We start from the raw sequence: 72,089 nt of genomic DNA, 5'->3' as shown, positions 1-72,089 counted from the left end.
ATGGGTGCATGTAATTTCAAACCACTGTGTATCTATGAAATATGTCTTTAGGTCAAATATAGATTGTGTGTAATTTGACAGGGGAGTGTCCTTTCTGCAAGCCATTAAATGACATCGCTCTGACACTCCACTTCTTTTCCCCAATCAAGACAGAAAGGAAAGCTTGACCAATGGGCAGTTGAGAGAGGGGCTGGCTAGTGATGCTGCACACACACCCACTTTCAAAACACATAAAAGCGGACAGTCAGGACAGATAGGGACATTCTATTCCATCTGCTGCGGGACGCTCTGCCGGGAAAATCCATACTTTACCTCCATCAACCTCCAGAGAGCCAACATAGAGACTTCAATCTATCCACCTTCAGAGACCAAGACTTTACTTCAGAATTTGTAGCAGAGAGGTCAACTACAAGCTAAATCCCTCTTTAGCAGGCCTCAAATCATTGCCACTATTCACAGCCAGGCGAGCTGTTTGAATTCTTTGCAAGAACTCTTGCCATTTGCCCGAGAGCAGTGTTGTATCCAGAGAGAGACCAGCTGAACCGGAGACTGCTGTATCCGGACCCACAGACCTGATCAGAACCAGAGACCCAGACCAGACCAGCAGAGTAGAGCTGACCCAGACGCTGTGTGCAGAAACCGTCCATGGCGAGTGAAGAAAACCTGTTGACCAGATCCGTGGCGAGGCCCATTCCTTTTAAAATTATATTGTGAGTACCCAGCAGAACTGTGCAGAACCAATCTCTTAGTTAAAATAATATAATTCAATCTATTTTAATCTAACCAGAACTGCCTCCTAACTGTCACCTGTCATTTGCAAAGCTGTCACTTGTCATTTTCTAGCTGCAAGCTGTAACCTGTCGCTTTGAACTTTTAAAATTTCAAATCCGAAAAACTACCTTTATTTAATCGTCCGTATCTCTGGAACCGTTTGGGCTAGGAACTTGGTTTAACTTTCCGGAAGCTTAGAATCTCAGCTTTTCAACAAGCCTAGAACCGACTTCCTACTCCTCATACTTTTGCTGTAATCATGATTCTCGCAGTCGCGAATTTTACCGTGATTTGCAATTTGGTTAAAAATCCAGCCACGTGTGAAAACAGCAGCTTCATTGCTTTCCTTTGCCAAAAATTCGTTTAACCTGCTAGTTACTCCTAGATCCTTGCTAAAGTGAGCCTGAACTCATCCCAAGTATATTTCACTCACCCTGAACCTCCTAAAGGGAATTAAAACCATTTTCAGCATATTTCTCACTGCATTGTCACCATATTCAAAGCATTTTGCCTGTGTTTCAAAACTCCTATCTGTTGTATAAACTGCTGGGGGGGAATTGAACTGAATTCTATTTGATTGCATTCCTAAGAACTGTGTCATCTTCATCTCCTTACAGTGCATAAAAGGGGGGGGTGAATTGTCCAAGAAAGTGATTACATTGTCTTTTGCTGAAATCCTATCAAGTTATTTTCTGTACTGCATTTCATTCCACATTGCATCCATTTGAAACCATAAAAGTATTGTTGCTATCGTATCCATCCTATAACCACTCATCATTGATTATGAAGAAGTGTGCTAGTGCCGGACTATCCATTATTGATTACTGCTCAGTTTAAGTGTGATATTCAATTATTAATTTATTATAAAGTGTGATATATATATATATATTGTTTAAATTATCAAACAAACCGTTTAAACTTGCAAAACAGAACTACTTCGTGGCTCAGTGGGGTCAGGGGGATTCCAAGAGAGGGGTGTTATATAGGGGTAGTCATCCAGAACGCATGAACTGGACGTAAAGATATATCAATAAGGGTTTCCATTCAGTATCCCAGACTAGGCATTGACTTAGCTGTAGTGTTGAATTGAATCCTCTTACAAATTGGGGGCTCGAGCCGGACGTTTGGGTTAGGTCTATCACTTGTGCAGATTAATACAGCGTGCCAGCTGACCACATACACATATCCGGTCGGATCACCACGCTGTGTTACGCTGTAAAGCACTCCTCAAAGGAACTCTCTAAGGAAAAGGTCTGTTTTGCAAAAATAAAATACAAACTTCTGTAAGTCAGGACAGAGACCAATCTCTAGAATGACGACCTTGGTAGATATGAAAATAGCCAGAGAACACTTCTTAGATAAGCTATTTGTGAGAGGTGAGTGGACTCATCAGGACCAAATGGTCTGGTTGCAGGCAATCGCGCAACAGGTCACTGAAACAGGGTCAGATATATGGGGAGATCAGGGTCCCCTACATGTGGCCCTGAGTGAACTATATATGGCCCCGAAGGCCAAGGATGAGCACCACAAGATTGCCAGGGTAGCGGCATATTTATATTTACATATGGGAGCCATGCAGGACAAATGTGCTGAAGGCCAAGATCTGGCGAGTAGGCAACTGCTGGCATTACAGAAGGCCCAATCTGATCTGGACTCTTCTGAGCAGAGGCTACTCAGGAGCCAGGAGTCAGAAAATGACAGCAGACGGTACATCACTAAAATAAAGGAGGATATGGATGTGCTGCAACAGGAAAAGGCGGACCAGGATACCAGATTTCTGGCCTTGCAGAAGGAGTACCAAGAAGGTTTGGACTCCCTACTGCAGAGCCAGAAAAAGCTGGAGCAACAGTTAGACTTCAATAGGGCATGTGCTGAGCAGGTAGTCACCCTAGATAGGGAGAAGGCAGAGAGCAATAAACTGATTTTGAAAGACCTGGATACCCAGGCAGAGTTTGACCAGGAGCGCCAGAAAACTGGTGCCTTCCAAAGGCAAAGGGACGACCTGGCGGCACAGATGCAGGCTCTTAGTCAGGAAAGGGATACCTTAGGCCAGGAAGTCTGCCACTTAAAAAGGAAAATGGAAGAAAATCACCTGGCCCTCCAGGGACTGGGTGACCTCCAAAAAGAACACCAGAACTTGTTAGAGCACACCAGGAAGGTGGAGGATGTTCTGGCAAGAAAGGAGCAGGCCAATAGGGACACAGCTCAGGAGGTAACCCTCCTGCAGCAAAGACTGGCCCAGTGCTCCAGGACCAATCAGGAAACGCAGAGAGAGAATGAGGCTCTCTTCCAGCACAATGATAGTCTCCAACAACAGGTAGCGATGCAGGAGAGACTGATAGAGTCTAGTAAGGCCTTAACTGAGGAACTGAAGGCGCAGGCTCTTGCATTGCAACAGGGAGCAGGGGCGGATAGAGACCAGGTTCGCTTGGAAAAGGAAACTCCTGAGCATAACCTCAGGAGCCCTAGTACCAGAGGCATTTATCTCTCTCAGTCCCTGGACTCTGCCACCCCCCTGTCCCCTGGCGCACATGAGCACCGGGCCACAGGGATGGCAGATTACTATCCAGCCAGAAGCATGGGGCTCATAGGCCAGTACCTCCCAGGAATGGATGGGCGGGCATCCGGGTATGGGCACCCAAGCACAGTGCAATTTAGTGGGGAACCCCAGGAGAATAGGCCCATTAAGGGCATCCTGAAAACTTGTGCCCAGTTAGGTCAGTGGGGGGGGGGGGTACCCATCAAATCCTGGCAGCAAGGAGGAATCTGAAGACTCCTCTGAACGGCGCAGGACACAGGAGACCAGGTCCCCACATTCTGCCAGCCATTCCCAGGCTTGCAGAATCCGGGAAAACCTGGAAGATCAGACAGGAACCTCTGGGAGCAGTGCCTCTGAGTCAGAGGATGAATGGACAAGGGTTACCCGAACCAAAAAGGCCAATAAGGCAAAAAGGGCCTTGCTTAAGGACCCATTGAAACAGATTAAGGCAATCAGGAGTGTCATCGCGCCTTATCATAAGAACGCCAAGTACTCTGTTTGGGAACACTTGGAGCTCTATGAGCAAATGATGGAGACTTTTCATTTGAAGGACAGCCAAAGCTGTATCCAATATGTAAAGTGGACATTCTCTCCAGAGTACTCCAGTTTCTTTGCGGGGCTGGAGGACCAAAATCATTCAAGGTGGTGCACCTATACGGCGGCCATATTAAAACATTTTTCTGTTCACAGAAATCCCCAAGAGGCTCGCAAGGCAGCCTACAACTTGCAATGTGGGGAGGATCAGGCCCCACAAGATTTTGTGCAAGAACTGAAACGTGCCTTTGCGCAGACCACCAGAAGGGTGCGCACAGACAACAGAGAATTTGTCAATACATTTTTCCATGCCTTGCCCAAATATATAATGACCCAGCTCGTGAGAGATTTTCATGAGAAAAGATCTTTAGACTGGGTCATTGAACAGACTACCCGGATCTATGAGGTGCAGAAGCCCATAGAAAATAAAAGCAATACCCAGAAAAATCCCAAAACCAACAGCACCCCTGCTGCTGCCAAGGTGGCAGAGGTAAAGGTCACCCCCGTTTTGGATTTGGAGATTGGGGGGCCTAAAAACCTACCTGCACCTAATAATTCACAGCCCAGAAGGCCCTTGGGCCAGTCACAGACAGGGAGTCGAGGAGGTAGTCCCACAAATGGGGTCCCCTGCTCCCCTGACTATGTAAGTCCCCGGTACAAGGGAAACCAACCAATCCTGGGTTATGTGTGGACTCCTCCAGCCCAAGGGGAGGGATCCAGCCAAGCACCTGACCCGGGGAACTTCCCTCCCAACTTCCCACAGGAGGGCAGAAATTCTCCAAATCCTGGGCAGAACTTTTTCCCCAGGTATCCACCCAATTTCCAGCCCCAAAATCATCCATCCTTCTTTCCCCAATTCCCTGAGCCCAGACAACCTAATCCGGGAGAGGGGAGGCCAAGGCTGGAGGGGTACCAAAATCTTCCCAACCAGGGGTACTACCAGAGAAGGGATAGCTACCCTTCCCGGGATCAGCCCAGGGGAGAAAATAGAGCCCCATATCAGCCTGAGCGGGTTTCCCAGTTAGAGCGCCAGGTCCAAAATATGGCACGGGATCTGGGTCACATACTGAGGGCTCAACAGAACCCTCAGATGAGCATGCCACCTCAGAATGCCCCAAACTCTGGACCTGGTGCTCCAGAACAATGACGGGGGCAGCACCCCGATAACACACCGGTTCCCAGGGAGGAGGCACAAGGGGAAGGGGGGTGTAAAGCTTTGGAGGAAGCTTCCTTCCCAACTTGTAAACAGCCCCTGGAAAACCAGGAACCGGAAACAAAATCTCCTGCCCCTGAAAGCCCGCCTCCCAAGGAGCAGAGGGGGGGTAGGAGAAACAAAGGACCCAAACAGACCCACTTTGTGGAGGAGGTACAGGTCTTCCAATTTGAGGGAGAGGGATCCTCAGAGGATCCTGGGGAAAGGACCTTCTCCTTCAGAGATGGGGGAACTCCTCCCAAGGAAAAATGGGTCCCAAGGGATGCCAATTCAGACTGGGGAGATATGGAGACTGAGCTACCGCCGCCCATCATCTCATCCCAGAACCCACAATACCAAAATCCCTTTGTTTATAACCCATCCTGATGACTGCCTCCAAAAAGGGGGGGGGGGCGGCCCAGAACCGGAACCAGGGGAACCCACAATGGCTCTGATCTCCAGTTGCCAACTTTTTCTTTCAGATTCCCAAGGCTCTCCACAGAATTCTGCCCAAATTTCTTCTCTTGCAATGTCCAAAACCAGAAAGTTAGCTCACCAGTTGTCCAAAAATGTGCATTATCTGTGCCCCCTTGAGGAGAAGGAGGGAAGATATTATGCCCCGGTACAAGTACAGGGGCAGGGTACGATTTCAGCGCTGGTGGACACGGGATCTCAAGCTACCCTTCTGTCCAGAAGGGCCTTTGATGAACTGAATGCAGGAAGGGGAGGGAATTACCAAATTCCTCTCACCTCACTTCCTGGACAACTCCAGAACTTTGACGGGAAGGAAATTCCCGTCGAGGGGACGGCAGATTTGGACATTAAAATTGGGCGACACAAGTTGAAACACCCGGTCATAGTTGTGACTCCAGAGGGCACCCCTTGTTTACTAGGGAATGACCTCCTGAGAAGGTTGTCACCCCTGATAGATTGCGTAAACAAGGTCCTCTGGACCCAGACTAGCCGACCCATAAAATTAAAACAGAGTGTCAACCATGTTAGTTTAAACGGCACATGCCACATGGTTGAACAAAAATCTGACCAAGTAGAATTCCACTTCCAGAATAACTAAATTCCAGACGTGACAGTAATAGCAGTAGGACAACAGACTGGTGATGGGGGGTCCTCTCTATTTCTGAAAATCAACCTCCCTTCCAGTTTAAGGTGGTATTCCACACTGGAAGGAAACACCCTGAAATTCTTTACTAATCCACAATCAGAAACTCCCACTCCTATAGTCCAGAAAGATGTGAAATCAGCTCAGAGCCTGGCTGATATTCAGCAAATTGGAGAGCAGCTGTTCATCCCTGTTCAGTTAAATGATGGGAAGGACTCTGTTCTCGCTCGAGTGTGTGTGAACCACTGTAAGAGCTTCATCAGCGAAGCCATGTTCCGCCAACTCCCAAAAGATCCAGCCATTCCCACATTCAAACTGATAGACAAATGGGAAATGGACCTGGAAGCACCCAATTCCAAACATCTCCTGCCAAGCAGGTGTATGCTCAAAATCTCCATTGGCAACAAGAGCATAGTCCATAATTGTTGGGTCGTGAGAGCTAATAAACTTCAAAGCTTGGTCCCGATTAGCGGATAGCGGATAATCCCATGGGCTTTGATGATCCAGAAAAAGCATTTAGGTCAGCTCAATTGCTACCTTATGCAGTTGAGATTCAGATCAAAGAGGAAGTCACCATCCCAGAAAGGACCCGACAATTCTCCCTGGAAGTGAAAGTTAAAAGAGGACAACATTTGAAAACCCCTGATGCTTATATACACCTAAATGCTTCTCTCCAACAGCAAGGGTTGGGGGTAAACCCAACTCCATTAGTCAACATAGAACATGACACCATTCTAATAGAGGTGGATAACAGCGACTTAAAGAGTATTACTCTAGCCGCAGGCACCATTATTGGAATGGCGGTTGATGACCGACATTTTTCCATCGATTTAGGAAATGAACTGTTAGGACCAATCCCCAAGGACTGTTTTGACAGTGACAGTGAGGACAATACAACACCAGACAGGATTTTTACCCGCCATGGGGGGAACTTCCTGGTGTACACTTCTTGCCCTCATGGTAAGGAAGATGTGACTTGTGACTTCAGGAGGGATGAGGTGATTTTCCAGGTCCATGAGGGCTGCCTTTCCCACCTGAAGCCTCCAGTCCAAATCAGCACTCTGACCAGGGACTTCTCCACCCAGCTGGAGGAGGCCGCTGAGATAGCCAAACCAGAAGTCTTTCCAGGCTCCAGGCAGATGGTGGAAGAGAGAGTCAACCTAGCTGATGCCTGTGTGACTCTGGAACAGAAGCAAAAGTTGAAACAAGTCTTCTTGGATTTCCAAGATCTCTTTGTGGTAGACTCATATGACTGTGGTCGCACCGACATCCACACAATAACAATCCCCACGGACCCTGGCATGACTCCAGTGTTTGTGAAGCAATATCGCTTGCCTCTCGCATCAATGGAGTCCCTTACTGAAATAATTAAGAACCTTGAGTCCAGGGGAATAATCCGTCCCGTCCACAGCACCTTCAATAATCCGGTGCTGGGAATATTAAAGCCAAACGGCCAGTGGAGACTCTGCGCTGACCTTAGGGAGCTCAACAAACGGGTCCATACTTCCCGATGGCCTCTTCCCTACATTGGCCAAGGGCTGGCCCAGATTCAGGGGTCACAGGTATTCACTGCAATAGACCTGACCAATGGATACTGGACCGTGCCGGTCAGTAGGGAGGACCAATACAAGCTGGCTTTTACCTTTGTGGGCCAGCAGTATACATGGACCCGGACTCCCTTCGGATACCTCAACTCCGGCAATTAATTCAACATTTTCCTACATAAGGCCATGCCCGACCTGGGTGCGAGGGGTAACCTGGCTTATGTAGATGATGTCCTCATCAAAAGTTCATCTGTGGAGGAACACATAGTGGAGATCCGTTATGTTCTGACCCAGTTGAGGGCTGCCGGGGCAAAACTTTCCTTTCAGAAAGCACAGTGGTGTAGAACCCGTGTTAATTTCTTGGGGCATGAGATTACTCCTCAGGGTCTCTGTCCCCAGGAAAAGAAAGTGGAAGCACTTCAGAAACTGAAAGACCCCGCAACTCTGCGGGAACTAAGGAGCCTCCTTGGACTGACTAATTACAGCAGAAAGTTCATTGAGGGCTACGCAGAGATCACCAGACCCCTGATTCATCTCCTGAAGGGGGGGTCAAGTGGGAATGGGGTCCAGAACAAGCCGAGGCGGTAAAACAACTCAAGAGAAGCCTCTCACAAGCGCCTTGCCTTGCTTACCCTGTCAGAAACAAGGAGTTCTTCCTGGAGACGGGGTTCTCTAATATGTGCTTGACGGCAGTATTATACCAAAAGCATGACAAGGTCAATAAAGTAATCTCCTATGCGAGCAAAAGTTTATCCTCTGTGGAGGAAAAATTCAACGATTGTGAGAAGGCACTCCTGGCAACGGTGTGGGCATTGAAGAATTACCGCCCGTTTATCCATGGGGAACACATCATAGTGGAGACTCCACACCAGACTCTGCAATATCTCCAAAGTGACAGAATCCGGGCCGGAAATGTGAGTAATTCCCGAATTACTTCCTGGATTCTGTCAATGCAAGGCTTTCCTGTGGAGGTCTGGCTGACTTGCATGATTGTGCCAGAGAAAACTGTCTCGAGGACGAAAGTCTAAAAATCAAGGACAACACGGAGGCATACCTTAATTCCCCACACAAAGTCTTTGAAGAGGACAAGTGTGAGGGAATGCCCACTGTCTATGTGGATGGATGCTTGTACCATGTTGACAACGACGGGGAGAAAGAACTGGTGGCTGGCGTAGGGAATGCATGGGTGAAGGAGTTCCCAGAACCCTCCGCTGGATACAAAATTGGTCCCCGAAGTAGTCAGGTGGCAGAATTGATGGCTGTGCATCAGGCCATCCTCACTGCTGTCCAGCATCAACTCCACGAACTGGTCATAATCACAGATTCGGATTATGTACGGAACGGGTTCGTGGAGCACCTGGTTAATTGGAAAACCAGAGGCATGTTATGTGCTAATAACAAACCCTTGAAACTTGGGATGTTGATCCAAAACATTAATGATCTGGTCACCTCGAATGAGATGACCATCTATTGGAAAAAGATCAAGGGTCATTCCAAAGTAGAGGGACCAGACAAAACTGGAAATGACTTAGCTGATCAGCTGGCCAAAACCGGGGCCATCCAAGGGGATCTAATAGAAATAGAGTCCCTGTTGGGGGAAATCCAGGTCACTGCTATCACTAGGTCCCAGACAAATGCTCACAATGATCTGTCAACTGCCCAATGGAGCAAGGACACCCCTGATGCTGATTTGATTACCGCTCAGAAGGGGGATCCAATAATTGGTAAATTTTACCAACACATTGAGGACCCTGAGAACTTTCCCCTGACGGATACCGATTACAACGGGAAAGAGGACCTTAAAGTGTTGATGAAATGTCCAAAAATGTTCCGGATCCAAGACGGTTTGTTGGTAAGGAAATCCAAAGCTGGCCACGATCAGTGGGTGGTTCCTACCTCATTCCGAAGCCTGATGTTAAGTCACGCCCATGATGCGGCCACCGCCGGTCATAGGGGGTTTCACACAACACTGGAAATCTTAAGAGAGGTTGCATACTGGCCACACATGGGCCAGGACCTCAACCAATACTTGAAGGGTTGTCTTGTGTGTGCACAATTTCAGCCAACATCCCTCACACACCGGGCGCCTCTCCAAAAGAGGGGGATGACACTGCCATGGTCAGATTTACAAATCGACTTCGTAGGCCCTGTGATTCGCTCGTCTAGAGGAAATAAGTACATGTTGACTGTGACATGCTTGTTTACCAAGTGGGTGGAATGTCTCCCAGCCCCAAATTGCAAGGCAGAAACAGCAGCTGCCCTGATGATTAACCACATCTTTTCCCGTTTTGGTCTACCTCAAAGGATTGAGTCAGACAGAGGTAGCCACTTCACCAGTGAAGTAATGACAAAGATGTGGGAGATACTGGGGATCAAGAGAAAGCTACACATTGCTTACAGGCCAGCTTCTTCTGGAGCAGTAGAGAGATACAACCGAACCATTGTGAGCATATTAAAGAAGTTTGTGGCAGATTCTGGGCCAAGTTGGGATATCCGATTACCTCTGGTCCTAATGGCCATCAGATCTACCCCTTCATCTGCAACCAAAATGTCACCATTTGAGTTGATGACTGGAGGCAAGATGGTGCTTCCTCAGCATTTGCTCTACAGAACCCAAGAGCAAACGTTGATAAATGCCTCCACAACTCATGAGTATGTGGAGAATTTAAGGAAACACCTTCAGCATGCTTTTGCCTATGCTCAGCGGAATATAGAAAGATCAGCTGAGAGTATGAAGACCCACTATGACCTGAAAACTTCCAGGAAGGAATATCAGGTGGGGGACCGGGTCTATCTATACAATTTCCAAAGGAACCAGGCCAAGCAGCGAACATTTTTGCCTACATGGAAGGGACCCTATGAGATTATAGACAAGATCTCCCCTGTGGCCTACAAGATCTGCATCCCCAAAGGCGGTTTGGCAGAGGGGGAAGACAAGTGAGTCCACATAAACCAGTTGAAGTGTTGCCATCCCAGGCACACTTTGCAGCAACTGGAGGAGTCCTCGGTAATCCCAGAGGGTACCGCTCCAGAGTAATTCAATTCCAACCCTAAAAGATCCTAACTATAGCCTATCAAATTATGTGCTCCTGTCTCTTAATTTAAAAAAAATGTGCATGTTCATATCTGTTGAGTTCTAAAATATATATGCCACCCCACTATATCAATGGTGGGGGAGAAATGTCCATGAATAGGTATTGCCGCTCTTCCTTTGTCGTCCTAGGAGAAAGAAAACCTGGAGACTGGCCAAGGAGGACGATCCGGAGACCGGGAGCAGAGACGCAAGGGGCCCAGTGTACCGCCCAATACTCCCATCAGGACCGGCAAGGAGAACCGACTGATCCACCCCTGATGGAGGAAAGGATGCTGAACTTTGTCATCTGCGGAATTGGAAGAAGATGATGCGGACCTTCGAGCATGTGGGTCAACATCCTTAGCACCCGACATCCCCTCGACTCAATCCAAGTGCAGTCGGGCGGGGGGTTTGTTGGGTTTCTGACCCACGTTTGGACTATTATGCTACAACATTTGGTGCTGTGGGCTTAGGAAATCCAAGATGGCTGAAAAAGCCCACATGTGCGCCAGAATCTATGAAAACCGCGCAGTTTGTGCGCACACCAAAATGGTCGCCTGACTTGCCACCCCCCGGTGCGGGTGTGCTGGGTCAGAAGAGCCATGAGTGAAATGGGGTGCCAAAGAGAAAAACAGCAGTGCCTGTTCGCTAGAAAGCACTTTAAAAATCAACCTTTGTTTCTCTGAAGGCAAGCTCAGAATGCCCATTTCAAACATTGCAGAATATCCAACAATCTCACTGAACACCAGCAGACATTTGACAGAATAAAGTCTTGTGGGCATACAAAATCTGGAAAGAGGATGAGCCTAAAATAATGTTCATAGCAAAACTGGCTGAGCTGTGGATTTCAGCAGTTTAAGTAAATTTGGACTGAAAGACACTAAAAATCTAAATGTTTAAAAGAAATGAGTGACCTACTTTTGAGTGTCACATAGGTTTCAACTGTTTAAATGTCATAGTTTTAAACTTAGAATCAGCATTCTAGCTGCATGTGTAAAAATTGTTAGTTTATTTGAATGCAGAAAACTGGGTAACTAGAAGTGACATTAGCTGGGGCCTGGCTTAAGGAACTGAATTCTGCCTGACATCTACCCCCACAGGAGTTAAAACCTGCTCAGCCACTCTTCCCCTTGCCAAAAGGAGTTGTCACCTCTCTGATTAGATTAGGGGTGGAGCAGCTACAGGGAGTTGAACAAAGGCCTGTCCTGAGCCCAGGCAGATGGTTTATTAGGGTAGTCGTAAATGGCTTCCTTTTGAACAATGGGCCTTCCAGGGCCCAGTGTCAGATATCCTGAAGCACGGTTCCGTGTTGACCCGTCGTGAAGAATATATTTCTTCCTACCAATGTGATTCTCAGGAGTACGAAAGGACAGGCTGAGAAACTAATTGATCGGAAGATGGTGTAGAGTCGTTGGGATCGGTAGAGTTGAGCGGACCGCAAACTTCACGATAGATGGAGATTCCAGGTTCCTTTCAACGACTGCAGAATATTACACTGATTAACAATCAAATACACCCCTTTCTGGATAAACGTTTAACAAATAATTAACCGACTAACCTGCAGAAAACGGGTTTTAACCAGAAGTGTTTCATGCAAGAATGTCCTCAATACTGGGGAAATCTGGAGACCATAAGAAGAGAAAATACAATCAGTACCAGATAGTGAGTTGTAGAGAATGGTAAGGAAAGTTAAGTTTCTTACCCTGGTTTCCCTGGAAGTGGTCGTCTCTGGCAAATCTCCTTCTCCTTTTCTGTACGAACTGTGTGATGGTATCTGCCCCCTGTCCGACGAACCAAATATTCCAATGGTGCAAGGAAGTCACTAGTCCAGCAACAACCTATTCCCGCCGGCACGAGGACGCCTAAAAGGTGCTCAGGAAGTCTCTAGTCCAGCACCTAGCCTATTCCCGCCGGCACGAGGACGCCTACAGCACCCTGGAGGAAAGGACAGGGAAGGAATAGGAGGGGAAGAGGAAGGAAGGAAAGAAAGAAGGTAAGAGGTCTCCCAACCTTCAAGGTCCGAAATCAACTTAACCAAACCACTAGGCAAGAATAACCAAAAAACAATCCGAGGTCAAAATACTAGAACAGGTAAGGGCAATCCGTGAGCATATCCAATAAACGTAATCCGAGATAAAAAAAAACCAAAAATTTCCAAGCGAGAAGAGCCACTGTCAATATGGGATCAGAAGCAGCGAGAAGTGGGCGCCGGATCATTAAGTACCTGAACTACCGGCAACAAGATGGTCACGTGACCCAATACGTTATCTATCACGTGGAAGACGCCGCGCCCACTGACGTAACCTCCAAGGGAACTTCCACTTGAGGCGTCGGGAACTACGTTCCCGACGAAAATGTCTACCGCGAGTAGAGCGTGGATAATGCAAGCCCGCCTCCTGTCTGATATTCGAACGCGACAGACGCTTTTGGCTACGAGAAGACAAGAGAACCGAAGGGGTATCACAAGACCTGAAGCGTTTTCTGACACCCAGGCAGATGGTTTATTAGGGGGACCGTAAAATAGCTTCCTCTTGGCAGAAGCTGGGAGGGGCAGGGTCTCTGAGCTTGGCAGAAACTGGATAAACTGGTTTCTACACCATGTGACCTGGGAAACCACACCCCTTTGGGGCCAGAACATAAATCTAAAAAGATGGATCATTCATAGAGCGGACTTGTGAAAATTTTATAAGTGATATCATTATTCTTGTGATTTTTCTGTGCACATTTGAAGACGTGTTAGGACCCGGTGGTATGTTCAGGGGGGGTTTTAGCGGAAAAGAGGATATTACTCTAAATGTATGTATGTTAAAAATCTGACACTCCACCACCTAATGCCCACATGCTTTGCGAACATTTGTGTAAATGCGGGGACACATCCAATATTGGTAACCCAACCAAAAAGTGAAATATGTTGCCATTTTTTAACCCAAGCCCCCAGGAAGAGCAGAGTTTGAACAGGGTATACCTCATGTGATATGTGATGGGTGCATGTAATTTCAAACCACTGTGTATCTATGAAATATGTCTTTAGGACAAATATAGATTGTGTGTAATTTGACAGGGGAGTGTCCTTTCTGCAAGCCATTAAATGACATCGCTCTGACACTCCACTTCTTTTCCCCAAACAAGAGAGAAAGGAAAGCTTGACCAATGGGCAGTTGAGAGAGGGGCTGGCTAGTGATGCTGCACACACACCCACTTTCAAAACACATAAAAGCAGACAGTCAGGACAGATAGGGACATTCTATTCCATCTGCTGCGGAACACTCTGCCGGGAAAATCCATACTTTACCTCCATCAACCTCCAGAGAGCCAACATAGAGACTTCAATCTATCCACCTTCAGAGACCAAGACTTTACTTCAGAATTTGTAGCAGAGAGGTCAACTACAAGCTAAATCCCTCTTTAGCAGGCCTCAAATCATTGCCACTATTCACAGCCAGGCGAGCTGTTTGAATTCTTTGCAAGAACTCTTGCCATTTGCCCGAGAGCAGTGTTGTATCCAGAGAGAGACCAGCTGAACCGGAGACCGCTGTATCCGGACCCACAGACCTGATCAGAACCAGAGACCCAGATCAGACCAGCAGAGTAGAGCTGACCCAGACGCTGTGCGCAGAAACCGTCCGTGGCGAGTGAAGAAAACCTGTTGACCAGATCCGTGACGAGGCCCATTCCTTTTAAAATTATATTGTGAGTACCTAGCAGAACTGTGCAGAACCAATCTCTTAGTTAAAATAATATAATTCAATCTATTTTAATCTAACCAGAACTGCCTCCTAACTGTCACCTGTCATTTGCAAAGCTGTCACTTGTCATTTTCTAGCTGCAAGCTGTAACCTGTTGCTTTGAACTTTTAACATTTCAAATCCGAAAAACTACCTTTATTTAATTGTCCGTATCTCTGGAACCGTTTGGGCTAGGAACTTGGTTTAACTTTCCTCTGAAAGCTTAGAATCTCACTTAGAACCGACTTCCTACTCCTCATACTTTTGCCGTAATCACGATTCTCGCACTCGCAAATTTTACCGCGATTTGCAATTTGGTTAAAAATCCAGCCACGTGTGAAAACAGCAGCTTCATTGCTTTCCTTTGCCAAAAATTCGTTTAACCTGCTAGTTACTCCTAGATCCTTGCTAAAGTGAGCCTGAACTCATCCCAAGTATATTTCACTCACCCTGAACCTCCTAAAGGGAATTAAAACCATTTTCAGCATATTTCTCACTGCATTGTCACCATATTCAAAGCATTTTGCCTGTGTTTCAAAACTCCTATCTGTTGTATAAACTGCTTGGGGGGAATTGAACTGAATTCTATTTGATTGCATTCCTAAGAACTGTGTCATCTTCATCTCCTTACAGTGCATAAAATGGGGGGTGAATTGTCCAAGAAAGTGATTACATTGTCTTTTGCTGAAATCCTATCAAGTTATTTTCTGTACTGCATTTCATTCCACATTGCATCCATTTGAAACCATAAAAGTATTGTTGCTATCGTATCCATCCTATAACCACTCATCATTGATTATAAAGAAGTGTGCTAGTGCCGTTATCCATTATTGATTACTGCTCAGATTAAGTGTGATATTCAATTATTAAATTATTATAAAGTGTGATATATATATATATATATATATATTGTTTAAATTATCAAACAAACCGTTTAAACTTGCAAAACAGAACTACTTTGTGGCTCAGTGGGATCAGGGGGATTCCAAGAGAGGGGTGTTATATAGGGGTAGTCATCCAGAACGCATGAACTGGACGTAAAGATATATCAATAAGGGTTTCCATTCAGTATCCAAGACTAGGCATTGACTTAGCTGTAGTGTTGAATTGAATCCTCTTACAATGGAGACAGGGCAAAGATACTGTGAATAAAGCCAGTGGTAGCTGCATATCAAATGCAGAGGTGCTGCTGGAGAGCAAGCAGGGTTGGGGGAAGGAAGTGGATGCCTGATTCCTACATCCATCCGTTTAAGACACCAACTGTAGGCCATTAAATTTAACCCAAAATTTCCCAGTAAAATGGCTCACAAAGGTGCGTGTTTGGTAAGGATTAGTGGGCAAGGGGGACTAGTGTGGGATGCATAATGGTCATACTTTGATGTCATCGATTTTTCATGATCCTGCCTGAGGCTTGGGTTGTAAGAATATTTTGTCCGATTATTTTGATTTTAATATGTTGTGAAAAAAATATATAAAACATGATGGCAAACGGTGATTGTGATTGCGGTAGGCAGGACGTGTTTGAAGGGTTGAAGACACATTTTAGGGGCGAGGATGCTATATTCAGGACAGAGCTGGTTGTGAGGGAGGGAGGGCAGAAGAATTACCTTTCTCCTAGGGTGGCAAATATCCTTGCACCAGTCTTGAAATTAAGTTTGAGGCCAGTGACCTAATTGGGTAGGTGAAGCTGATCAGTACAGCTACTGCCTCTCCCCCACACTCTGCAGTATGTACACCAAGCCCCTCCTCGACCACTGCAAATCCTCCTGAAAATCACTGGCAACCATGTACTAGATTCCACCAACATTAACCACATTTTTAGCAACATTCAGACATGGATGGCCTCACATCGTTTGTGTCTGAATGATGAAAAAACGGAGCTCCTTAATGTGAGTTTCCCACACCACCTCAAACACCTCAGTCCCTCCTTTACCTCCTTCTGCATTGACGAAAACACCTTTCCTGTCTCCCCCCAATGGCATTGCCCTATTGCCCTATAGACCAGTCTGAGCCTGCTTCCAGTCTGGCGTCTTGTAACGTGGACTTCTCATTAACAAGGGCTTTTAAACCATCCTTTTCTAAAACACTAACTGACTGTCTACTCGTGGCCATACACTGTGCAATCAACCAGTTCATTTCGAAAGTCCCTTTGATTATTTATTTTTTATTGAGCTGTTTTGTTCTCGAACATGATAGTCATGTTCTGCCTGTAAACTGTGGATGTATTTTGCGCTTCAAAAAAGTGTTTGTGATGAAGTGGCACTTGTTTTTTTCCTGCCCTGAACAGATTGATCTACTGCCCTTGTGGGAATACTATGTTTTGTGATGTTATACAATATTTATGCTGCACCCTTCAGCACCGTAGTGGTCTCATCGTACCTAACCCTTGTTGCAGGGTTAGCGTATGGCAACCCCACCCGGGTGACGCTAGACCTTGATAGTGGGGAAGGTTGTGGGGAATGGTATGCTGTTAGAAACACCACTAGAGTATGGCAGAAAGCATGTGGGATGAGGTGACTATCATCAAGTTCACCTTCCAGTAGAGTAGTCAGGCTGCTATCAGGTAATATTGGCCTCATATCTAATGTCGCCATACATATAGTGGCCGGGAAATGGCATAGGTGAAATTTTTTTTTTGTGGGGACATTATCACATGGAACCATCAGGCCACAGCTTGCTTAGCTGCCTACTGCGTGTCGCTTAGAAACAGATCATTCCATGACTCAACGTAAGCAGTGTAGGAATTAATCTATCTGCCTTACCAGAACGGTAGAATACTAGACATTTTGGAATCTAATGTGGCCCCGTCAATCAGGGAAACCTTTAGCTGTTTACATGATATGATATGATATGATATGATAGGTTATTAATAACGTGTTTAATACCCATGGGTTTCCTGATAGCCCTATCTACATTTGTAGTGAAAAGACACTACGCTCATTGCATTTTGTACATTTTATAAATGAATTGTTATTTATGTTAGTTCTTATCAAAAAGTGTCTCATAACAATCAACTCATCATTTGAGAAAAGTTCCTAAAAACTCCACTACACCCAGAATACTGTGGATTAAAACTAATCAGACAACAGCCTCCATGCATTAGGACTCATTAACTGTCTCTTAGCTCTGCACAGCCCATAGTACTAATGATTCCCAATGTGCCCTATGGCTATGAGGTTTCCATCTGTCCCGTCTCAATCTTTCAGAAAGAATCTTTTACTAAGAGAACTGGTCCGCTGGAAAACCAACATGTTTGAGTTCCATTGTTTAGTTTAGTTTATTCTGAATAAAATATTTTCAGTTTCTAAAATACACATATTAAACAATTCTTTTATTTTAGATTTTTTATTACTTGATTCAATTGTTAAAACAAGAAACCATTTTTACAAGATTCCTTATTAAGGATCGGTCTCTTAGTCTTTAGATTTCACATTAAGTCCTGATCGCACCACATTAAACAATACACTACAATGGAATAACCTAACAATATAATAAAAGGCCAGATGTGTATTTGTCCCTGTATGTCTGGTGCAGTAGCTTCGCCCTTTTGTTATCGCTAGAGGGAGCTGTTGGCTTAAGATATATTGTGGTCCTACTGTGTCAATGAACACCTACACTTTGGCCGTTTACACCGGCCTGTACACTATTAAATACATAAAACACGGTAGAGCCGATTCTGTCTTCAAAGAAATAAACTTAACATATACACATCATTTGATACAAACAGCTAAAAGATCTGTCACCTTTCTACTGATGCTATCTTCTCTGGGAGATTTCTGTGCAACAAGGCAAACCTAACAAAAGTTGCCAATTTCTACTGGTGGTGACTATTTTCTTTGGCAAAGGGCTCCCTGTGATTGTTATGCGCCAGCGATCTAAATATTGGCACCTACCACCTTCTCCTGGGGTCTCAATAGCACCGGCAAAAGAGGAGAAAGTTGTTAGATTGCTTCTGAGGTGCAACAAATCAAGTCTTACTCTAGTTGGTCACCAGGTCTTGTTATTCCAGGCAACTCTCTCCATACATGATGCCAAAATTAACTTATAATACTAGATTCTGAATGTGGTTTTACCCAGCACTGATTTCCCCCTTCTGCACTGACAATGTAAGTATGTACAGGGCATCACAAGGAATTCTTTCTCAATTATGGAAAGACGTCCAACCTGAACTAAATAAAAACCTTTCTTATGTTCAAGAACCATGCTATCATACTTTGCCATGAGAAAAACACATCTCTTTATAATGGCTACATATATTGACAACTCTTCCCTGAGCCATACCTTCAACCAAATCCATGCTCCATAGAAGAGTAATCTATCCTCTATCTCACCGAGGTTGAACACTTGGTATACAATCACATTGACCGTGGACTTTGGAACACCTACTAATGGGCTTCATTAAGAGTTTGGCTGTGTGGGTAGAATTTGGGATAAATAAGTGGTAATTCCACTTTACTGCCACTTCTTCTGAATGCAAAATCAAGAGGTACAACGGCAAGTGTAGGATGTATCTCCACAGTATTGCAGGAGGTATCTCAAAAACCGGCCAAATTGCCACAGGCAGATTTGTCGGCCTAGTCATTCCTCCAAATTCCTTGTGGATTCCTTTGGCTCCAGAGATTAGGATTAACAGCACTGTAAATGCATGTATAATCCAGTGGTATTTATTACATACCAAGATACAGCAATTGTAAATTAGTTTGGCAGTAATTACACTCGCAAAGAGGGCCAAGGACTTCAGCTTTCCATATTAGAGAAAAAGAAAACACCTGGGAAGACCCAGACTTCTGCACCATTAGTCTGCAACAGATTTGGACCCAAAACCACAACAGCACATTTTATTGAGACACCCACAAGTCTATGATGAAGTGACAGAATAGCAGCAGAGGATTGTTTAAATCTATTCCAGTTGCGATTGGTGAATTTTTGAACTGGAGGGGCATAAATGTCTGTGCCTAATATGAGGGACAACTGAGCGCAGCGAGGGAGCCAAACCCAAACCAGGGAGCTTTGGGAGCATGCGGGGTCAATCCCCATGAAAATGTTTAAAATAATAGGTTACAATGGTGCATTTTACAGCACTTTTTGTGAAGAATTGGATGAACGGTCACACATTTTCCAATCGGTTTTGTATGGTAGGAAATGAAAAAAACCATGAACAGATGCAAGTCACCAACAGTGCACAGGACCATTTTCCACGCACTTTCACAACATGTGCCAGTATATAAGGCATTTGTCTTCTTTTTCATTTCAGTGCATAGTGGCTTTGAAATAAAACCTTCAGCACAACAGTAAATAGATTAGTCGAAAATTCACAGTCAATTGATTAAAAAAAGATAGCTTCTAAGACAATAGCTTCAAAATGATCATCAATTATACAAGTATGGGAGCTTCACTAAATAAAATACAAGCGTCCTTCCATATGTGGGACACTGCTGCAGTAATAACAAGACCTTCGGCGGAATACACAGCAGTCCAAAATTACGTGGCTAGACTGGCCTACATTAAAGGTTGGTCAGTCTAGCCACATAAGATCACTAGTCATATTTGCATTACCCTTGATGCAAAGTAAAAAAAAAAACAATGCCACAGTAAGAAAGTATATGAAGACTGGTCCAACTAATGTAGACCAGTCTAGCCATGTAATAACACTTATCAAGTTTGTTTTACCCTTGATGCACTGTACACGTGCATCAAGAGTAAAGCAAACATAAGTGCTATTACATGCCTAGACTGGCCTACATTCAACTGCCCCCCTTCCCTCCTTTTCTTCTCCCTCCACTCCCCCAGTTCTATTCAAATTCGTCTTTGACCTATTATGATAGTCATTTTTTTTATTCCTCTCCTTCTCTCTCCATCCACACCCCCCCTAACCCCCTTCCCCCTCCTCTTGTATACTCATGCACTACATCAATTGTCGTTAGGCATTGTAATGTTACTGCTGGTTTGTCTAATTTTATTTCCCCTTCCCCTCTTCGCCGTATCTGTTCCTCGCACTTGCACTATCTGAAATGTCGCCAGGCTGATTATGATAGTCATTTTTCACATTCTAAATTGTTTGAAGGACTTATAAGAATGTAACTGTATTTTCCCATGTTCCCTCCTTCCTTGAAGCACTTTGAAACACATTATGTATAGGCGCTATATAAATAATCAATTCAATTCAATTTAATAGGCCCGCCTAGCCACATAATCACAATTATCATGTTTGTTTGAACCTTGATTCACAGCGCATCAAAGGTAAAGCAAATATGGTGAGTGTTATTAGATGGCTAGACAGACCTACATTCAATGTAGTCTTGCCACGTAATAACACGTATGTTTGTTTTAACCTTGATGCACAGTTGCTGTGCATCAACGGTAAAGCAATCATGACAAGTCGTATTAAATGGCTAGACTATCCAGCCACATAATATCACTTATCATGTTTGCTTTACTCTTGATGCACAGTGCATCAAGGGTAAAGCAAACATGATGAGTGTTATTTCCTGGTTAGACTGGCCCACATTCAATGAGGTCTAGCCAAGTAATAAAACAAAGGTTTGCTTTTTCTTTGATTCACAGTTACTGTGCATCAAGGGTAAAGAAAACATGATAAAAAGTATTATTACTTGTTTAGACTGGCCTACGTTCAGTGTAGGCCAGTCTAGCAACATAATAACACTTCACATATTATGTTTGTTTACCCTTGATGTACAGTAACAGTGAATCAATGCTAGTATTTTGGCAGAGCCCAAAGGGCTTTCCAGACAAACAAACAAAAAATGTGGAGCCAGGAACATGCCCATCCTCAGAGGCAGACAGCACAGACCCCTGTTCAAATAAATCAAACAGGTGAACTGTGCTGCCTGCCACTCGGGCCGTGGGAGTACCGCTTAGGTGAGAAGGCAGCATTCCCCCCCCACCCACAATGGCAGGCCGTCACTGATCTATTCTCTAGTGGGCAGTATTAGATATCCAAGATTAATTGGAGGAGAATCGAATTCCCAAGTAATCACTAATCATGTGAAAGCAAAAGAAAATATCCAGGCTGAGTACCTTCAAGAGGAACTACACCAAACACAGGTTATAAAGATACACAGATCTTTATTCAAAGTAACTGAACAGTTTTCACAGAAACAGGGTATCGGATAGCTATCAGGCCCTCAGTTCACAACAGCGAATACCAGCACATTCGGTGTGGTAAGTGAGTGGGACTGTACATCAGAATAGTCGTGCCTTTTATTCAGTATGTTATCTGATGTTCAACCCACTTGCAGGTTAACCATTTCCATGGGCTAGAGGTTCATGCCGAGTATGTGCCCTAATTTATGCAGTTATACATTTAAGGGTTATCCTTAACATATTTGCAAACAAGTTACAATAGCAACAGTGTGTCTTCGGATTACGTGTTGAGCCTCTGCAGATAACTTTATACAATATAGTAAAACAAGTGTTCATATTGGATGCTCGAACAGTATTGTGCACGATATACGTTCATGGATTAGTCTTGTTGGTACAGGTAATCCTTTATACACAGGTCAAACGAAGGACAAGGTCTCAGTACATGACCCTAACATTTGGCCTGCAGGCAGTTTACATATTAACTTGTACACAGAGGTCAAGACGGCCATGTTACATTCAAGACGACACTGTCCACCATTTTAGAACACAGGGTGACTTTAGAGAGAGAATCTAAAATGGCGGATGAACCTAAAATGGCAGCTTACACAGATCTAAGGTCAGGACCTTGCAACGCGGATTTCCTCGCAGAGCGACTTGGCCTAGGCCAATATATACACATACGATCTAGAGGGTATAATACGATTTCCCGTTCGACAAGCCCTCCTTTTGGCCTATGCCAAGCGCTAAACTAATTCTAATCACTTTTACGAATAATTCCATGTCTCAATGTCCATACACCCTGAATCACCATCGGAGATATCAATCGCCATTAGATCGGTTACCAGAATTTCTTTCAGAACATATTCATTGGAGTTTTGGCTGGGGCGTATATCTTGCATCCTAACGTACCCATCGCCTGTGCGCAACATCCCCCTAGCATCGAACATATACCAGGAAGAGTTACTCAATCACTTGGTTATGTTAATTCCAATTTGTTTATTCAGTATAGGTTCTGGATACTCCATACACTTAAAGTTTCAATAAACAAACTTTGTCTCCCAAATTGTCTCCCAACACGACTTTTTCAGAGTTATTTGTGACGTTGGATGTGGTGTCACTTTACACCAGCATCCAACACACAAAAGGAATGGAAACAACGGAATTCTTCTTGAAAACAAGGTCTATTTCATTTCTTAATCAGAATAATATGATTCTAGAGATGCTAAACTTCGTTCTGTCAAACAACATTTTTTTGTTTAATCAAGTCCTATATAAGCAGGAACAAGGAACTGCCATGGGGGCGAAATTTGCCCCATCATATGCGAATTTATTTATGGGCCATTTTGAACTAATCCATGCCTGGCAACATGAGGCATTCATAGAAAATAAAATTGTCTACTGGGGTCGTTACATAGACGATATCCTTGTGATATGGCATGGAAACAAAACAAGCCTCCTGAAATATATTGCCTATCTTAATGACAATAATCATAATATCAAATTCACAGAAAAAATCAGCTCAGAAGAAATAGAATTTTTAGATCTACAACTGTACACAGATGGTGACAAGATACTAACAGACTTGTATATCAAACCCACAGCAGTCAACAACAAGCTACATGCACAAAGCAACCATCCAAAACACACCATAAAGAACATCCCATATGGAGAAATACTTAGAATAAAACGCAATTGCAGCTTGGATACCAGGTACCAAAAACACCTAACAGATCTAAAAGAAAACTTTATACAGAGAGGATATAAAGAAGACTCTCTTAACCATGCAATTCAGAAAGCAGAAAAAGTAACAAGAACCAGCCTATTAATTGAAAAACGAAAAGTAAAGAATAAAGAAATGAAAACCCATTTCATTACAACATTCAGTAGTGAAATATACAACATAAAGAAAACTTTGAATAAACATTGGAACATTCTATTCACAGATGATACACTCAGCACCATTATTGAAGAAAAACCATCAATGGTATTTAGAAAAGCTCCAACTCTGAAAAAGACGTGTTGGGAGACAATTTGGGAGACAAAGTTTGTTTATTGAAACTTTAAGTGTATGGAGTATCCAGAACCTATACTGAATAAACAAATTGGAATTAACATAACCAAGTGATTGAGTAATTCTTCCCAAGGAGCGCACTAAAGGGTACCAACTTTATTTCTCGGAATTGTACATATATTGCTGTAGCCACAATACAGGCACCCCTGGTGCAGACCCTTGGCCATCTGAGAAAGGAACCAGAGAGGCACAAAGGCTTCGCTCTAGATAGGAACTCAAGCCGACATTGGCTGCAATATCTGTTTTTTTCAAAAATATATACCAGGAAGACACTGCATACAGCAACAAAGGAACAACAGAATTCTCAAAATGATCAGCAAGACCGAAAGTACCTTCCAACGCCAAGTCCGCAAGAAGTCCCAGAACCAAGCGCTAAGATCCCAGTTTCCCTCGGGAACATGCACTTCTGAACTAAGGACATTCAGATTCTGTATTGCCTTGAAGATAGTTGGGGAGGAATCTGGAACGAAAACACAGCAAGCGGACCCCACTAATTTACATACCCATCCACGTTCATCCAGATGACATCTAATGCCATCCGCTTCTGAAGTGCTACTAACCTCATTGCTTTCTGTTCTAGAGTCATATTATAGAGTATTTCAGTGGTCCGGTTGATGGTTCTCTCCAGTACTCTTGCTAGTCTCCTGATATCCTCTGGGTTCATTATTTGTCCCCAAAATGGCACAAAAGATTTCGCTACGTCTCCCAGAACATGTGGTGGAGTGTCACCATTCTCGTCCCGCCTCGGACGTGATTTTGAAACCTCTACAATGCTGGCTATGAATACCCCAGGTAACAGGTTCCCTAAATAACAAGTTCTCTGCCAATCCCTGGATAACCATAGAAATGCTACATTACCGCAAACAAAGTAGACAGGTTCGCCTACATACAAAGGTCTGTCTTCCCCAGTACAATTTGCAACATTGGCGCAAACTTTAAAATCACCCATTCACTGAGTACCATTCCTCTGTATGCAGAAAGAAACTGAATCGGGCTATGGTTAACAGTGTAAGAAGGAGGCGTGGCATTCTTATTGCCTATAGGAGCCATTTTAAAAGAAATCAAAGATTGGAAAGGCCGAGACAGTCTATCAGAAGGCCTAATAGAAGCAACGTTGAGTTTACTCCTATTTTCAAAAAGCGAGCATCCCAAGGGAGTCAAAACACGTTTTTCAAACTGATTCAAATTAGTCCCATCAAAGTTCCATGAGATGCTGTCGTTCAGGCGACCAAAGAATAGTGCTCTAAGAGAAGCATAACATGCAGTTGTCAAAGGTAAGGGATGAATATACCAACCTAGCCCCTTATCCCCATGTTGCGGTAAATCGAACAAACCCAACAGTTGGACCTATTAAAGATGGCATGTGTAGCATTCATGATGAGTAATAGAGTATTGTTGTGATATCACTGTCTATGCTGAGAATCCCTAGGAGACAGAGTGTGCAGATGCACAAAAGGAGTAGAAACAGTAGGTATATTTTCAGTCGGTAACAAATTCTCAAGCAGATGTACTTCCTCTAGATACCAGAAGCCTAAAACTATGACTATTATAAGAGCAATTAACATTATCAACAAACAGAAATACATTTTCGGAGCCCATGTTGCAGACTGTCCTTTTTCGCAGCTGGTCACACGTTTGCTTATCAGTCCTGTACGAGCAGTAGCGGTGGCAGGCATTGTAATCTTCAAACAAACACGCCAATGTTTTTAGCTGGCGACCACCAGGCCGAGCGTCTTCTTAGTCCTTCCACAAACCCTAGCCAACAGAATCCCTGTGTAGACAATAGATTGGGCCAAAAAGGCAAGCCCTTGATGATTTTCCTTGATCGCACAGCTGAACCGTGCAGTAGATCTATTTCCTAGGTCGCAGATCGTACCTCGTGCTTCCTGGTACTGAGTGATCTGACAACAACGTGTCGTCACTTCCCGTTGGAAGTGACGTATCAAGAACAAGCAAGGATGCAAGATCCGGAACAACAGCTTGCGGAAACTAAACTCTTGGAGAGTGTGGAGGCAAAATGGCTGTTTCCCCAGGACCCACGGGCTCAGGGAGAGTCTCCGACGCACTCTGGATGCTGTTTACTGCTACGGGATCGTTGATTGCAGTACTGATGAGGGGTTCTGTTTCTTCTGTATCGTATGTCACTAGGTGTGGAATCTTCTTGGTGTGCGTTGCATGGATCCAATTTTTCCGGCCGGCCACCTGCACCGCCGTCTGCGTGACCAGCAGGACTTGGAAGAGACCCCGCCACCAAGGTGCAAGACAAGAGGATTGCTCAAATGCTTTTGTGAGAACCCAGTCACCGGGCCGTATGCTGTGACCGGGGCCCTCATATTGTACAGGTAAAGCCTCTCGCACCTGGTGATAAATCAAATACAAGTTTTTAGTCAACTGGCTACAGTAATCTGAAATAAGTACATTTTCAACATTTCGCAGTGAACGATTTTTCGGAAGGTTCCAGATATTAACAGGCCTCCCCATAACCACCTCAAAGGGTGAGAGCCCAGTCTTAGTTTGAGGGGTCGTACGCATGGATAACAACCTGATCGGTAAGGCGTCCGGCCATTTTAGTTTTGTGCCGGCACACGTCTTAGCAAGCTTGTTTTTGATGATGCCGTTGTGTCTTTCTACTAGTCCGGCACTCTGAGCGTGTCTGGCCGAATGGAACTGTTTATCGATCTGTAATCCCGCGCATATCTGCAGAATTACAGCAGCGATAAAATGTGGACCATTGTCTGACCAGATGACTCTTGGTAGCCCGAACCTAGGGAAATAATCTTTTAACATAGTCTTTGCAGTAGTCATAGCTGTATAGTCTTTAACAGGAAAAGCCTCAACCCATTTTCTAAAAGCACAAATGACAACTAACACGTATTTCAAGTTATTACAATTTCAATAAAATCAAAGTGTATAACCTCGAAGGGGACAGAAGGTGGACCAAAACTTCCCCTAGGAGTTGGTGTTCCCTTTCCCACATTATGCTGTAAACAGATCATGCAGTTTTGGACAAAACATTCAGCTACCTTAGAGATTTTGTCATTCACCCATATATTTTCCAACATTTTTGTAATCTTGCGGGCACATATATGTGTAGGACCATGAGCCATAATAACCATCATCATAATGTATGTGTCAGGAAGTAGCCATTTTCCTTCAACTCTGTCCACCCACACCCATCATCATCAAGTTTCCCCAAGCCCTCAGCCCACTTTATAGACTCTTCCAATGTGGCATCGGCTTGGATATCTCTCACAGAATCGATACTCTCATCCATAGTACAGGCATTTGTGGCTTCCCTTGAAGTATATATGTCTAAAGAGAGATCAGTGGCAGTATGTTTAGCTATCTGATCAGCAAAAGCGCTGAGAGTAGCCGTACTATCAGGGAGCCATGCTGGATCTTTGTACCATGAGAAGTTAAGAACCCTCTTTCTGACCAAAGTCTCCCAAAGTTGTGAACCACCCCAAAGGCATACTGACTGTCAGTGTATATATTCACGGTAAGCCCTTCGGAAAGTTCGCAAGCTCGGGTCACTGCTATAATCTCTGCGGCCTGCGCAGAGTTATGCGTGATTCTCTTGGTTTCCACGACCGTGCTCAACGTAGTGATTGCATAAGCAGCTGTAGATGTACCATCCGGAAGTTTGAAGCAGGAGCTATCGCAAAACAGCTCCCCTTGCGGATTGTTCAAAGGAGTATCTTTGAGATCAATTCTACCCGTTGTCTCTTGTTCGGTAGTGTAAAGACAGTCATGTGACTCTTCCTCACTGTAAGCAGTACCTTGCGGGAAAGGTAAGAGTTCAGCTGGATTAAGAACACAACACCTCTTAATTTGGATATGTGGTGCAAACAAGATCAATTCATATCTTGTCAACCGTGCGGAAGTGAGGTGTTGCGTTTGAGTTCTGTTCAGTAGAACATCTACAGAGTTAGGTACCATCAGGGTTAAAGCATGGCCTAGGACCATTCCCTCACTCTGTTTTACAGACGCAGCAGCGACAGCTCGCAAACATCTTGGCAAAGCGCATGCTACAGGATCAAGGGCGGAAGAAAAGTATTCTTCCCTCCATGTTCCTGCGTTAACACAGCCAAAGCACATCCATCACATTCATGCACAAACAACACAAAGGCCTTTTCATAATTTGGTGTGCCCAAAACCGGTTCCGAGCACAATGCAGTCTTGAGCAAATCAAATGCACGCTGGTGCTCCATGTTCCACGGCAATGGCGAAGAAATGCCCTTCTTCGTCAGAGCCAACATCGGCTTAATCGTTAACGAGACATTGGGGATCCACTGCCTACTGTAAGAAGCCATTCCTATGAAGGCTCTAACTTCTTTCTGCGTATTTGGGACAGACATGCTAGAAATGAGTTTTATCCGTTCAGGTGTCAATCTTCTTCCCTCCTTTGACAGGAGATAGCCTAGATAGGTGACCTCCTGGCAACAATATTGACATTTCTTAAGCAAAGTTTCATGTCCATGTTTAGCCAGGTGAATAAGCAACAACACAGTGCCCTCCTTACAAGCGCTTTCTGAGTCGGCAGCTAAAAGCAAGTCATCAACATATTGAAGCAGTGTACAAGTAGAGGGCAACTCAAGGGTATCGAGTTGTTCTTTCAGAGCCCTACTGTAGATGCTAGAACTTTCCGTGTAACCCTGTGATGCACGGGTAAATGTGAAGGAGCGTCCCCCTAAGGTGAACGCAAACAAATATCTACTGTCTTTGTGTGTAGGAATACTAAAGAAAGCATTCTTTAGATCCACAACACTAAAATGAGTAGCTGAAGCCGGAATCATAGTCAGTATATTATTGATGGCACGTAAATCAATTATGAAATGAAAAGGAATTGCATTATCGCCTTTTTTGTATACGGGCAAGATCAGACTATTGCACAAACTGCCTGCAATTTCCTCAATCACCCCTCGATGTACAAAATCAGAGACGATGCATTTCAAAGCTTGCTCCCCATCAGCTGAAATCTTATACTGCGGAATGCGCGGCAGCTCACTCCATGTTTCAAAACAATCTTAGCAGGCTCAATCTGCAAAACACCAACATCATTGTCATCAACTGCCCATAAACACTCTGGAACATCACTAAATTCCAGCGGCAAAAGTGTAGTCAAGAATTGAGAGACAGAAAGTTGCTGTGGCGAAATCGTCAAACGCACTCCATCAGAGGAGCAATGAATTACCACATTTAATTCCTTCAACAGATTTAACCCCAGCAAATTCTCTCCACAATTCAAAGTCAAAAGGAATGGACAATGGTCTGTAAACAGACCCAAAGAAATAGGTACCGGCGAAGAAACCGGACAGACAACTGGTGTGCCAGAAAACCCTACAGAAACATTGGTTTGCCCTGACAGTGGAATGTTTGGAACCCAAGAATGATCGATGGAACACTTTTGTACCCCTGTATCTATCAAGAATAGATGTTTCCTATTTCCCACTAACATTTCAAGGAAGGGACCTTTCTGATTAACGGGAATAGGTGGAGGTTCCAAACCCTGCTTCGGGCAATCCTAACGAAAGAGAATATCGTAGAATGGAAGTTCTTCAGAGAGGTAAGCGTCAGAAGGATGGTCAAATATGTTTCTAGTATCCACACTTGGTGCCTGATTATCCTGTGAAAAAGGTTGCTGTGAATCTTGTGAAAACTGACCTCTACTACGGCCCCCTACACTCAGGCGACCTCTGGGTCGTCTACCCATGTTCCCAAATGTGTTATCTGACCTCTGTCAGAGGATCGGGCATTGTGCACGCCAATGACCCTCTTGCCTACAATAGGCACACTGGTTAATGTTCACAGGACCCAAGGGCACATTTCCTTGTGGAACATACTGACCTCTAGTTTGTGCATTACCCCCTCTAGGGCCTCTAACAATTTGCTGTAATAATACTTTTGTTTTCAGATCGCCTTATCTCTTTTCGACTCTTTCTTTTTCATTATTGACACGATTCTCATAGTACTGAGCCAGGTGCAATACTACTGATTGAGACTTCGCTTGCCAAGCGCTCTCAGAAGACATAATTTGCGACTGGATGTCTGGCAACAATCCACGCACAAATTTGTCTACAAATAATCTTTTCCCAGACTCTGTGCTTAAATCTTGCCCACTGAAATCCAAGAATACCTGTTCGAACCGATTAAAGAACTCGGTAGCACCCTCAGACTTCCCTTGGACACAGGTGGTAAGCTTGTCCCAAATAATTCTCTTTTCGGGAATCATAGTTTTTCAATTTCGCAACTATTCTGTCAGGCAAAGTTAGTATCACCTGAGGCGGTCTTTCGCCAGCTGGCCTTTCTCCATCGAGTCTAATTATGTTAGCCCATGTATCTCCTAGCCCTGGTACGTCATCTATAGTCCTAACCTGTTTCCACAAATCTACGGACAGGAGCATGGGAAATAACAAATCAATATCACTTAAAGTGAATATTGAGGATTGCAAAACAGACTCTATTTCCTTATAGAATCCTGTCGGATTTTTCCTAATGTCGGGAATAGATTTTCTAATGGTGTTCACTTCCTGTCTTGAGAACGGGACGTGAACGAACTGAGACACATAATGTGTAGGTATTTCCACAGCAGCTGTACCCGCTACAGCATTAGCAGGGATCTCAACTTTTGGGACAAGTGTCGGAGGAACCTCTCTCATAGGCAACTGAGAAGTAGGCAACTCCGAGCGCTTACTAAGCAACAGAGCCAAATCGAGCGCTAAAGCAGCCAAAGAAGTGTCAAATGAAAAAGCTCTCTTGGAAATACTTAATAACTCCGTGGGACAACTAATCTTTCTTTTTACACACTCATCCTGTAGGTATTCTACCATTACCTGTATCACTTTCCTCTGTATTTCTGGCGTATGCTGACTATACGTGTCATATACTTCAATTGGAGTTATCGACGAGTCTGAGATCCATCTAATCGCGTCCTTCATGCAAATTCGCATTTCCTCAGATATCAATTTGCGACAAGGAAAGAACCGTTTCTGCACATACATACTATCCATCCTCATTCTGTAACCTTTCCAACTCCTTTCTATACTCAAATACCCTCTCAGCATGCTCTTGTACTTTCTCCACAGTGTCTCTAGAGGAAGAGGAACGACTGGAGCAGGAGGAGGAATAACAGCAGGAAGAGGCACAGTAGCAGGAAGAGGAACATACGGAGGTGGCTCAGTGGCACCAGGCCTTCGTTCATTTAACAATTTATCGATATGTTCGTCAGAAACATGAGTCTTTAGAGGGATAGATTTTCTGGATACCAAGTGAGAAAGCCCTATCCATATTCCTAGTCAACTCAGACTGTTTACCTTGGTCATATAGCAACGCTTTTTCGGCGTTCGTCTTATGACGACGTGCATGTTTTGCTCTACTCTTAAGCTGCTGTAAAGCTTCTTTTTTCCAATTCTGTAATACGTCAAATGCTGCAGGTCTAGCCTTTTTCTTTAATAAAATGGATTCTAAGTATTCAATATGAAGGATTTCAAAACTACCATTAATTGGCCACTGAAGTTCGGAAGCATGTCTAGTTTGTTTGTGCCAAATATCATTAAACACTATACTACCAATGCCATGCTTACAGTACATAGTACAAGTCAGCGACCCCTCCTGTGGCACCAGATGGCTAAATTCCAAAGATTGTCTGTCACTGTGGAATAATGCCCTAAAGCAGGCAGACAATTTCCCAAGCATGTCAGAATACTGGTGTCAATAACTGTACTCGCGAGTGCAATACTCCAAAACAAATTATCAGGATATTTAAGAATCGGGTCACAACTCAGCTGATCAAGCCTAAGGAGGTCCGATTGGATTTCAAAGTTTTTCTAATGAATTTTACCTCGTGTTTGGTGATTTCGGCAAATCTGCCCGCCTCGATATGTGGACCCTTATCAAGATGCCGACTCGGACCGCGTGCTCACCATCCAGGGATCGGGCCGTGCAGCGCTGCTGAGGTGTCGCTTCTCATTTAGAAAGGGGCCCCTTGTTTTTTGTCACCGTCCCATCCCGGTCCGATAGCCGTGTCAACCTTCAACGAACCGGCATCAATCTTGAGGGTCCCTATTCGGGCGCCATCCGTGAAAGCAAAAGAAAATATCACAGATGGTGTCACTAATGACATCACTAATATCACTGGTTTCCTTAATTACATTTTGAAATATGACAACCCTGTTTTGTTACGTAACATATATGTACACATTTCATATTCACATAGTACAATGTATTCTGTCCTTGCTTCTGTAGTATACAGTGCACAATTATGTAGTATAGGTAACTGATTTTATTTGTTTATTAACCCAAATTTTAATTCTGAGATTATAAACTATTACAACGCACCCAGGAACATACTTTCTATTATAGGTCATCATTCCTTCCCAAAAACTTGTCATATAGAAAAGACTGTAATTTAGAAAAGATTGTGGCTACTGAATGCGTGGCCACTTATCAAGGTTCAATGCCATGGCTAGTGAGCTCCATAGAAAGCTATTAGTACCGTACGGACAGTGTCCAAGGCCGAAGGCTATGGCTGATGGCTATGGCTAGTGGGTTCAAGGAATCCTATTGGTTCAATATGTACAATGGCCAATGCCATGGCCATGGCCATGGCGAAAGGCCAACGCTAGTGGGCCCCAACGAAATGTATTGGTGCAACATGGCCATTGGCCATGGCCAAAGGTTATGGCTAGTGGGCGCCAAAGAAAACTATTGTTGGAACATGTACAGTGGCCAAGGATGACAGCCATGACCACTGGTCATGGCCAAAGGCCATGGCTAGTGGTCACCAAAGAAAGCTTTTGGTTGAACATGGACAGTTGCCAAGGCTGAAGGTTGTGGCCACTGGCCATGACCAAAGGCCATGACTTGTGGATCCCAAAGAAACCTATTGGTGCAACATGTAAAATGGCCAATGCTGAAGGTTGTGGCCACTGGCCATGGTCAAAGGCCGTGGCAAGTGGGCCCCAAAGAAACCTAATGGTGCAACATGTACAGTGGCCACGGCCAAAGGCCATGGCTAGTGATCCCCATAAAACCTATTGACCAACATGTACAGTGGCCAAGGCTGACGGCCATCACTAGTATACCCGAAGAAAGTTATTGGTGCAACATGTGCATTTGTCATGGCTGAAGTCCATGGCCAGTGGGTCCCAAATAAAGCTATTGGTGCAACATGGACAATTCGCCAAAACTGTAGACCATGGCCACTTGTTGTGACCTAATTCCATGGCTAGTTGGCCTTAAAGAACTATATTGGTGCAACATGTACAGTGGCCAAGGCCGAAGACCATGGCTAGTGGGCCCCAAATAAACATACTAGTGCAACTTGTACAGTGGCCATGTCCAAACTATAGTATAACAAAACCCTTTAAATTGATTGAAAGACATTTAGTTGAGAAAGACTTAAGGTGATTAGATTTAATGCAAAAAATACATAACAACAAAACCTTTAGAATTTACTGAAAAAACATTTAGTTTGAAAACAGATAAGATGAACAATACATTGCAACACAATCTTTCAAATTCAGTGAAAAAACCTTTGTTAAGAGAGCATTAAGGTGATCAGATGTAATGCAACAAAACCTTTGATAATTCAGCACTCGCATTTGAAGCAAGTTCACCTTAACATTGCACCCGCTGTTGTGCAGTGTATGACCACAATGATGGCATCATAGGTGACATCACTGATGGCATCACTGGTGACATCACCAATTACACCATACATGACATGACTGATATCACTGGTGTGATTCATTACATTGTGAAATATGACAGCTTCTTTGTTAAATACCTTATATGTACATATTTCATAATTACAAAGGACATTGTAATCTGCCCTGGTTTCTTTAAATGTAACCTTTAGTATACAATTGTAAGTAGATACAGACATTATTACAAAGAAGAATAGTATATATGCATTCATGTGCTTTGGAAGGAAATCTGCTATATTTGAATATAAATTAGTAATATTTTCAAAAGAAAAGACTAAGGGGGCGATTCATGGAACAAATGCGTGCCGAAAATCTCGGTGCAAGCCGGCGCAAGTGTGAAAAAGCAAGCGCACGCGTGCGGTTTATGGAAGGGCCTGCACGTGTTTACTGCGGGATGTGTGCCAAATCCGAGCATGGCACGCAGGGGCACACACTTTACAGCAACATCCCGAACGCCGTGCGCGATGCGCACAGCGAAAGCGCACAACATCGCGCACACACCAAGAAGGGGGTGGGACACGGGGCGTAACACATGGAATGGGGAACAACACGTGAAAAAGAAGGCGTAACTGGGGAAGTACTGCAGGCAAATACACGGAACGCCCACACGCATGCGAACAACACGTATTCATGGAATCGAATACGGGAAACCCGCGCACGCTAAAAGACGCACACAGGCGTCAACACGTCCACCACACAAAGGCAGGCGGAAGCGTCCACGTGCGAATTATAAAAGTGCACGCAAACAACAAACACGTATAAACAGCTATGATGAATGCCTCATTTGTCGCAGCACTGTTCGTGGGACACCGCAGGGGGAGGAGAATAGCCAGGCCCCGCATTTTTTTGCCCCGGACCAGCCTTTTTGGGATGCCTGACGACCAGGTCTATGGCCGGTATGGGTTTCCACCTCGTATCATCCTACACCTGGTCAGGGAGTGGGAAGATGACCTTACATCCCCCACCCTGTGCTCCCAAGCATTGAGCCCCTTGGAGAAGGTGCTCAATGTCCTGCATTTTTTGGCCACTGGGTCGTTTCAGCGGACAACTGCCATAGTGGGGGGGTCTCACAGGCCACGCAGTCACGCTGACTACACCAGGTGTTGGCAATCATGACTGCAGTCCGCAGGCACATATACATGCCCAGAACACCCGCAGAAAGGCAGGCCGTGGTCCAGGACTTTTACAGGGTGGCACACTTCCCCAAAGTGCTCAGTGCCATAGATTGCACCCTTGTGGCCCTACGTCCACCTAGGGCCACTGAGCACATCTATCGAAACCACAAGCACTGACATTCCATCAACGTGCAGGTTGTATGCGATGCCAAGGGAATCATCACCTCTGTCTATGCAAACTACCCTGGCTCTACCCCTGAGAGTTACATATACAGAATGTCCACCCTGAGAAATGCCTGTGCACATGCATGCATGTCACACACAGACAAATACACAAACCCAACTAATCACAACCATTATCACCTCCCCAGGGGACAGTGCCTACCCTCTGAGCAACCACATGATGACACCAATCCGGAACACCACCACACCACCCCAGGTAAGATACAATGCTGCCCATATTGCAACCAGTGGCATAGTGGAGCGCACATTCAGAGTGCTCAAGTCAGGCTTCCGCTCACTTGACCGCTCTGGCGGTCAGCTTCTATATGCGCCCCCAGTAGTGTGCCGGATCATTGTGGCAGCATGTGTCCTGCACAATGTTGCAACACCGCGGGACGTACCGGTGGACATGGTGGTGCCCCCACATCCCCAACCACATGCACAGGCGCTGCCCATGGGAGGGTAAAGGGCACATGGCGAGGCAGCCCAGACCCAGCTTGTGGCCATATTTGTCACCTAAACTCCCACCCCTGCGGAGTGCACAAAGGCCTGGCACATACACGGTGACAATCGATGATGACAAAGAGACAGTCAACTGTCACAACCTTACCACCCTAAGAATGTTGCCACAGAAGTGCTACATTGTGTACATCCCTAGGTGCTTAAACATACCCAATCCTGTGTGACCAAAAGGAACACATGCAAGGTTTGTATCACACCACCCCCAGCAAAACAGGCCATGACAATCACTGGTGGGTCACCCAAACCCTCCCAACCCACATCACCATTGTCTGCCACACCATGACATGGCATGCAACAGCAAAAGCCCAAAACATGACCAATAAGATACGAAGTGATATGTGATAAACGGAAAGTGGCCCGAGACAATGACACCTGACATGGAATCAGATTAAATGGCTGACCAACAACCTCCCACACATACCAAGTCATACAGAAATGCTTTCTACCAGTGGTAGCATGAACAAAAGACTGAATGCCTGTTCACATGCACATTGGGCAAGCCAAAATCTCTACTCCCTAACCCGTGTGCTGTGTGTGTCTCCTGCAACACACTGCTCAGCACACAGCACAGTGAGCTGCCATTGTGTTGGGGATACACCTTGAGCATCACATCAAAAGGACAAACCATATAAACAACCTATTGGCGCATGTGCACGATCCCCAAATGGCAATTGATCATGCGCTGCAGGCACACAGCGTGCCCGAGAAGGCAATCTGTGTGCACCTGTGGGCATGGAAGGGTGGTTGTACGTGTGGTGGAGCATTGTGTAACTGTGTGTGTCAGTAGGGACATACACTCAATATATGCATGTGAAATCAAGTGACCCTCAGTGTCCTGTACACATCACATGCGAACATTGCCCATGTGTACACCCCAGCATGTCAAACCACAACAATCCCCTGACACCTGAAAAGTAAATAAAACACAGGAACAGCCATTGACCAGCAGAACACATCATGTACATAGTACCCCACAATGACAATGTCAGAGAGTGCCCAAACACTGTAGCCCAGGCTTACTGTCCAACAACAAAAGGGCCTCCCTCATTTACACATCACCATGACCTTCTGTACAACTGTGTCTGGGTTATGTAGCCTTCTGCATTCTAGTCTACCTGGCTACAGGATCCCCTTACCCATTGGTCTTCATGTTCCACCTTGCGTGTAAATGGGGTCCAGCCCTCTCAGAGGCCACCTTGACAGGTGAAAAATACCAAATCGCAGAGAACTCCAAGGAGCCAAACCCCCAAACCAGGGACAAAGCCTCTAGGCACAAAAAAACACCGGAAGAGTCTGCAGTAGATGACTTGAAGTTGCAAAATAATGTCCAAGCACATGTATAAGAAGAATGCTAGAACAACCAAGGTAGCACAGTTCAACAATGGTTCAACAGGATGGGTACCATTTTCAGGACACAATATACAATGAGGATGCAACAACTGATGGGTAGTGTCACAGCTCCGGTCTCCAGGCGCAGGAGTGGCACGAACCAACCACCCCCTCCGTGGTCTGGGCGCCTGCAAGGTAAAACTTATACAGGCCTCTGAGACCCCGGCGGGGAAAGAGAGTCAGGGATCCATTGTTTAGACAGGCATTGGTATTCAGGATAACCGGAAAGAGGGGCAGGAGAGGGGAGTTGGATTGGCAAGGGAAAGCAGGCAAAATACAAAATACAACTATTGACAATAACACATACTCAATCAGAGAAAATATGTTCTTCATGCACATTGTACTAAATGAATCAAATGCAAGCCGAAGAGAGACTTATCTCTGGGGTGAGTGCTGGCCTCCTGCATGCGCCCTCTCAGGTCCGGTAACAGCAACAGTTAAATGCTGCAAAGAGAGCATGAGTTACTAATCTGACTAATCTGTGTGTGTCTACACCACATACACAACACCATTCATGCCCCAGACTAAGTGACTTCTCCACAAACACTCTTGTCTGCTGCTTTGTATGTATATGTTAGCTTGCCCCCCTGATGGTTCATACACTGTCAATGCAGTAAGGCAGGCGCACATGGGTGCGCAGTAAATGGAAGACCAATGTGTCAAGAATCACACATGATAGAATGGTCCCTGGGTGAGCTGATAGACGCGTATAGCAAGGTGCGACTTCAGTACAAGTTGTGTTCTGGCAGCCGCAGATTTCAATAGGTAGTGCACGTGGCAATTTGCACATGCAAATGGTATGCACTGCACTCGAGTCTGTGCCTCGCTGGGTGTCCCTGTGCACTGTATTAGTTTCTGGCTAGGAATGCTACTGCGCCAATAACTCAGCTTCTATGGAGTAAGGGGGACTCGAGGATATGTGCGACGGCCCCTGCGTGTGCCCCTGACGATTTGTAAAGCTACTTGGCATTTGTTCCTCAATGCATATTAGCTGTACTGTGCTCTTCTACAACAATGTCTGGCCAAGCTCCCCAGCACTGGCGCTACTTAGCATGCATGTGCAAGTGGCCTGTTGGAAGGTTGGCTGCGGTGTGGCCCCTTGTGCTGCTCACCTTGCTTGGAGATCCTGGAAACACGTCTGCTTCTGTCAGACGTCTGAGCACAAGCCTTGTGCTTCTGCTTGCGCACACATGCGCACATGTGCACCACCGAACGTGCCCAGGTTTCAGTAGTACTTGTCCCCGTGTCTGCTGGGAAAGGTAGTCTGGGGGCTCATTTTCCTGCAGAAAGGGCATAAAAGATATTGATAAAGCTGGAAAGTTCCCTGTGCGCCTTCATGCTGGTTGTCACTGGGCCATGTTTGAGACCTACATCCGAACTCCTCCCACCATCAGTGTGACTTTGACAGCCAAAGGGTGCAGGCTACTGTCTACAGCATGAAGTGCATCTAGCACATATACAGACAAGAAAAGAACATACATCACAATCCACATCAATTAATGGAGATATCAATCATGTACTCACCCAAATTGATTGCAGACATGCCGTGGAGAAAACCCACTTAATCCCCACTAGGGTTGTTAACACAAGTAGTACAGCAGCAGACAGGCCACAGATATGACGAAAGCCCAATGCCCTTGTGTAAATGGTTGTTAGACCAAACCATCCTTGCGAGCCCATGGATAAGGGAAGCAGGAGTGGCCTATGTGAGTCAGGACCCAAGCTGCAAACACATACACGAGACAAGCTTGAAGGGCCCAGCTGGAACAGACAGTGGATGCTTTCAAAAGCCACAAAGCACCACACTGTCACATGAATGCACAATAGACAAGCAATTTTAAACTATATTAACTAATTAAACTAACTATAAAAAACCTGTAATACCCAATTAAACTAACTATAAAAAAACATATTCACTAATTAAACTAACTATAAAAATCAAAAATGGCCACATACACCCGGGGGGGGAGGGCACCCAGGAGGGGGGAGGTACAGGGTGCACCTCAACACCCACATTCAATAATGTTGAGACAAAAAAAGAAATCTCCATGGGCTCAATGCCTGCACAGCCCGATCTGTGTGGGAGATAACTCGTCGTCCTCATCACCCTCTGGCTGAAAGGTTGACGTGGCACAGTACCCTGAACACGCCTAGGCGCAGCTTGCCACTCATCAGCAGCAAGTCTGCGGGAAGGGTGAGACTGGTTCTTTGCGGCGATGACACGTAGGTCAGCATGTAGAACCTTGCATGATACGCGTGCTTCCTCTTGCGAGGTAACACGTGCAACACAGAGTTCTTCCTGCATGGCCTGGCTGGACAACTGGTACACCTCCCGGCAAGCACGTAGCTCAGCCGAGATGGTATTCTCTAGCTGCTACAACCTCTCCTCTGACCGCATCCTCTGGGACATCAAGAGCACAGCCAGAGTAGTTTTGAGAGATTCATGGTCAACCCTCATGGCTTCCATGTGTGCCTCTGCGTGAGCAGCAATTACTTGACACAAAGGCACCATTTCAGTACGGCATGCCCTGTCTGAGGCCGCCAAGCCCAGCTTGAGCGAGTGGGCCGTGGACTCTGCCGCCCGCTGATGGAGATCCACCTGCCTAGCAGGGGGAGCATGGATTGGGCCACACGTTCCAAGCTCTCAGCGATGTTATGAATTGCTGCCCCCTGGTGTTCTGAATTGGCAACCATGGCTTGCTCTCACTCAGTATACCCCAGTGGCGCACGGCCATGGGGTTGCTGGGCTTGACACCTGCGAGGCCCAAGGAGCCGACGTCCTTGTTGGGTTGGCACCACCCACGGCTGCAGGACTACATTCCACTGTTGAAATGATGCCCCAGGCACATCAGCAACTGGTGTGGAGGTTGACCCTGTGTCCCGATCCACCACAGGCAGAGGTCCCACCACCGTCTGGGCCCTCAGTGCAGGCGTTGCGCACAGAGGAGCGTCCACATCAGAATCACTCACCCCTGACGAATGGACCCGATGCACATCCAACTCGACATTGTCGTCAGAGAGATTATCCGGGCTAGACTCATTGCCAGCTGTAGACAAGATGGTCTGTAACACAAGTGGGTTCTCGTGGTCTACCACCCCACAACCCCCACTTGTGCTGGGTTGCTGGTTTGATAGCAACCCTGTGCCCGGCATGACGACACCATCCTCTGGCTCCATTGTGTCATCATCTAAAAAGTGGAGAAAAATTAACATTAGTACACATGTCAGAAGCACATAACACACACACACACATAGATATCACATAGACAGCCAACACATGTAGCAGATATGTTACACACAAATGAGAACCTGGCATGCATCCAGTGGCCTTGATATGCAAACACATCCCAAAAGCAGAAATCGATGTGTCTAAATAGCAAAGCCTACACAAGTACAAAATGTAGTATATAAACTCCATCAGACACCACCTCTGTCAGGCACATGTCACAGGCAGAAATGACAGATGGCAACTAAGAGATTCAATACACCATAAGCATTTCTGAACTGCAAATTGACCACTGCTGCAAGTGAATCCAAACACACAATGAAACAGGTAACATGCATGTAGACATGTATCACTAAAGCATCATCATCAATATAGCTCCATCCATCTGCAGCTCGGCCCGTACCGGGTGGCATGGGCCATGTAGATATAGTGAATGTCCCAAGCAAAGCAAGGGCCTGCAACCAGGCATGAGGGACCATTACGCCCAGTACCGTCCGAGCTGCAGGACATGAGGCCTCCACAACACCCCTCAGGGCCTGATTGAGCACATTGGGCTATGAGTGTGCCCTATGACATCATTCCTTGTGGAAATCTCCACGCCGAGGACCCACCATAGTAGCTAAGTGGGCCTGGGCATACACATACTGCACAACAGTGAACCTTCGGGATCATGCCAGTTCCACATATCATGTGCAATGCAGAATTCTCACCAGCATAAACGTCAATCAACTACATATTAGTCAGTCAATAAAAAAGCTGCGGAAGACACATGTGTAAATGAACACTTTCACAAACACATGAGTGAGTACTCGCAATGTTGCACTACACAACGTTGAAGCTGCTTGCATATGTACATGTGAAAGCATTCAAAAACACCCATTTCCCCATACACCTGTATTGTGAACATGACCAGCATCCAAAACACCAAAGCAAGCAGCTACAACGCTGCTTGCTTTGATGTATGTGGAAGTGCACACATACACACGTGAAGGAAGCTCCACAGTCATTACAACCCGATTGGCAGGCTGCATCCAATCAGTGCCCTATGCCAGTTGGTATAGGTCGCAGATTGACCAATCAACTCATCTAAACAACCACTAGGGAGTTCCAATACTGAGTACATGTGTCACAGGATGCACCTGTGCCCGTCGCATTCATTACAGAGAAGGGATGAAAAACTGGCCATACATGCCAGGTCACTTTGACATTGCATCAGTGAGTAGGCATGTAGAACGGTGTAACATGGCTCAGAAGTGGGTTGATGCAGTGCAGAACATGTGTACGTTACCCACTATCTACATGAACAAGTACATTATGATGTCTATCAATAAACGTGAAGGCAGTGCAAGGGCAAGTTCAAGCATCACATGCAATGTGCATGCAATGGGTTGCATGGCTACAAGCAAACCCCCTAAATCCCATAAGTGAAAATTGAGGGAGGCATTGCATGGCAGCGAAAGGGTGACCAGAGACAAGTGTATTGGCAGGCAGTGTTGACTAGCATCAATTGCATCATCTGAGTCAACTGACAACACAGCAGATGATAATGGGACAGTAAGCAGGACACATTATGAACCCTCAGTAGTACACCCATGTGTGCAGAAGCCACTACACCAGTTGAACAGAGTAAGTGGGCTTGAAACAGGGGGAGGCCTGTGCCACACACAGACTGTGACACCCTAAACCTGTGTGTGATGCTGGACTGAGCCAGAGTGGGCATGGAATGGATGATCAAATGCCATGAAATGTAGGTCATCCTGGACACATACTGCAATGATCATCCAGTCAAGGACACATAGGGCCATGCATGAAATGCACATGGAGCATGAATGGGCACTCATGTCCCTGCGGAGCATCTGCCATCTGCACAGTCCAAGTGAGACACCCTGCATGAAGGACAGAGGATGTACCCCACTGTATGTGTCTGGCAGGTTGGCTGGTGGAATTTTGCATGTACACAGGAGCCTTGAACAGGCCATTGCAGTACGCCAACATGATGCGAACCAGTGCCATGGTGAAATTGGGGTGCAGGGGGGGTGGAGGGGCAAGGGAGCATGCCTACGTGGAGTACCCACTTGCAGGCAGAAGACACATGCACATCAGTCATGCAATGACAAAGTCCCAGTGCTGAGAGGAAAGACAGCCCAGGCTACATGTAGAAGGGCCAGTGAGCTGGAACATGGACCGGAGGGGCAGCCAGGTGAGTAGCATGTGAGTAGGGTGCAAGTGGGGCAATGAGGACAGTCCCTGTCTGCTCTACATGTCCAGCATCCTGCACAGCAGGCACGCATTAGTGAAGCATGGCATGACTTGCAAATGAGAACCATGTACACATGACATGTAGTGGCAGTCAAGCACAACACATCACATAAGCAAACCTCGACAAACACCCAACAACACTCACTGGATGGGGCATCAAAGTCCAGCATCTCTCCCACTCCTTTGACCATTCCTGCCGGTATGAACCCTGCAACGACTGATGAAGTGAGGTCTTCCTCCTCAGGTGGTGGCCCACTACCAGTCACCAGAGTCATGTTGTAATTAGAGGCACACTTCGCCTTAGTACTGCATTTGAGGTCATCCCAATGCTTTTTGCACTCTTGAGCTGTGCGCACCTCATGGCCGAATGCACTCACACAATCCACAACTTGCTTCCAGTGGGACATACGATGGGAAGCCATAGTTTGACAATTCGGCCCCACTAGCATATCACGGCTGTGGTCCCGCACGTAGTCCACAAGGAAGTCCAGTTCCTGCATGCAGAAAGGCTTCTTCCTCAACGTGCCGGAGGCCGCAGCTGTGTCTGGGGTCCCAGCCTCTACTGCAGGTAAAACCTTCCTCCTCTTGGACAGTGGTCCGGAACCTGGCTGGCAAATGTAGCCCTGATCGGTATGGGCAGTGGCGCTGGTGGATTAAACCGAGGGAGTGGCAGGTGTAACAAGGACGGAAGCCCTGACTTGCTCAGTGGCTGCTGGGTGCCCTGGAATGGACCCTGTGCAGCAACATCCGCTGTGCCAGGGTCATTGACCAGGACTGTCCTGGATGGTACACTCACAACCGGGGTGGTGTCGGCTGCATCTGCCCATGCACTTGCCAACACCCAGAGTATGGCAGCAGATGACATAACTGCCCCAGGGACACGTGCCTCGGTCAGGGCAGCCAAGCGTGCACTTACGGTGTGCCTCCTGACCTCCTAGAAATCTTTCTGGGACTCTTCAGGTGCCAACGCAGCCTGCGCTGGCAGACCCTGGGCCTGGGTGGTGGTGTCCACAGCTGCACCTGTAGCTACCACTACCCTTGGGCCCGTGGCAGTCGATGAAACGGACTGCCGGGTCACATGGGCGCCAGTGCCAGATAAAAGAACTGCATCTCCCGGAACCGCAGGGGGTGGTGGCATGACTGCACCAACACGTGGCACAACATCATGCCAAAGTGGCGCACCCGTGCCTCTTCCCCCTCTGTGGCCAGCTGAGGCGCCCAGCTGAGGCACCCCTCACCTTTCGTGGCCTCCCAGCATGGCACAGATGTAGTAGTGCCGGCACAGATGTAGTAGTGCCGGCACATATGTAGTAGTGCCGGCACAGATGTAGTAGTGCCAATGGGAGGTGTACACGCCAATTGTCCTTGGCAATTGGGGTGAAGGGGGTGGGATACAAGATGTTAAGAGCATCCCTGCACCTGCAAGGCTGTATGTGTCCCCGGTGATAAAGTGACGGGTCACGCAATGCTCAGGCACCCCAAAACTGTAGTAAAACCATGCACGCAAGCCCTGGTAGCCCATGTGTGTCGAATTAACCTCCCGCAGTACGCGGTGGCACCCAGGGACACGAAAAACACATACGCGTAGGACACGCAGGCTACTATGACCTTGAAAAAGGGTATGCGATACACAGGGGCACCCGCAGTGGGAAAAATAGCAGGCGCGACTCACCATCAGACTAGCGTGATAATGAAAAATACGCGTAGCCAATACCTCTGCCAAAAGAAGAGATACGTCCTTGATCCTATGTGAAGTTGTGATGGTGCGCGAAACAACACGAAGTAGCAACATACAGGTCGGTCTCCATGAAAGGCACGTACAGCCTGCTGGCCCCGCTTACCTTTAATCCGTGCTGAGGGAAACACCTGTGCGCATCACTTCTCTTATGCGCTTCGGCCCTTTCCTCGGATTACACGCATTAACACGCGTATGTGAGTTTTTTGCATGTTAGGATGCACCCGTGCTGAGGGAAACACCCGTGCGTATCACATCACATAAGGGCTTAAGCGCTAAGGGCCTTTCCTCGAATTGCACGCCGAAGTGCAGTTTTTTCACGTGCTAAATCACTCCGTATCAAGCTGGCCATGCAACAACACATGGAAGACCACGCTCCTGCCCAAAAGGCCATTTTCCTGCCCCCCAGTGCCCCGAGCACACTCCCACCTGCCATCTGCTGCTGCCTGTCTGCCTGCTGGCCATGTGCCCTGCTATTTGGTGCCTGCACGTCAGCCATCTGCAGGGGTCCAGTTGCTGTGACCACCCCTTCTGGAACAGAAGACTCCTGACTGGTATTCCATCGCTCCACAGCCCAGCCCCTGGACCCAGTTGACCACCCACATCTGCCTCGGGTTTTGCCATGTCCGACACAACACCATCTGGCACCAGTGGCAACCCCCCAGCAGAGAGGCAGAGGGCTACCAGCTTCACTGCCAATGAAGTTGGCATCCTGGTGGAGCAAGTCCTGTGTCATTATGATACCCTCTTTGGAAGTTCACGCGCCGACAATGAAGGATGGAAGAGGATCTGGAAGGACATTGTGGCTGCCATCAACGTGGAGGGGGTGACAGTCTGTGACATGCAACACGTCCGGAAGCGCTGGGAGGAATTCAGGTCCTTGACCCTCAGCAAGGCCCGGCGCCTCTCCTCTTGAAGGCAAAGCATGCAGAGGGGTGCCGGGACCGCCTTACCAACATCCAGATGAGGGTCCTGGAACGCATACACCCAGCGCTCCACCTCCAGATCCTTCAGAGGCAGACCCGTCCAGAGTCGAGTGGTAAGTGACCATGCGTACTGATTGGACGCTGTGCATGTTGAGGTGTGGCAGGAGTGTGCAGGTTGGACATATGTCTTGGAAGGCCCATGTATGGATGTCTATGTACAGGGACATGAGCCTGCCGCATGCGAGTCCAGTCATGTGTGAGGCACATCAATGTTGTATGTGTTCAAATGCATGTGTGGGTGCACACATGTTTAGATTTCTGTGTATGTACTGTGGCATGGTTGTGGTGTGACACATGGATGCTGGTTCCACCTTCATGTATGTGCACAATGAACATGTGCATGTTTGTGTATTTGACATGTGTGCCACTGTGATACACCATGTATGCATGTGACACTGACATGTAGGAGGCTGATTGGCAGATGTGACATGGATGCCGATGATTTCACTGTGACAGGTGGTGGAGATGTACAGATGCATGTATGTTTGGTGGTGTGTGTGCATGTGTTTGGCACTCCCTGTGTTGCATGTGAGGTCAGACTAAGCTTCGGATGCTCATACTGTTGTATGTGTATGGATGGTGCTGCCTGTTGCAACATTCCTGTTAATTTGCGTATGTGTGTGAGTTCAAATGAAATGTGTGTTGGGGAGTGTGATGCCATGTGTGAAGTTTGACACTGCCACTCATGTGCAACTGTCATGTGTGTATCAGACCATTGTACAGTGCCCTGATGCCTGTGTTCTGTCTCTCCCTGTCGGCAGCATCAACTGATGAAGAGGGCGGGGACGGTGCTGTGGAGCACTGCGGCAGGGATCCCACTGCCAGCCGGAGACGCAAGGCCCAGTTCCACTCCCATGTTGTCATCTCATCGGGAGTGAGGAGTCTGGTGCCGCGTCTGCGGCCGCAGCTGCCAAGGGTAGATCCAAGAGGCGGAGGTCGGAATTGGACTCCTCGGCACAGAAGGGGCAGCTGAGACCCCACAGGGGCCTATGGAGGAAGATGGCACAGAGTCATCCAGGTTGGTGGGGGTTTTGGTTGAGGAGGAGGCAGTGGAAGGCCTGTGCACGGGTCTGGAGGGGGGATTCCAATGGTGCTAGTGGTGCAGTCCAGGGGCAGGGACAGGAGCGAGCACAGGTGGCCACAGAGGTGCCTGTGTGTAATCCTGTCCCCGATCCTGTGACTGCATCATCCGGCACCAGCAGGGATGCCTTCATTCAGACCCGTTTTCAGAGAGGGGATACGAACACAACAACTGGCCTTCCTCTCCCTGCGGACGTTGCAATCCGGGACCGTGTTGAGCCTGTCCTGGCTGGGGTGGCGTCACGTTAACGTGGCATTCGGTAGGACGTGCAGGGTTCTGGTGAGGCCACACACCGTAATTCTGGATGCCTTATTGACCACGTCAACCAACTAGGACAGCTCACCAGTTCCGGGTTCCTCCGTGTGCTGGACCTTCTACCAACCCCCTCCTCAACTGAACCCCCTATGCGCCAGTCATCCTCCGTGCCATCTTCCTGCCCAAGTAACAACTCAGCACCCTGTGGAGCTGCCCCTGACCCAGCGGCCAGGCTGGTGGAGGACACATCCCTGCCACAGTCGGGAGTGGGAGGTCCAGCAGGGGTGGCCAACACAACAACTGGACGCCAGCAGGAGGAGGACGTGTAGGCATTAACAGGCAGGGCACATGCACGGCAGCAGCAGGCTCAAGGTGGGAGCGATGATGGCTCTGGGCCATCAACATCAGAGGGACAGCCATCGGCCGGAGGGCAAGAGGACCCTGGATTGGGAGTGTCTTCTATGTGGCAACGGTTGGGCCGGCAAATAGATGCGGAGCAGCGGCGGGGAGAAGAGGCACAGCTCACTATGGTCAGGGCGGAGAGCTCCATGTGCAGGGCGTTGAGGCAGGCTGAGTGCCTCGAGGCAACTCGCAGGGAGTTGGAGGAGGCCATGGCTGCATCCCTGCGAGACCTCAGGGCCAGGGAACAGGCCCGCCTCCAGGACGTTGAACAGGAGTTTGATGATGCCATGGCCCGGTTCATCAACAAGTGAGCCGTTGGACTTGCCCACCGCCTTTGTAAATAGTTATGTAGGTGTAAGTTTCCTTTCTCTTTTTTTTTTCCTTTGGGGTGCATGGACTATGCCCCGCCTTTTTGTATATAGTTATTTATTAGGTAGGAGTTAGGTTAGGTTTCCTTTGGGGATGTTCATTTGTAAATAGTTTTGGACCTGGATTTCTTTTTCTTGTACCCATGGTGGAATACCTTTCTTTTTGTGAACTCTGATTTTTGTTTCATGGACGGACTCATTGGAGCCATTTTACTTTAGATTTTATTGGTTACAGGATTAATTTTTTTCCCCTTTTTTGGACTTCCAGACTTGGAATATTTCTTATTTTATTATTGTCTGCTTTTGTTTTATTCATTTGTTTTATTCTTCAATACACTTTTTTTCTATACTTTACTTGTGTGGTCTTCTCTCATGTGTTTTGTGCATGTCACAATGTGGTTTTTCACAGTCATATGTCACCATTGTGTGGGTCAGAGGGACATGTATTCATGGGCATGCTGGTTATTTATTTTCTATCATGACATTGGGAATTCAATGTGGAGTGGATGGAAGGCTTGGTTGGGTGTTTGGACTGGGGTGGCATGGGGTGGGATTTGGGTGGCCATAAGGGCCATGGGTCTGGAGTGTGATGATGTGTCGGGTGGGGGGACATGAGTCAGGGCCTGCTGGCTGGTGCCCGTCACTGCTGGGCGGGTAAGGGTCCAGGGGGACATGAGTGGGGGCCTGCTGGCAGGTGCCCGTCAAGGGTGGGTGGGTTTTGGTGCAGGCGGACATGAGTTGGGGCCTGCTGGCAGGTGCCCATCACTGCTGGGTGGGTTGGGGTGCAGGGGGGACATGAGTCGGGGCCTGCTGGCAGGTGCCTGTCAAGGGTGGGTGGGTGGGGGTGCAGGGGGACATGAGTCGGGGACTGCTGGCAGGTGCCCGTCAAGGGTGGGTGGGGGACATCTGTTGGGGCTCACAAGTGCATGTACACTTGCTGCACCCCCACCCACCATTGACAGGAACCTGCCAGCAGGCCCCGACTCATGTCCCCCACCCACCCACCATTGACGGGCACCTGCCAGCAGGCCCCAACTCAGGTCCCCAACCCAACCTCCATTGTTAATGAAGGACTGGAACGATATTTGGAAAATTTTTGCATTCATTTTGAAAAGTTTATTTTGTTCATGCGAGACAAATTTTGTAGAATTTATTGTTGTGAGAAATGACTTCAGTTTTCGCACTTGAAGGCAAGAATTTTCCTGATATCAAAAGAATTCACTGTTAGAAACATGTTGTTCCACTCCTGCATGATGTTCCCGACTATGTCATTTATACTTGCAAGAAGAAAAACATGCATGAAATAAATGTTATCCTATACCCACACAAACTTTAAATGTGCCCAAATGCTACTCTTTTACTCCTTCCCATTCATCTGAGAGGTGAACACATTCCCTTCACTCCTTCCTAATATAATTTCAAGTACATTGAAATGTCCCATTCTTGCAAGAATATTCTTGAGAATGCTTTATATCAGTGAATAAATTGTGTTTTTTCATTTCTGAAAAATCTCAATTGTTTAACGGATTTTAATTAATTTTAGTTTAGTTGAAATGATGTTAAGTTTACGGTTTACAAAACCAAGTGTTGGAAGTTATGCCAATGACATCACAGATGACATTCCTTATGATCACTATGCCCACTGACCACTTTACCCCCACAGCAGCATAGGCATGGTGCACAGAGTAGACAAATGGCCTGTTTGTAGGGACAGGTTTGTCAAACCATATTCACATAATACCGTCTATTAATGAACATTGGCCTAAGCTCATTCGCATTGCACTGAAAAACCACATCTGGATAAACCTGAATCAAAGTCGACTATGCCGCCATTTTAGAAACATCCGCCATTTTGATTAAACTCATGTTTTCGGTTTAATGTTGAACTATGTTTTTGGCTCGAGCTGAGGAAAGATGAACTTTGTACTGCGCAAACATGTTGTGACTGCTGAGAGCAGAATGTTTGTCCTGTGCTAAGAAACCTTGGAGCTGAACTGAACTGCAATTTAGGTGTTTTCTGTACCAATAGCTTCATCCTTATTCAAACAGTAGAACTGAATGCTGAACAACTAAAACTGTGTGCCTTTGAAGAAACCCATTGTTTTCGTTTCTTGAAACTGGACTTACTTTAAGCTTGAGAACAAGGAAAAATCAACATGACCAGACAGAACAAAGTTTGTCACATTGTATTTGATGTGTAAGAAAAACATGTTAAGTGTCTTGAAACAATGGGCCTCATTACGACTCAGGCAGTAGCCGTGCCCTTATTAGGGCACGGCTGCTACCAGTAATGATTTTTTACAGGCACCCAGAAAAGAGCAATAACCGGGTCATGCCAACCTTGGCGGACCTGGTAGTTGCCCTTTTCGGGGCGCCGGTAAAAATTAATCCCCAGTTCCATTGAGCCCCATAGGGACTCAATGGGAATAAGACTGGCCTGTTGTTAGCATCCTCGTCCGCTAGCGGGTCCCGCTAAGGACACCTGGTTTTATCAGACGTCTTCAGCGGGACCCACTAGCGGACCTCGTAATAGGGCAGCCCAGAATGTACTGTGCCAGTCCCTTACCGTCCCCGTACATTCCATGGCCGCCTGGGTCATAATGGGACCGAATATTGCTGTATTTGTCATGTAACCTGGGTACGAACCCCAGCAAATGTTTAATTTGAAGACAGGCTGGATGATGTAACCGGAATTGTGTATAAAAGAGGCCTATTTTGTGATGTCCAGCACTCTCTCCCCTCACGGTGTCTGTTGGTACACATTGCGAGGTGTTGGGAGCCGGATGGCTATCTGTATCTGAATAGGAATAAAATATACATGTATCTCTGAACTGGTGATTGGTATATTTCATTTTTGGTGGTACTAAGCCTCGATATTTTGTTTGGTCTTTCAAATGGCGCCCGAATAGGGAACCTCAAGATTGATATCATTGCTGAAAAAGAGACGCAGCTATCAGACTGTGATCGAGAGTGAAGGGGCCCCTTGCAAGAGATGCAACACCTCAGCAGTACTGCACGATCCGATCCCTGGACGTGAGCAAGCGGTTCAAGAGAGCATCTTGACGAGGGTCTCCATATTGAGGTGGGTATTTTTGCCAACATTTCCCAGCCACAACAATCCTTTGAAATCTGATCGGATCCTTTTTGTATTTAAAATCAGGTGAGTCATGCCCCGATTCCTAAGAATCCTGATATGGTTGCAGTTTTATGTTTGCAGATACAAACGACGCCAGGTAACACCAGTAATCTGACATGCCTGGGAACTTGTCTTCCTGTTTCAGGGTATTATTCCGCAGTGATAGACAATCTTTGGGATGAGGCCAACCGATGCCATCCGTTGGGTCACCTGCTTGTTTAATGTACTGTAAGTATGGCCTAAGTAGTATCGTATTTAATGATATTTGGCACAGACAGACTAGGCATGGTTGCGAACTTCAGTGGCCAGCCTATGGCAGTTTTGAAATTGCCCGCCTACAGTATTTAGAATCTATATTGTTGAAGAAAAAGGCTAGGCCTGCAGCATTTGATGCAATTGAAGATTGAAGAAAGGAAGCTATGCAGCAACTTAAGAGTAAAGAAAAGCATGCATGTAGACATATGACAAATGCTGAAAAAGCACTATTGCATGATCAGCAGAAACAGTCAGAATCTATTAGAAATATGGATAGGGCTTACTCACTTGAGGTACAGAAGATATATCTGTCTCAGGATTTTCATGCATCAGATGAACTAATTAACAAATTGTTGAATGAACGTAGAACTGTTGCAACTGCACCTCCTCCCTATGTTCCGCCTCACATTGTTTTGCCTCCTTCCATTGTAGTTCCTCCTCCTCCCACTGTTGTTCCTCTTCCTGTTGTTGTTCCTCCTCCTGCACTTCCACCCTTACCAACAGTTGCCATCCCCGTAGTTTAGCCTGCACCTCCAGTAGTATTGCCTCAGTTACATATTGATTCCTTACCAACTGGTTCTGCTCCACTTATAGAGGTTGAAGGGGCGGGAACAGATTCAAAAATAGTGACTCGTGGTATAGTATCCAGAGCTAGAAAAAGAGAATCTTTATATGTGGGCTAAAAAGTACATAGAGGAGGGCGATGAATCGGCTGTTTTAGTTCCGATTTCTGTCCAAGAAAGTATTCCAGAACGGACTGTTTTGGAAGAAGGGATGGGAATGCATTTAGCTGAGATATGGAGTGATTTGATGGACATGAATGTCCCACAGAGTTTGAGGGATTGAATGTCCTTGCTCACTCAAGGTACACTGCGGAGAAAGTACATGAGCATGTTGAGAAGGTATTTAAGTTTAAGTGGGAGCTAGATCGGTTACAGAAAGATGAAATGGATGGTAATGGACGGGAAGCCTCACATGTGCAGAAGCTATTTCTTCCTCCATTGAAATCAATGAGTGAGGAGATGCGCATTTGTACAAGAGATGCTCTTAGATGGATTTTGGATGTTTCAATTTCTGCCATTGAAGTGTATGACACGTTTAGTCAGTATACGCCGCCAATGCAAAAGAAAGTGATACAGGTGATGGTAGAGTATCTACAAGATGAATTTATGAAGAAAAAGGTTTGTTGCCCGGCAGATTTGATGGTCATTTACACAAGAGTATTTTTTTGCACGATACTGCATTAGCTACTTTGTCACTTGATTTAGCCTTGTTGCTTAATAAACGTTCAGATTTGCCTACCATTAGATACCAGTGGATACCATTAGACAAGCAATTCCAGATATTAAGAAGAATCCAACAGGATTTTATAAAGAAATTGAATCTGTCTTGCATTCATCAGTTTTTACGTTAGGTGATATAGATTTATTGTTTCCTGTAATCCTTCCTGCTGATTTATGGAAGCAGATTAGAACTGTAGACGATCAGGCAGGGATGGGTGAAACATGGGATAACATAGTACGAATAGATGGAGAAAGGAATGCTGGTGAGAAACCACCACAAGTGATACTGATGTTGCCAGACAGAATAGTAGCTAAATTGAAAACTTTGGTTCCTGAGAAAATAATCATATGGGATAAACTCACGGCTTGCATACAATTAAAGGTCAGAGGGTGCAACACATTTTTTTAACAGATTTGAGCAAGTATTTTCAGATTTTAGTGGTCAAGACTTGAGTACAGAGTCAAGGAAAAGGCTATTTGTAGACAAGTTTGTGCGCGGATTGTTGCCTGAAATCCAATCACAGATTATGACTTCTGAGAGTGCTTGGCAAGCAAAATCACAATCTGAAGTGTTGCATATGGCTCAGTACAAAAATAGGGTTAATACAGAGAAGACGAAGGCAGAAAAGAAGAAGGGAGACTTGAAAACTAGAGTATTGTTGTAGCAAATAGCTAGAGGGGCTAGAGGTGGGAATACACAGTTTAGAGGCCAATTTACACCACAGAGTAATGCACAACTGGGTCCTGTACACATGAACCAATGTGCATATTGTAGACAGGAAGTCATTGGCGAGCACAATGCCCAATCCTACAGCACAGATCGAAAAGCGCATATGATGCCATGGTTAGACGATCCAGAGGCTGTCCTGGAATAGGGGATCCTGGTAGAAGTCAGTTTCCCAGAATCAACAGGCACTGCTACAGGATAATCAGCAACAAATTGTTATTAGTGGGAACATTTTCAATAATCCTTCGACTGTCTATTTTTCTGAGGATCTTGCATTTGATACATTGGATGATATACTGTTCCGTTAGGACAGCCCGAAGCAGAGTCTGGAACCAATTTATATTCCTCTGAATCAGAAAGGGCCCTACGTTGAAATGAAGGTGGGGAATTGGGACCATCTATTTTTGATAGATACAGGAGCACAGACGTGTTCTATTGATCATTCACAGATTCCAGATATTCCACTGTCAGGGCAGAGCAACATTTAAGAAGGGTTTTCTGGTACGCCAGTGGTTAGTCCAGTCTCTCGGCCGGTACCGATTTCACTGGGGCCATTCACTGATTCATGTCCATTTCATTTGATAACAAATTGTGGCGAAAATTTGTTGGGATTACATTTTTTAAAAGAATTGAACGCTGTAATTTACTGTTCTCTGGATGGAGTGCATTTAACGATTTCGCCTGAACAAACTTCTGTTCCACAATTTTTGTCTAGACCTTTACCGCCTGAATTGAATAGAGTTCTGACATGTCTATGGGCAGTTAATGATAACGACGTCGGCATTTTAGAAATTGAACCAGTTAAAATTGTGTTGAAACCAGGTGTTAAATTGCCACATATTATACAGTATAAGATTTCGGTTGAAGGTGAACAGGCTTTGAAAAGTATTATTTCTGATTTTGTACACATTGGTGTGATTGAGGAAATTGCAGGGAGCGTGTGTTATAGTCCGATTCTACCGGTTTATAAAAAAGGGGATAATGCGATTACTTTTGGGTTTATTATTGACTTGCGTGCCATTAATAAGGTTGTTGCTCCACAATTTCTGATTGTACCTGATGTTACTACAATATTGACCATGATTCCAGCTACGGCTACACATTTTAGTGTTGTGGATTTGAAAGATGCTTTCTTCAGTATTCCTGTACATGTTGAGAGTAGATATTTGTTTGCGTTCACCCTTGGGGGACGCTCGTTTACATTCACTTGTGTGCCACAAGGGTACACTGAGAGTCCAAGCTTCAATAGAAGGGCGTTGAAAGAACAGCTTTATACGCTTGAGTTACCTTCTACTTGCACTTCGTTGCAGTATGTAGACAATTTGATTCTAAAAGGCACTGTGCTACTGCTTATTCATTTAGCAGAACATTTGTATAAGGCTTAATTGAAGAAGTTTCAATATTGTCAACAGGAGGTCGCCTATTTAGGCTATCTACTGTCGAAGGAGGGAAGAAGATTGACATCTGAACTGATGCAAAGCATCGCTAGCATGTCTGTACCAAATACACAGAAAGAGAACAGAGCTTTAATAGGCATGACTTCATACTGTAGACAGTGGATCACACATTTTTCATTAATGATAAAACCTATGTTGGCACTGACAAAGAAGGGCATTTTTTTGCCTTTACCGTGGAACATGGATTGCCAGAATTCTTTTGATCTGCTCAAGGCTGCGTTGTGTTCAGCACCAGTTTTGGGACACCAAATTATGAAAAGGCCTTTGTGTTGTATGTGCATGAATATGATGGATGCACTTTGGCTGTTTTGACCAGGAACATGGGGGCAAGAATAGACTGTGTGGTTAATTTTCCTCCAAGTTAGACCATGTTGTATGCGCTTTACTGAGATGTTTGAGAGATGTGGCTGCTGCTGCTGCATCTGTGAAACAATGTGAGGGTATGGTTTTAGGTCACTCTTTAGCCGTGATGGTACCTCACTCTGTAGATGTTCTATTAAACAGAACACAATGCAACATCTCACATCAGCACGACTAACAAGGTACAAGCTGATTCTATTTGCTCTGCATATCCAAATTAAGAGATGTTGCTCATTAAATCTGGCCGAACTCTTGTCTCTTCCGCAAGGAACTGATTGTCGTGACAAGATGTCACATGACTGCCTCTATACCACAAAACAAGAAACTAAGGGCAGAATTGATCTAAGTGATACACCTCTAAAGAATCCACAAGGGGAGCTGTTTTGTGATGGCTCCTGCTTTAAAATCCCGGATGGTACATCCACTGCTGCTTACGCAATCACCACATTAAGTACTATTGTGGAAACCAAACGAATTCCACATAACTGCGCAGGCAGCAGGGGTTATTGTGTTAACTAAAGCTTGTGAAATATCTGAAGGGATTAATGTAAATATATTCACAGACAGCCAATATGCCTTAGGAGTAGTGCACAACTTTGGACGACTATGGGCTGAGAGAGGTTTCTTGACATTGCATGGAACAATGATTCAGCATGGCACTTTAATAGTTTGGTTACTTTCAGCACTTGCGCTTCCTGCACAGTTAGCAATAATGAAGTGCGCCATCCATCAGAAGGTGACGGACGACGTAGGAAAAGGAAACACTTTTGCTGACAGAATAGCCAAACAGACTGCCACTGATTTACACTCAAGAATGTATGTGTTGGACCCAACAAAAGGGGTCACTAATACCTGTATGATAGATGAAGGAATTGGTTGTATAAAAGTAATTCAGGCTGATGCTACTCCATATGAAATTAAACAGTGGGCTGAGGGTACAGTGGGTTTGGATGATGAGGGTTGTTGGGTAGATACTGAAAAACAAAGATGGATGCTGCCCAATGCTTATGTCACCACTATGGTTACTATGGCTCATGGTCCAAATCATATATGTGCCAAAAAGATTTGAAAACTATTAGAACCTGTTTGGTTTAATGATCATATTTTCAAAAACTGCTGAGCATTTTGTCCAAAGTTGCATGATATGTTTGCAACATAATACTGGAAAAGGAACACCGGCACCAAAGGGTAGTTTTGATCCCCCCTCCATGCCTTTTGAGGTTATACATTTTGATTTTATTGAAATGGAGCGTTGTCAGAACTATAAATATGCTCTGGTAGTCATCTGTACCTTCAGTAAATGGGTTGAAGCTTTTCCTCTAAAAGATGCCACAGCAATGTCAATGGCGAAAACCATGCTGAAGGAATATTTTCCTAGGTTTGGTTTGCCAAGAGTCAGTTGGTCACACAATGGACCACATTTTATCGCTGCAGTCATCCTGCAAATATGTGCGGGATTACAGATCGATAAACGGTTTTATTCGGCCAGGCACGCTCAGAGTGTGTGACTTATAGAACGCCATAAAGGCATACTGAAGAACAAGATAGCCAAGATCTGTGCACATAGTAATTTGAAGTGGCCTGACGCCCTACCAATAGCCTTATCATCAAAGCAGACGACTGCACAATCTAAGACAGGGCTTTCCCCCTATGAAATTATCATGGGGACACCAGCCTATGTATGGAAGATACCAAAACCCAAACTGCTGAAGAATGTTGAGCATTTACTTCTTTCTGACTACTGTGACCAGTTAACTCAAAACTTGTATATGATTCATCAACAGGCGCGAAAAGCCCTCCCAGCAAAATACGAGGGTCCAGGTCATCGACTCCGACCTGGTCAGTGGGTCTTGATCAAGAACTTTGAAAGAGCCTTATGTCTCGCACCTCACTGGAAGGGACCGCACCACATCCTTTTGGCTACACAGACCGCTGTACGAGTGGCAGGCAAGAAGAACTGGATCCACGCGACGCATGAGAAGAGGATTCCTTTTCCTCTGCCCTACGACAAAGGAGAGGAGAAGGGAATTGTTCGTCCTGATGTTCACAATGAGTCTGCTCTAACCGATACTGAAAGTGTAGCGGAAATCCTTCCTGAGCCCATAGGGCCTGGGGAGACTGCTGTTTTGTCTACAAAAGTCCTTCCTAAGCCCGCGGGGCCTGTGGAGAATGTTGCTTCTTCTTCAAATTCTTTTCCACCGTTGAGCGGTCTTGCTTCTCCTTCCGAAATTGTCATCAGGAAACAACAACACTTTGTTCGCGGATCACACCATACCTGGAGTCTCAAGGTACGATCTGCAACCACAGAATGTAACTTAAAGTACAGCAAAAGCTGTGCCCACAAGAAACCACCAAGAAACCATTGTTGAGCCAGTCCGTCACCATTCCTCTGCTGCATCAAATAAGAGGCAGGGACCTGCAAAAGTTACCTTCAATCAACATAGGCCACGTGGTCAGGCGCCACCGTCGGATGAACTTAAAAAGCCTAACGGAGAGGCTTCTTAATAGACTCTGAGAAACAATGCCCACTTTAAAAGCCACTCGTACTGAAAAGGCGCTGGTCACTTGTTTAATGATGTTTCTGCCTATCGAGAGTCATGGTCCCTAAGGACCCAATGTTTGCTGGTCACAATAGCAGTTTGTTTAGTAATCGTATTTACATTTGGATTTTGTTATCTTGAAAGTGTACATCCGATTGATATTCTGTTGCCTACTGCAAATGTCCCCGCTGTGTCTCCACGTTCGTGCATTTGCACACTCTTCCTCCGCTAGACTTCCAACAGAGAAAGGGCTATCATAATAAAACACTTTTAATGATTAAACCTTTTCAGTTCTCATGATAATCCTTGTTATTATACAATTCTGCTGTTGTTGTATACAATGTCTACCTGTCATTTGTTCAATAATAGGAGTAAGTTGCGCACAAGTAATAGGTGCACTAGGAGCAGTGGTGTAACCCAAAATGTGGGGGGCCCCCTGTGAGCCATGCTGGGAGGGCCCTCCCAACTCAGCAACAAATCACGTATCACGCCACACTCTGGGCCGGTCTAGATTATCACGCTTGCGCAATACGCACGATTGTGCTGTCGAAGGGGTATGCCACACTAGGAAAAAGATATAAATATGTGTTTTAATGCAATATACAGCACACTTTCTGAGAAAAATTGGCTAAAAAGCCAGAGTGTTTGCAATGGTTTTGTAGGGTAACACTAATCCAATACATGCAAGTCACCAACAGTGCACAGGAACATTAATGCTTTGCTATTAAAAATGCCATGCCACAATGAAAACATGTCCAACTGGCTGAACAATGTAGACCAGTGTAGACACGTAATAACATTACAGTAAAGCATGGCACGCCACATTTAGACATATCTAGACGGGTTGCACCAAAATGCCAGTCGAAGCAATAACGCTCATCAAGAAGAGAATACACATTCAAGCCCACGTCTCTGTGGCCTCTAACAACACGGCCAAACTCTTTAAAATCTGCAAGTAACTGGTCAATCCTGTTGCAGTCTTTACCTCTCCTGTTCCCTTGCAGGCCCTCTCTATGGCTCTGTTCTCTCACTTCTCCTCTAAAACGCAGGACATCCTGTCCCCAATCTCCTCTTCCTCTCTTGTCCCACCTTTGGCCAGCTCTACTTCTCTTCCTCCTTTCTCCTCTTCCTCTCTGACAATACCTTATGAGGTTTCTAGACAAGTCTGATCTATGAAAGTGTAGTTCAAACAGGTGCTCCCCTGCTCCTCTGGAACCATCAAGGACCATATTGACACCCTTGCTCCAGCATTGGCCGATTTCTGTAATCACTCTTTCATTACTGGAACGTTCCGCCTTTCCCCCTTAAGCACTCCCTTGTGCACCCACTCCTCAAGAAGCCGTCTGCCTTTCCTGCCTGCCTCGCAAAATATTGCCCAATCTCCATCAACCCTTTCCTTGGCAAACTGTTGGAAACAACTGGCCATCTTCCAGCTTACTCTCCACACTGAATCTTTTGTTGTCTCCATGACCATCAGTCTGGCTCCAGAGCTGCCACAGGCACGTAAACTGTTCTCCTGAACTGTTCTCCTGAACACCCGTGAAGATCTGCTCTCTAACCTTTGAAGTGGGAGAATGGAAGACCAGGCTCCCGTCCTTCACCTCTCGCGCTTGGCCTAGAGGGTCACGGCCCAGACACCCGCCGCGAGAAGAGTTTGTCCATTTACCAGACGACCAGGTACCCTGGTACAGGAACATACGGATGTGTCCATCTGCCTGCCCAGCAGCCCACACTGGCCATGCCGACACCTGCGGCTCGGATCAGCTAGACTAAAATCCACACGTCGTTAGAGATGCCATGACGACCTAGACAACGGGAAGCACATCTGTACAAATATACACACTGAACATCTCCACACCAATCTACACGAAGAACATACTCAGTGCTCTGACGTAGGCGACAGGCATATTCACGGACGTGCATCTTTATTATTTTTAAATAGGCTTTCAGAATGCAGAAACGCAAGACGCATCATGAACTCATCTATAACGCTTGCTCACGCTTCTCTTGAAACCCGTTACCACCATGAGAGGTATAATGGAAACATGATACTGGTCATGGAAATATATGCTATTATAACCTAAAAGCACCTATGCACCAAACGGACTACTTATGCACCAGGCCCGAGTAGGCCTCAACCAAGAGCTCCCGTGGACATTAACAAAGCAAGAGTCAGGTTGCTGATCCTGCAGAAAGAACCCGGTGGAACAACCAGCCAAGGTCGCAATGTTGCAAACCCACATTCCAAGAACAAATCATCAAAGGCACGATGTTGCAACCTCGCACTCCGCGCCCCAAACGATAAAGTCACGCCGGCAAATTAAACCAGACGCACAGTAGAAAAAACAATATTAATTGTACAGAATTCTGCCTCTTTCACGGTCCCTCCCCACGTGACCAAGCCGAACCTGACGAGATGCCAAAACCCAGGAGAGAAAAGGCGTCTGGGTCCCTCGCTACGAGACACAGGCCGATACACTTGAAAGGATCAATGGACATCTGCTACAGTGGGAGCGGTCAGCCTTCCACCTATGAATAAATCCTCACATTGTCTGCACGTACCCATATTGAAACATTGTTGCAATCACAGGTACACCGAGAGCTGGGAACAACGGTGGTCCCAGGCTGGGAAGCTCACGAGTGCACCAATCAGAACATGGGGCTCTTATCTCAGACGTCAGTAATATTAGCCAATCCTCAGGAGTCTTCATGTAACAATTCTTATGTATCTAATTGTAGGGACAACCCAGATATACCACCTGACTACACCTTGTCCACTAATATCATTCTCTATATGTGTACTATACTAACCCTACCACTCGAGCAACCAATTAAGAGTGGCGATAGGTTTTTTGTTAACTTTCTGAAGTGACGCAAGTAGCGCGTCATAATGCAGTAAAAAGGGCCTGCGAGCCCCATGATTGTGTGTGTGTCAGGACGAACGCATGCGCTCCTTGACCCATCCCTGCCGTTTTGTCTAAATAAACAGCAGAGTCACCTTGCTCCTTGTGTGTGTCTCATACTCTATCTCATCTGGGATATACGGGAGGAGTTGGGGCCTCCCTGCCCGGAGGTCTGCGGACGGCCCGGCCGACCCCGGCAGAATTTCCCCCCGACAAGTTGGAGGCACTGCTGAGATCTGTTTAAGATCGACTTTTATTTTTAATTTTTCCAGGCACTCCCGTTGCGAGGAGGCCCGGCGGCGCGGCCCCCTCTGCCGTTGCCCCCTTCTGAGGACTACAGGACCATCGCGGAGCTGCGAGAAGACCGGACAGCGCAATCCGGATATTGGCCCTCGGGAGCCGGTTGAGAAGTATCCCGCCCGCGGTCGGCGAGTGTCCAGACGTGGTCCAGACGAGGGGAGGTGGCGAGCCGCTTGGAGGGGTGCACGCAGTCGAGCGGCCCTGCATCGAGAGAACTTGGTGAGCATGACACGCACAACAAGCAATGCGAAATTGTGAGGGAGGGGGAGGAAGTAAATAAGGGAGGAGGGAGGTATTGTACAGATGTGCGGCGAAGGTTTAACTGAGGGTTGCCAATGGAATGAATGGTAGCGGACGAGTGCGAGAGCAGTCGGCTAAGTTACACGAAAGAGGGGGGCGGGGCACGAAAACATCACGTGCAGCCGCTCGTAAGACACTGATGGCCTAGATTGCGACTACGTGTGAGGGTGGGTGTGTGTGGTTTCCTACGATTTGACATTTATTGATCAATGAGTAGATGAGGTTCCCTATTGTTCGAGCAAGAAACTCGATAGGTAGATGACGTTTCCCTGTGGACGGTAGCTAGTTACATAGTTGCCCAAAACGGAAGATAATTGGCTGGTTAAGCCCTCCTGTTGAGGGGCGTATCACACGCGAGGCGACGCAGCGTGCGCAGTCCGGTTATATTATTGATGAGATTACCTTGTTCCAGGAGAGACAGGAAGACAGCTGTAGGGTTAGCGGGGTAGATTGCAAGTGTATTTTGAACTTAAAGAACATAACAAGAATGTACCAGTAGCCCGAAGAAATCGGTGACGTCACCAGTAGGGATTTAATAAGATATCGCGAGCATAAGAAACTTTGGGATTGAGAGTGGTGGGGAAGAGAAACATGATAAAGGAGCGGATACGGAGATAAACGATAAACGAGTGGATCGAAAGAGGAGAAGGGGCGTGGCTGCACACGGAGAACGCACGGAGAACGCCGGCCACGGCAAGTGTAAAAGGGGGAGGAGAACGGAGAAACAGGACGACTGTATAAGATCGTCGTAAGGGGTACGCAGCCGCGGGGGGCTGCGTGCGCTTCGGCCGCAGGGGGCCGTAGGGGAAGGAATATAATCTAACATCATACATATATACATATATATTTGTTTTATTATTATTATTTTTTATTTTTATTTTTATTTTTTATTATTAGTATTGCATAATTTGTCAAAGGATTGTCGTAAGTCCCTACACTTGCGGGGCAAGGTAAGCAATATAAGGTTGTATATTGTAAACTGCCAGTAAAGGGAAGGGTAACAAGGGGAGTACCATTATGTCATACGGGAGAGGGTCGGGAGGGTGGGGGAATACCCTCACTACCCCACTACAACACATATGCACCACACTGCCACCACATAGGGAGAAATTAATTAAGTACAGCATAGAGTGGACCCAGGGGACGGACAACAAAATGTTAACACCATGGCCGCCTAATGGTAGTTTCGATCCATATGCCCAACATTCACTATTAAACCATCTGCACAATACGTACAAGGGGAAGAAGTTGGCAAACCATGTGGAAGTGTTTAACTTATGGAGGATGTTCCAGGGGTCCCGACCAGGACCAAATGGAATGTTCACTATGGGGGAAACACCGGAAGAAAAGGAGATTAAGAAAGAAGGAACGGATGTGGAAAAGGGGTGTGAAAGGACAAAGAATACGGGGAATGAAGGACAGGGAGGAGAAAAGATTGATAAATAAAACGATATAAAAAAGGAACCGAACAATGAGATACCCATAACACCGGGAGTGAAAACAGAGGGAGGAGGGTTGTACCCTTTAAGAGAATTAGGAGAAATAGAAGGACAGTTCAGGGCGGCTGAAGGATACTCGAACCCGGCATACAGCCCTCCACCATATGTGGCTCATAGGAAGATACCAATGGGGGAAGGGAGGATTGGAGAAGAGCAGACTGTAGAGATAGGAAACGATGAGTGGGTAGCTGCACAGATATTATTGAAATTACGAGGCTCACTAACTGGAGAAGAAAGGGAGGCGGTAAAGAGAACAAACGAGGATAGTGCCAGAGAGAGTGAAATGAGGGGAGAGGAGCTACTACGGCAGAAGGAAGAGATTTTGGAGGAAAGATTAGCAAAACTAAGGGATGAGCAGAATGAATTGATCAAACAACTTGAGAGGGAGGAAAGAGAGAGAGTGAGGAAACGGAAAGAAGGTAAGAACGAATTGGAAAAATTAAGGGAACGAAATGAGGAGCAAAAGAGAGAAGCTGAAAGGGTAAAATCAGCAGCAGATAGGGTATCAAGAGTAGTGCTGAGAGAGAAGAAGAAGGAAGAAGAAGAAAAGGAAAAGGAAATGGAAATATGGAGGAGGAGGGTACTATCAGAGACAGCTAAGAAATATGAAGAGGGGAAGGTAATAGAGAGTATAGTAGAAAGAGAAAGGGTGAAATGGGAAAGGAAGAAAGAGGATGAAAGAATATTGGAACAGATGAGCAACGAAGTAATGGAGGAATTGAAAAGGAAAAGGGAGGAAAATAGTAGGGAAATGGAGGAGAGAAGTGAAGGGGGAAGAGAAGGGAGGAGTAGGGAGAGTGAAAGATGGGGAGATGTATATAAAAGTAGAGAGGTAGCAACAACATCAGCACTAGGGGGAACAGTTGGTAACAACGAAAGGGGAGAAAGAGACCTAATAGACTTAAAAACAGTAACAATAAAAGGAAAAAAGGCAGAGTGGGGGGTGCCATTTATGAATGACTTTTGCAGTGAGGAGGAAGAAGGAGTGGAGAAGGATGGAAGAAAGAGTGAAAGGGAAAGCTTAGATAAGCTATACCTCACTAGAACAAACATAGATTCGCCCTGGATGAGTAGAAGATGGGAGGAGCTGGAGAGAAGTAAGGAGGGAGTGAAAAGAATAGGGGAAACACAAACCCATGAAACCACGCCACCCACATCCCCATCACGCCCTCCCACGTCACACCCTACATGTTCAACCACCGCACGCTCACTGCACAGAATAAAGCTTGCGCCCTTCATGAACGAACTTACACCTTATGCATGTCGGCTTAGGGACCTCCCTAGTCGCAGGCAAGACAGACAAATAAACATACCCATATTGAACACAGGAATTGACGAAAAAAGGGGAAAGGAAGAAGAGGGAGATAGGAGCAGATGTAGTAAGGAAGAATTTGAAGTAGTAAAGGAAACGGGGGAAGAGGAGGGGTGTGAAGACTCAATATTATGGAGCATAAAGGGTGACACAAGACAGAATTTAATGCCACTGTTGGAGAGAGGAGGGGTTAGACCACAGTATGTACCTTGGAAACATACGGATAAAGAAAATATAAAATGTAGGCTCCCATCACTAAGTGGAGGTGCGGGTAAGTGGATATATGAAATGGAAAAACACACCGCAGGACAGAAACTAGCAGTAGGAGATGTGAAGGGCCTGTTAATATCAATATTAGGGGATAGAGCGGATGACATTTGGAAAAGAGCGGGATTCCATGGGGTGACAATAACGAACACATCGCATGATGGGGCACCATTTGCAAACTGCAGACATGCGCTATGGCAGGCACTGAGAGTGCAGTACCCAGATACATCAGACATAGGAGCCATTACTTCCCGTAAGATGGGTGAAAATGAGGATCCTGTTGATTATATCCAGGATATTCAAGAGAAGTGGCGCATGGAAACTAGAGAACAATGGGACAAAACACCAGCCATATTTTATCATATACTAGTACAAGGGCTCCCAGAAGGTGTTCAGAAACAACTAAAGAAAGTAGTGGGGATGGAAGCAAAACCATGGCCAGAAATACAACTGACTATAGTACATCACTGCAGGACATGGCAAGGAAAAATGAAACAAAAGGAAGAGGACAGGAAAACAGAAGAGGCCAAACTAGTACAGAAAAAACTTACTAAATACACAATGGAAGGGGCACTAATAACTACGCCCACACCAGTGGCCCAAAGCCCAACGCAAGTAGTGGCTGCACAAGATCCCGCTCAAATAGCGCCTCCACAAGGTGTAATACAGCAAGTGCCGCCTCTGCAATTACACGCACCAAACATGGGAGGAGGGTACCCAATGCAAGGAACTGGGTATTACAGTTATAACAGAGGGAGAGGAGGGTTTATGAGGGGGAGAGGATACGGATATAATACCCAACAACAGGCTGGGGGACTTAGAAATTACTACCCCACAGGGCAACCCGTATACCAGGACAACACAGGGAGCTTCCCATGGCAAAGCAGGGAACCACCCGTGTGTTGGAGCTGCGGACTATTAGGACACATGTCACGTACATGTAGGGTCAGGCCAGGAACACCAGCATGGAATGAACAAGCACAACCTAGGACCTCACAAGAACAGCAGGGCATACAACGACAGCAGATGTCACAACAAGGGAGTGACCCACAACAACAAACAACACAACAGCCACAAACCTATTCACTGCCACAACAACAAATAACACAGCAACTGCCACCGCCACAACAACAAGTAGCGTTAATACACCCACCACCCCAAACTCAACAAACGCAATTGGGTAGGGTGACGGTGTTGGGACACAACCCTTACACAGGGAATGGCCAATCATTGTACCCCCAATAGGTCAGCCCACAGACGGCCTTGGTGTGTCCCATCCTGTCAGTAACACCTAATAGTGCGGAGGAACCACGCATAGAGGTGACAAAAAATTATCATTCCTTGTTGACACCGGGGCAACCCGGTCTTGCATAAGGGAAGGTAAATTTAAGATGTCAGGCGAAGCCATGAACACCCAAGGATTTTCTGGGGCTAAAGGATTGGTTCCATTTACTGATAACGTTCCCTTATCTATTGGAGATTATGATCTGTCAGTTCCACTTTTGTATTATAGTGCCTCACCAGTAAATATACTGGGGAGAGACATAATGAACAGGTTGAATATGACGATCTCCTTTACAGAGGATGGCATAATTTGCTCTACTCCAGGGATTAACATGCTCGCAGCACGACAGATTTTGCAAGCATACTGTGGACAGACAGCGATTAGGGCGGAGCCAGTAGATGGCGAGCTATTCCAGTATGTCACAGACATGGCATTTGCATGGATGCCAGGGATAGAAGGGAAAATATGGAGGAGGCCAGCAGCCTATCTGTTCCGACCAGAAACACCAGTTAATGAACTGGAAGGGAAGGTGTTTGTAATGGACATTGAGAGCATTATTGCAACAGCTGATTATGTTGCTGTGCACGCCCAAGATAAAGAAGGGAGAGCATGGAGGGCGGTGATAGCACTAGCAGAAGGATGTAGGCTGACCCAGGTGTCAGATGAAGAGCTGTTCTCAGAAGAAAAGGAGGAAGATGAAATGGTGTTCATGATGAGTGTAGAAATATGGCTACGAGTGGCTCACAAACAAGTAGCACAGAAAATTGCAATGGCACTTGAGGCACCCGCAGGCACCCCAGTCCCATTTTTTAAGGAGGATATGTCAAAGGTGCCCAAATCATTATGGACTATTAGCCCTTATGACGTGGGATGCATAAAAAGCATAGGGGGTGTAAGGATAAAATTGAAAAAAGGTGCCATACTACCAAGAGTGAAACAGTACCCATTGTCAAAAGAGGCAGATGAGGGCATATATGAAACCATAACGGCCCTTATAAACAATGGCATATTGGTCCCCTCAGAATCACCATGTAACACAGCTGTGTACCCGGTGCGCAAGGCTAAAGGGGGGTCTTGGCGCTTCATACAGGACCTCAGACCCTTGAACAACATAGTAGAAGCAGAGTATCCAGTAACAGCAAACCCGGCCACAATATTGTGTGGCATTCCAGCAGAAGCATCACGATTTACAGTGATTGACCTTAAAAATGCTTTTTTCTCAATACCATTACACCCAGACTCACAAGATTTGACAAGCTTCACTTACCGAAATACAAAGTGGAAACATACCAGATTACCACAGGGGTATTGTGAATCACCCTCAATTTTCAATAGAGTAATACAGATGGATTTGGGTAACGTTGAGGTGGAAAGCACAGTGTTACAGTATGTGGATGACATAATAATTTGCAGTACAAACGAAAGTAAATGTAGAGAGGACTCCTTAAAAATGTTGACAATATTGGCTGAAAAGGGGTACAAGGTAGACATGGAAAAGATACAATACTGTCAGGAACAGGTACTTTACATTGGCCAACTGATATCCCAACATGGAAGAAGGATTGCACCACAAAGAGCACAGGCCATCTCAAGCACTCCCGTGCAACAGACTGTGAGAGAACTGCAGCAATTTCTGGGGCTGTGCAACTACTGTAGAGCATGGGTATTTGATTACAGCTCATATATAGGACCCCTGCTTGAGGGTTTGAAGGAAGCAAATAAAGGGGAGAAAAAGTTGGGATGGACTATGGAAATGAGGGAGGCATTTGACGAATTGAAAGACGCGATATCAACTGCTCCAGTACTGGCATCCCCAGACTATGAGCGACGCTTTTTTATATTTTCACATTGCGACTCAGCAGTGATGAAAGCAGTATTGGCACAAAAAACGAGCATGGGCTATAAACCAGTAGCATTTTACAGCGGGCACTTAGACCCTGTGATGTTAGGCCACTTCCCTTGTGAACAAGGTCTTGCTGCAGCTGCTTTTGCAGTAGAAAAAGCATCAGCAATAACTATGGGGTGTCCAACTACACTGTTTGTGGAACATGCACTATTTGCAATATTGAATAAACCTAAGTCCACACTAACGACACAGAGGGCATCAGGTTATGAGATTATTTTGTCTAAAGCTGAACTAGCAATTGTTAGATGTAGCACGGTTAACCCTGCAAGATTCCTAGCAGAAGTAATTGAAGAGGGAGATTACGCCCACGACTGCACCCAAATAACTAAAATGTACTCATGTACTAGAAAAGTTGAAGAAAACGCACTAGAGGGAGGTGAGCTTTTGTTTATTGATGGGTCATCAACTATTGATCAAGGAGATGGGATACGAAGGACTGGGGCAGCAGTAGTAAAAATGATGGAGGCGCCGGTGTGTGTGGCTATGAAGTGTGTACAACTACCACAGCATTACTCTGCTCAAGCCGCGGAACTGGTTGCACTAATATTGGCATTAAAGGAAAGTTTTAATAAAAGAGTAACCATATATTCCGACAGTGCATATGTTACATCCACTGTCCACTCAGGGTTATCAAAATGGAGAAGAAGAGGGTTTAGGAGAGCTGATGGCACTCCAGTACAACATGCCCTCTTGTTGGCTGAACTAATTGAAGTAATAAACGACCCCCAAGAACTAGCCCTAGTCAAATGCACCGCACACACCAATGGTGAAGACTACGTCTCAAAAGGGAATGCAGCAGCAGACGCACATGCGAAATATGCTGCATACTTTGGTGAGATATGGAACCCCACAGACTCACAGAGAGGGAGAGGGAGGGGAATAGCTAGGGAGATGTTAATAAGAGAAGGGTACACCCATCTCCCAGCCACACAGATTATGGAGCTACAAGCGGCTGCACCAATGGCCGAAAAAGAAGTATGGGTGAAAAGAGGATGTACAATGTCACCAACCGACGCACTATGGCGCCAGGGTGGCACTGGGAAAGTTGTCATACCGTTAGCACTGTTAAATACCGCCCTGAGCCAATTACATCACCCTGCCCATACAGGCAAGGAAATAATAGCAGCACGAATTAGAGAAGATTGGTTTTGTCCTGAATTAAACTCCCATGTGTCAAATTTTATCAGCAATTGCCTCACATGTCAACAGTTTACGGCCGGTCATACTCTAAAAGTGATAAGAGGTACCATACCCCTGCCAGAAGGACCTTTTCGGCACCTTCACATTGACTATGTTGATATGATCAACATATGTCAAGGTAATAGGTATATGATTGTAGTAGTATGCCCATTTTCGAGGTGGATTGAAGCAGGGCCCTGTTCACACCCTGATGCGTTTAGAGCAGCCAAATTCATAGTAAGGGAGGTTTTCCCCAGGTGGGGAGTGTGCGAGGTGTTAAGATCAGACAACGGCCCACATTTCGCAAACGAAATGTTCCAGCATATCACATCCCTGCTGAACATTAAACACAAATTTGCATGTGCATACCACCCACAGGCTAATGGTGTATGTGAACGCCTGAATGGCTTATTGAAGGAGGCAATTGCAAAAATACAACAAACAACAAAGAAAAGTTGGTTGTATTGCCTTCCGTTAGCTTTATTTGAACTGAGAAATAGGCCAGGGTCCGACCACCACCTCACCCCTCACGAAGTGGTTACTGGACGTCAAATGCGCCTTCCCCTAACCCCAACGTCAAGGGCATTCACAGACCACGAAAGTTCAGCGAGTGTGTTAGGTGATGAAATGTATCAATATGTGTCTTCTTTGATTACTAGTGTCGTGTTTGTGTCTCAACAGCTCGAGCGCACACGGGGCGGGTCTACCAGCAATAAAGAAAAAGGCGCAAGTACAGAATTGGGAAAGGAGAACTTGTGCAAACTTGCCAAAGGTGACCACGTACTACTTCGCAATTTCAATAGAAAGTGGAACGAGAAGAGGTTCACTGGCCCCCATCTGGTAGAGGACGTATCAACAAGAGCAGTAAAACTAAAGGATAAGCGTGCCTGGAACCACCTACATGACGTAAAGATCTACAAACTGCAGACCCGCCCCAGCGCCAACGACAGGTCCATTGGAAGAACAGCAACAACAGCCCCGACAGCGGAAGAAAGTTCCACCACAGACAACGACCCAATTGTCCCCTCGGAGACGATAACTGACGAAGAAAGGGGTGATCCCCATACTGCCCACCCCATGGTCACACGCTCAAAGAGTAAAAATACTTCCGCCATCTGAGCGCAAACCCCCCCCCCCCATTGACTGCTAAGTACAGTTGTAACTAAAACTGAAGGACCTTGCTTGCACCAATACACATGTAAACACGTGAATGTTCTCTTTTTTCTCTCGCACATACAGGAACTGCGTAATATTGTATTGTTAAGAAAAGCTAATTAACAAGTTCGGTGTACAGGCGTAGATGGTGCTGCCAGACGATAACTACCCAGAAGAATTGTCACACCAATTTGTATACGAAATAAAAAGGCCAACATACCTAAAAAGGAGAAGGGTACGTGTCTACTACACAGCCTTCCTCCTGGCCATAGAATATTACATGCCCCACCTCCGTCCATACTTGCCGGTCCTAAGAGACCGATCACTTAGAGTAGCGTGGGAGCAGCTCTTCGCCTGGGCACTGAATGACTACTTGATAGGGAGAGCTTAAAGGAAACAAAACTAACATTTAATAACGAGCACTTTTGAGAATTTTTAGGCGGGCAACTTTAACGTCACAAGAATACGCTGCCAGGACTGCAGCAAGGTAAGAGCAAAATGCCGGTGAGATTAGCATATGTAATAAAAATAATAGGGATTTTTATGGTCACCGGGTTCTTGGCTGCCTCTGTCTGGCAGTACAGCTATGCTATCAATTTTATTGCTGCACCCAAACCTAATATACCCCCGTTCCCTGCTGCAACAGGTGTTACGTCAGGTGGTAATAGTAACATTGCACCCAAGCAAAATAGAGTTAAACGCAGCACATACTCAGACAATAAAGGTATTGATAATTATGTACAAGATTCAGCACACGTCGCCAACAGCATATGGTACCAGCACATGACCCGCATTGGTAAACAGACAACTGAGGATAGCTGTTACGTTTGCTCATTAATACCATACGCCATGAGCGCTTCACGAACATTTGTTGCCACAGAAATAGATGAAAAGACGGCACAGTGCATAATATATTTGGCCCTGTTCCAAACGAAAGGAAGATTTCAAGGAACAGTAGTGCACATGACCTGGAAAACACGAGACTCATACCCATATGAAAACAACTTCCTCAAGACCTATCTGAGTTATCACAAGACCAGTTTACATGCTGAAGCATTCAGATACATAACAAGTGGCCCTGCAAAAGGAGAAACAAAGAAGGTAACACTGCAGTACCTACCATGTGATTGGTACGCCACTGAAGTTCCGGGTAAACAAGGATGCTGGGAGAGGCCGCTACTGACGATAACAGGAAAGGTGTATCTGGGCAACAGCTGGGAGATAGGAGTGATTGGCAGCAACATGGTAACAAAAGAAACTATCTCAACCATCGAGACACACAATCATCGATGTTGGACGACGTGGATCAAGTATGTACCAATGCTCACGTGGGTAGAAGAAGATGAAGACCCAATAACAATACTACCATTGACGGCGCCCAAAGTATGCTACCAGCATAAAGGAGAGGTGGACGTAGGATATAACACCAATTGTGCAAGCGTGATGGAGTTACCTGAGGGGGGAGCGGGAACAGCAGTAATAATGGACCATTATTGGGCCTGTGGAGAAAAGGCATATCATACACTGCCTCCCCTGTGGAATGGTGTGTGCACAATGGTACACGTCAATGTACCATCACTAGTGGTACCTAAGAAGAATGTCGATGTGGCGAAATTTCCTAAAATGGATGAAGGGGATAAGAGAAGAAAGAGATCTGCACCACTTCAGAAGGAGCAAGAGAACAGTACCAACAGCAATGATACTGTCCTAAATAGGAGAAAAAGACAAGGAGAGCCACTGACAGGAAATTACCTGTGGGGAAGGTCGGAAACGGAACTAACATCAATACCGCCAGAACACAGACTATTCAGCAGAGCAGCAATGTTCTTCTCCTCAATAATACATCCGGGACTGCAGGCATACGCAAACGCAAAATGGCTCCAAATAACCAGATGGGAACTAATGATGACCATCAATTCAACAGTAAATGGGTTCAACGCAATTAAAGAGGAGCTGCGAGCTGTAAGGATGGTAGCACTCCAGAACAGATATGTATTGGACCTTCTCACAGCAATGGAAGGAGGAGTTTGTGCAAAGATAGGACAATCTTGCTGCACGTTCATACCTGCCAACGATGCTGACAATGGTACACTGACAGAAGCAGTTTCACAATTGGCCCAGATGCACTCCAAAATGATGGATGAAAGTAACGGTGTAGACAAGGATAAGAGCTGGTTTTCACTATTATGGTCATGGATGCCATCTTGGCTGTCAGATGGACTGAAAATAATAGTGGGATGTACTATTTTGGCTGGAGCTACTCTGATCATAATTAGGTTTTGGAAGGCCCGGAAGGCACGCACGACTGACGAGTTGCTGGAAATGGTGGGAATGCACCCCTTAATGCCAGCAGATGACGGCCAGCATACAGGTGTGATAATACAAGAGAGGGAGAAGTTGCGCACCCAAATCATCACCAACCATCTAGACCCACCATCAGTGAAGATCGAGAACCCAAGGAACCCCAGGAGCTACATAGGAAGATGGGTATACTGTACTCCTGGAGGAACATGTGAATATATGTATTGGTCATTTGAAGATCATGTAAACCATTATGGACATCTCGGAGGGATAACTAAGATATGGAGGGTAAGAGGAGATAACGAGAAGGATATGTTTGTGGTTGACAAGTCGACCAGAGGGGGGACTGAAGTGGGAGAATGGAAGACCAGGCTCCCGTCCTTCACCTCTCGCGCTTGGCCTAGAGGGTCACGGCCCAGACACCCGCCGCGAGAAGAGTTTGTCCATTTACCAGACGACCAGGTACCCTGGTACAGGAACATACGGATGTGTCCATCTGCCTGCCCAGCAGCCCACACTGGCCATGCCGACACCTGCGGCTCGGATCAGCTAGACTAAAATCCACACGTCGTTAGAGATGCCATGACGACCTAGACAACGGGAAGCACATCTGTACAAATATACACACTGAACATCTCCACACCAATCTACACGAAGAACATACTCAGTGCTCTGACGTAGGCGACAGGCATATTCACGGACGTGCATCTTTATTATTTTTACATAGGCTTTCAGAATGCAGAAACGCAAGACGCATCATGAACTCATCTATAACGCTTGCTCACGCTTCTCTTGAAACCCGTTACCACCATGAGAGGTATAATGGAAACACGATACTGGTCATGGAAATATATGCTATTATAACCTAAAAGCACCTATGCACCAAACGGACTACTTATGCACCAGGCCCGAGTAGGCCTCAACCAAGAGCTCCCGTGGACATTAACAAAGCAAGAGTCAGGTTGCTGATCCTGCAGAAAGAACCCG

Source organism: Ambystoma mexicanum, chromosome 4p (assembly GCF_040938575.1).
Source record: "Ambystoma mexicanum isolate Mex_15411 chromosome 4p, UKY_AmexF1_1, whole genome shotgun sequence".
NCBI classification, from domain to species: Eukaryota; Metazoa; Chordata; class Amphibia; order Caudata; family Ambystomatidae; genus Ambystoma; species Ambystoma mexicanum.
This window is presented reverse-complemented; position numbering follows the sequence as displayed.